Source organism: Dreissena polymorpha, chromosome 5 (assembly GCF_020536995.1).
Source record: "Dreissena polymorpha isolate Duluth1 chromosome 5, UMN_Dpol_1.0, whole genome shotgun sequence".
NCBI classification, from domain to species: domain Eukaryota; kingdom Metazoa; phylum Mollusca; class Bivalvia; order Myida; family Dreissenidae; genus Dreissena; species Dreissena polymorpha.
The window spans coordinates 36251345-36323433 of record NC_068359.1 but is presented as its reverse complement, the minus strand read 5'-3'; the positions used below and the strand labels follow the sequence as shown (position 1 = coordinate 36323433).

Here is a 72089-nt window from a genome sequence, read left to right as displayed (position 1 = left end):
CTGTTAATTCATGGCGCCACCTCTTTTTGGGAGATTAATTTTAATTTACGAGACAATTATACTTCCGAGTTGGTGCTAATGGCTGGAAGATTTTAGAAATTCAACAGAAACTTAGTGAGTTTGTTTTAAACGTCTGGTTTACAAATAACTACATTTTTAAACAATCGGGCCATGTATTGCAATGTAGAGAGGATTAAGTCATCAAAATATGTACAGAGAAATATAATGACAACCATTTTGAATTGTGAAGACCTTAATTCGTGTTTACATGGTGAATTTAAATCACCATGCTTGTGTGGACAACAATGTTTCGCCTAATTATATCAGTTATAGCATAATACATTTGTATACACCGCATAACTGACTATATTATGAAAACCTTGGTTAATCTTCAACATATTAGATATTTTGCATTTTTCCAAAAGCCAGTGCCAATGAGTTCTTGCATAGAACAGGAAGTGACATCTACAGACATATAAACTATCGTTTGTTGACATTTGAAAACATCGTTTCTTGAACATTTATGAAATAGTCACATACATATACATTTGGTCGAGTACGTTTGAAATGAGGATAATCCTAACAAGAAGTTTGCCGATCATGTCTGGTTGGCTGAACACTTCAATTCGGACTTGCCTGATAGTTATTCGTCTCTGTGATAAACAGCAACATTTTATAATACGGTTGTGATTGTTATATTACCTTAACTCCACGTATATTCCGTGGAATTTTCACAAAAAAGCCTGGTTAAATGTCCCAATTTAAGGGTTATATTCCAGCACATTTTGACTTCCTGGATGTGACGTCTGCAGGAAAAAAGCACATGCATTACCAATATTATGCATATCATTGGCTTTAACATACATTAATATCTCTCCGAAAAACGTAATTGGTGTAATGTGATCTATTTATTGTTATAAGTACATCCTTTCGTTAGGTAATGTTAAATTACACGAAATTATTGTATTCACGAAGTTAAAACCCTGTGATAATAAAGGCGTGATAGGTCTTTCTTGAAATTTAATAAGAATTAAGGAAACTTCGTTTACGTATGGCTACCTCGTTGACATTTGCTTGATATTTTTTAGAACAATATCTAATAATTGTATCGGTCTTCAGTGAATGGTTTTTAATTGCAAAAGCAGATATATTGCGAAAGAAAAAAACAAATATATCAAAATTGATATAATTGGATGTATAGTTTCTCTTCACATATGCACAGTTATCATTTAGCTATTTAAAATGCAATCATTGAAAACGTTTCGGATTGCGTTGTGATTGCGTAATTGTGTACATTGAAAAAAAAATCGCACTGCATAGCCATTGCACGATTTTTATATAACTGTAAATTAAGAAACACAGCTCATAAAACCTACACGCCTTCATAATTTATGTTAATTCGTAAAACCTCCCGATCAGTAGCGCTGATTCGACAGATTCGTTAAATGGCTTATAAATGCATTTATAAAACAGAGGTGGCGCCAGAGATCGTCGGCTCTGTTATAATTCCGCTTTGTATATATGCTGTGGAGTGTGACGCGTTCGACCTGAAAGCTGTAGGGAAATTATATCGAGCGGAAGGCTGTGAACAACATTCTTTTCATAATCTCAAAAATTATGTCCGACTGTCTGCGATTATGTCTGTCTGTCTGTCGTTGAGCTCGAAGAAAGAAAACATGCTTTCTTGGAAAGGAGCAAAGTGTCAGATCAGCTATATTTCGACTTGTATGGTTTTAAAGGGGGAGACGTAGGTACGACAGCCGAATGAGTTGCGTGTGAGGGCACATGGATTATTTTAACGTCATCTTTGTACAGACGCTACAAGCGTGGTTGATTAAATAACTGCTGTTTTAGCACCAATAGCGTGTTAATTCTCGCTGAATCAGCTAGCCCACTGAATTATTTATTTTGATACGTGTTTATGAGATTCTGATTGAGGGCCAAGGCCGATTACCTGGGGCCGTATTCCAGTAACTTCTTAAATTTTCACTTAAGTTAAGAAATTTCTTAAATAAATTTCTTAAGTTTAATTTGAAATGTAAAAAATAAAACATGAGACGCTTAGTATTTCTTTTTAAGAAATTCCTTTAAGAGTTAAACGAAATTAACTTAATTTTAAATATATGAGAAAAAAATACACAGAGTAAAGAAATTTATTAAGTTTATGAAGCTACCAGAATTTAACTTAAGTGAAATCTTATGTTTAAAGAAAAATGGCGGATATAAGAAAAAATATTGCGCAATATTTCAACTTAAGTTATTTTTTAACCTAAGAAGCTACTGGAAGTCGGCCCCAGATAAACATAGTACATCCATCAGACGTAAAGACATTAGTTCTGTCGTGACTGACAAACTATGGCCACACATTCGAATATTTTAAAGTTGTATACATAAAAAGAGCTCGTGTTTGCACACAAAATACAAAAAAATATCAATTTTACCAAATGCAAAATACGCCTATTTATATTTTGTGCACATCCTTGCAACCTTTACTTAAAAAATACTCGTTATCTTTATTACTTACAGTGTTACCGAATCAAAATGATCAAAATCTTTATAAATAGTAGCTCTCAGAAAGAATTTTAAGGCGAAATCAAGCCGCGCGAAATATAAAGAAATCGTACTCATATTCCTTGTAATATTTGCCAAATAAGTGTGAATTTCCTGTCTATGATTGAACAATTTTTCGAACACTAAGGGTTGCATTACATTTGTTTCATTTCCCATAGGGTGCCATTAAAAAAACTGCCAACTTTCAAAGCATTTTTCGTGTAAACCTATGCATCAAATTTTGCGAGACCGGTATCATTTAAAGATAAATATGTCCTCTTAAATGAATTCAGTAAAAATATATGGTCTCCCAACTTCCAAGATATTAAAATTCGCCCAAACGCAAGCATCCTCGGAAAACAGAGTTACGGAAATAAAATCTCGACAAACGACCCTTAATTTAATACACGCACCCAAAACGCACGGTGCCTATACCACGTGACTTTTTAAGATCTGTGTGGGGACTAAAATGTCAACAAAAGCGCGACGAAGGTAAGATTTTTATGGATATTTTTTTTAATATGTCACCATTTTCAATGGGATAAAGTGGAGAGCCCGCTCATTCATGAGAGCTTTCTTTAGGTATCATGATTTTATAAAACAAATAAGTATTTTTTTCAGTAAAGTGCAACCGCGCGTTTGAAGGGTAAGAAAAAGGTAGGATCAGTGTGGGGACATTATTTTATTTTGACACAGAAACATCACTTCTGGTGAAATAAAGCAATAAACTTAATGGGCGGAGCTTACACTATATCATTTGCATTCATTTTCAGTTTTCTGTTATATATTTACGAAACAAAATTCAAGGTAAATATTCTTACAGTAATATGATCTGTGTGGTATACGTTTTTAGAAGGATCTGTGTGGTATACTGTTTATAAGTTTTTCAGTTCTATTCAGTTGCTTAAAAAAATGCTTGTCAACAATGTACTTAAAACTGGATTTTTAAATGCGATAGCAAGTAAAACACATAATGGCTAAACACTACGCTTGCACCGCTTGTTGAACTAATACATAATTATGATATACAGGCATGCTATACAATCCCCATCATAAAATTAAAATCTTACGCTGGAGCATCTTAAATTGATGACAATGCCATGCATACCTTAAATAGGTGTACACTTTATGTTATTGTATTAAATTCCATTTTTATTTTGGCACCAAACACTACTGTCACGTGAAGTAATGTATTTTATATATTATTTTAGATATTATATTTGCTTTAAGGTATGGCCCAATGCTCCGAATGCGGAAAAATGTTGAAGACCAGAGCTGGATTATTGAGCCACATTAGGAGATACGCTAACTCTGGAAACTATTACTGCTGTGGGAAAGCATTTCAGGTAAGATGAAATACCTTAAATTTGTTAAATTTTGATACAGTTATACTAACAAACAGATGAACGGATTTTCGTGAAACAGTACAAATATGCAATATATCTCATCTCTCAGGTTATCATACATTTTGAAATATCTCAATAATCGTCAAATCGTTGGTAATTAAAAAAAATAACGAACGCGTGTCTTCTGATACTAACATTTTTGAAATAGCGAGTTTACGCATTGAAATGTCACGTGATTAAAATAGCTTTTTTTCTTCTTACGATGCCTTCAATCTTAGAAGGCTTCAAAGAACGAAGGACCCCACGATGTGTGTACAGTGCGGCAGGAGCTTTTCGGACAAGTACCTACCTACCCGTGGCTCGAGAGAAAAGTGCAAAAAAGAAGGATTGTCGAACTGTTACCAGTGTGGGTTGGCAGTTAGGAGTGAGATTGACCTCAAAGAGCACGACAAGCCCCACATGCCTGACAAGTATTACATATATGAGGAGTGTTTCAAACGTACAGTCGCAAAACAAACCTCTCTCGACACGTGAGCACTTCACATAAATCCGTGAATACTGATTAACAATCATAATAGTTTACAGTTTGTCTGTGTAACTTGAATATCGTTTTACGTTATTTTATTCGTTATTTTATTTTAAAGGGGCCTTTTCACAGATTTTGGCATATGTTGAAGTTTGTAATTAAATGCTTTATATTGATAAATGTAAACATTGGATCTTAAAAGATCCAGTAAAAAATCAAGAATAAAATTTAAAAAAGGAAAAAAAAGTAGCCGGTACCGGGGCTCGAACCAGTGACCTCCGGAGTCCTGGAGTTAGTCTGAAGTAAAAACGCATTAACTCTCTCGGCTATTCCGCAGTGTCTACATACGGGAAGTTTTTTATACATTATATAAGCAATCTTCGTAGATTCGTAAATTTAAACGACAACAACAGAACTCTCCAAATTATTCAATCGTTTCGCGTTGCAACGCTTTATAATTTTTAGGTTTTCAAATCGTCAAAAGATGCATATAATGGCTATATTGGACTATGGTAAATGTTCAGTAATACTGTTTCCTCACAAATATCATAACTAAAACGAAAATTTGCGAATCTGAAACAACTTTTTTCAATTTTGTCAATTTACCAAACCGTGAAAAGATCCCTTTAACTCTCCTTTTCAATATTTTTTTTAAGTTATCCGAGTTTGATTAGTTTTTGTGTTTCGTTAAGTTCGTTTGTGTGTTTCTTTTGAAATTATTGTCAAATAATTGTGCAATAAGTTGGATTTACGTTATTCATTAATGAATCGCATCCGTGATTTGTATTATCTGATCTGTGATCTAACCTGTGATTCTTTATTAACTATAACTTGATTAAAGTTGTGCGATGTTTTTTCGTTGATTTCAATTTTAAATACCGCTGTCTGAAGCTAGTTTGATAATCATAAGCAGCCAGGGTTTCTAAAAAGTAGTGATTTTCACGATTGCTTTACATTATTAACTGCCTGCTTATACTTATTCTAGGCCGTGGTAATTGACAATAAACAATGTAGGCGATGAGGTTGAGTATACAATTCAATACTCCTTAATTTATTCGAAATACGTCTTGACATTCTTCACAGCTGCATCCCACCACAACACAAGAGGAGAATCGTACATATATAATCATTTAATATAATAGTTATTCATTTACTTTTTATATTCTCTTCAAAATAATTAACACTAAATATAAGCATACACTTGTTACACTGAATACAATGTCATAATTTATAACATGACATTATACAAACACATGGCGCATGATTGTAAATATCTATACTATGTAATAAACTAATGCAACAATATAAATTCCATAAATGAAAATAACACACACAAACACACACATATATAATATATATATATATATATATATATATATATATATATATATATATATATATATATATATATATATATATATATATATATATGTTTCTACAATGACCATTATTTTGTTTTAAGTAAATCGTGCCGGTTATTTTCAACTTTAAATAACAACAAAATATAAAATAATGTCGAAAATGTATGATTTGTTTGGTCGTTTAAAGTTTCTTCACAATGATGCAAGGCACTTTGAAATCCATGATAAACCAATACGTCTGGTGGATTCAGTTTTATCAGTTTTTATTTCACATTTGATTTTAAAACATACATATTACTCAGGAAAGAACATGCCTTTGCTTTTTGTCAACCTGTGTAATATTTGACACAATCTCTATTGCAGAATTTGTGTTCGAATTAAATGTTCAATTGTGTTCGTCTATCCCCATTCTTATTGTTGGCAACAGTTTCTGTCAGGCTATCGTTTCGTCTCGCCCGCACCCAACTTACTCCTAGTGTCCCCTTCTGTATAGCATTTCTGTCTCGTGAAACTGTTTCCTCTTTTTTCTTCCCTTATCCCTTTCCGCTCACTAGTGTCAAATATGTGATTACTGAAAAGAATCATTTTTTAATGATAATAATAGATCTACTACTACTACTATTACTTCTTCTTCTTCTACTACTACTACTACTACTACTACTACTACTACTACTACTACTACTACTACTACTACTACTACTACTACTACTTCTATTACTAATAGTAGTAGTAGAAGTAGTAATAGTAGTAGTAGTAATTGTTGTATTGAAATTATTGAAATTAAATATTAAAAAAATATTTTGTCGTCATTATTTCAATTTATCCGTGAATTGTAGAAACACGGATACCACACAGATCCTTCTAAACACGTATACCACCCAGATCATATTACTGTAAGAATATTTTTCTTGAATTGTGTTTCGTAAACATATTACATAAACCTGAAAATGAATGCAAAATAATATAGTGTAAGCTCCGCCGATACCGTTTATTGATTAATTGCACCAGAGGTGATGTTTCTGTATCAAAATAAAATAATGCCCCCACACTAATCCTACCTTTTTCTAACCCTTCAAACGCGCGGTTGCACTTTACTGAAAAAATACTTATTTGTTTAAAAAAATCATGATACCTATAGAAAGCTATCATGAATGAGCGGGCTCTCCACTTTATCCCATTGAAAATGGTGACATATTAAAAAAATATCCATAAAAATCTTACCTTCGTCGCGCTTTTGTTGACATTTTAGTCCCCACACAGATCTTAAAAAGTCACGTGGTATAGGCACCGTGAAACGTTCATCGTTGAACGTAATCCCCAATGAAATTAGCAAAATGTTGCAGACACAAATGCGATGCAGAAAATAATCCTAAAAATCGATCTCTAAATTGCTTTTAAACCCGAAGATAAACTTAACTCATAGAAATAGGCATTTCTTTCGACCACGGAGGGATACAAAATGATTGTGTGTAATAAAACCTTAGCACAAAACCGAATTCTGCTTTGCGAAAAATTGAGCAGGTAGCAGAGGGTGTAATCATGTATATATAGGTGTTTATTTCTATCCAATACGCCATAGTAGGCACATGAGGACAACATAAATTCACAATTAAATTAACAACAACGTAGGCAAAGCAAAATGCAAAAATAAATAAATAATAAAGATAATAATACACACGCACGCCCATACGCATACACCCACACATGTGATAGTCAAGATGGCGACGTCCATGCTGTGACGTTATTACTTTTGTTTATTTTTCAAATGAAGCTCACTTTTCAGCCGTATCAGTACGACAGTGATTAGTGTCTATTTTGTATTAAAATTCGCTTTGTATATCGACTTAACTCGCTGTGAATTTTCTTAGTTGAACTGTAATTTGGTCAGCCCGCTAAGAAATCTCGCAACGAGTAACTTCGAGATAAAGAGCGAATACTAATACGAAATAAACGCCCATCACTTTCTTGCTGGAAAGTAAGTGGTATTTAAACGATTAATACATGTAGTAAAGGGTATATAACGGCGAAAAATACCTGTTTTGGCATGGACATCGCCATCTTAACTATCACGTGTGTAGTCCCTCTGGGTAGGCGTTAGTAGAATTAGCGGAACGGAAGGCACACAAATCTTTGATCGAAAATAACTTTAACACTAAATGCGTAATCATTAAATACAGGTTTATACTCGTTTGAATTTGATGGTAAACTCATAATTCAGGCAAACTGATTTTTTGTTTTACTCGTTAAACATTTTTATTCATAAGCTTTGGGAAAACGGGTGCCAGCAAACAAAGCAAGTATATCCAACAAATGTCGCGAAACAGTATATATCTAGAATAGTGTGTTTAGTGTTATAATGTGTTGTATTATCAACGGAAAGTTAAACAATAAATGTGTTTTCAATAAAAGAATATTTCAAGACACCGGTTATATAAGCATTTATGTCATGCTGTAAATGAATAAACATGTATTTTAACTTCATGAGTATAAAATAACGCACGTCATTTGTGGTTTTGAACCTGTGCCTCATAATGAATTTTATGTTGAATAATAGTTAAGCATGTAAGAAACATTTTAATTGATTGCTATTAAGTTTTTCACATAAAATCATATATCGCAATTATCACAGCTTACAAAAATAAAAACACGTAAAATTAAGCATCACTCTGTGAAAAGGGGGTGTAATACATGTGTATAAAGGGTCGTGCCGGACAAGCCTGTAATGTCCGCACATGCCAATCATATTGGCACGAGTCTGGAGAGTTGTCTCGATTGTGAAAAAATGTTCACTAGTATACTATTTATGCCCTTGAAACAAACAATAAACGGCCGTGACAATGCATGCTTTATCGGATGTACCGTACCTAATGCACCAATACTATCAGGGGTGCTAACTAAAACTTCAGCTCACCGCACGACGATTTTTTAACGACTGCTTAATGATGAATCTACGAATCGCGCTTTTAGATTAGGTGTTGGCCGTTTAATTTGTATTCTTAAAAAAAACATTTCCAATTTTTGATTGCGATCTTGCGCGCACACCAGCTGAATACCGGTAATACGACTAATAATACTAACACAATACTATAATAATAATAATTAAAAGCCAACTAGTGAACATTTTTTCTCAAGCGAGACAACTCTCCAGATTCGTGTCAATATTTCTGCGCGAGTTATGTCCAATGTTTGTGAAATGCAACGGAAAAGGCGCTTCAATGCATGTGCGTTTAGTATCGTCCGAGATAACCCTTTGCAGTCAGCACGGGATCCTCAGGCTCAGGGACGAAACGTTCCGCCTGAACTGGATTTCGTAAATATGAGACTTCATTAAAACGAAAACTACCATAAAAGCAAACAGATTCGTCCCTGATTGGCATGTGCGGACATCAGAGGCTTATTTGGCACGATCCGTTACAATCTCCTACGCAGTGGTCTCAATTATACTAGAAGAAACCTCTGCCTCCAATCTCCTACGCAGTGGTCTCCCTTATACTAGAAGAGATGACCGGGCGAATGCCCAAGGGAAGTAACTGCTGTGGGGAGTTTGGATCCGTTATGCACATGGGTTACACTCCCTTTTCCGAGGGCGAGGCCCATTTCTTCATGTACGTGTTTGTATTTTTCTAAGCTTTGATACCTGCGATATAGGATTTTTTTGAAAAAAATCTTGATAGCAATTAATTAAAACGTATATTACATGCTTAACTATTACTTTACATAAAATTCATTTTAGGCTCAGGTTCAAAAACGCAAATGACGTGCGTTATTTTATGCTCCTGGTGTTAAAATACATGTTTATTAAAGTCTTTGTAACCTTTACAACACGAAACGATGAGTTTATTATTTAATGAATCTCTTTTTGTCGACAACTTAAAATGAGCTGCCAACCGTGAATACACTCCGTTGTTGATTTTTACAGCTATGAGTATGCAATTTTTAATTTTGAAACATTTATGCGTTTACCATGTGTTAAAATACGTGATTAAAGTCTTAATATTTAACTGCTTTTTGTGTGAAAAGTAATTTTGGGTAAGTGGGTATTTAACAGCCAATAAAGTAAATCACGTTAAAAACTGTTCAAAATTTGAGCACGAAACTTGCCTTAAACGACAATTAAGATCGGAGTATACCGTGCGCTAAATTGTTGTTCTTTGATCGAGTTGAAGCAATAAACTGACTAATAACATCCCCCGGGCGCGGACAGTCATTACGATGAAAGCCACCCAAGATGGTTTAAGGCTATAAAACTAAGAGAACAACGCGGATCAAATGCCCATCGACCTTCAGGTATTTTGATTGAAAAGTTTGAGCCTTTGAGGACGAAAATTGAAAATTTAAGTCGCTTAATTAGCAGGTGTCTGTCCACATAATTGATATTTAAGTTGCTGTCAATTGACCACGGTCCTCCTCGGGTCTTCACGAGATAAAACATTGAGCAAAACGGCAAACGGATTGTGTGTGTTTTTAGCGACACACTTGTGGCATAGCGCTAGCGTCAGACGTTATTTTTCACAAAATTTATATTCTTCAAGCACATGTGAAAAATAGTATATTCTCTGTCAGGTTTAAAAATGTTGAAAAATAACATTAACACCCAAAAAGACCACCAGGTATGTGTGAGAATTTCATGTTAACATGCACTGTGGTAATTTGAAGTCAAGTCAACAAGCAATATACTTTTTTCATGCAGTACAGTTGCCTCTTGATAAAACGATGTGAAAGCAGGGATTGCCTTTAGAGGCCGTATTATCTTCAGCGTCCAATATAATAATACAATATTTCTTTTATATGTCGCCATATGTCGTTTAATGTGTCAATGTATTTAATATGATATTTTTCAATTCTTTATAAGTCATATTAAGAAAACATGTATATTGTAGAGATCATAACGTTTTTCATTCATAAGGTTTGGGAAACCTGGTGCCAGAAAACGTGTCTTATTTCATTTAAATGTAAATAAGTATAAAATAATGAAATTATAGTGTGTATATCTGTTGTTTTATTGAGAGGCGGATTAGAATGGAACTATGGTACCCGTGGGTCGGGTTAGTCTTGACAATTAGTAGAACTATCATACTATATATAAAATATATATTCCACATTCTCCCTAACTGTTCGTGATGTTTGTTCTACATATTATCCATGTGTTTACATCCGAGTTTTAAATTTTAAAATATTGAACATCACATGATTAAGTTCCACATATGTGATTAAAAAACGGACATGTACATGATTGAGTGCGTATCGCGCAGTACAATGTATGTTTTAATGCTCCAATAAAGCACATTACAATTAATACATTTCTTAATCTTCTTCTGCCATTATTTATTTCATGTTCGCATGATTTTATTTAAGAAAAAACAGCTTTTCATACAATGTGAACCTTGTAATATTTTTTAATTGAGATAATGAAACTGAATTGTTTACTGAGTTAAATAATTGAATGATATTATTGATGAACATTATGCAATTTAATTGTAAACTGCATTAAAACAAATATAGGCTTGCACTTGAATCATGATACAATAATAAATAAACAGTTATGAAATATAACAATTATATATAGCAGTTTTGAAAATTTACATTATACATGTACTCACAAAGAGTCAGTTAAACATAGCTTGTAAAGAAGAACTGACGGGAATTAAACCATTTAAAACGAAGTCAATTTCATGTTACAAAAAAATAAGAACCAATACTGTTCGTCTCGTGTATTTACTATCCAAGTCTACATGACTTAACCATTTTTTAATATTTAAAAGTAAGTTAGCGGTTAAAATTATACCGGTATTTTTAACAAAACGGTTGTCAATTTAACGATTGAATAGCAGCACATACAAGTCAAACGTCAAAACACCGTGAGCATTCAATGATGGGGGGGTAATATTTGGAAGGCCACATAGTGCGGTGAGTATTTTGATTAATTGTCAATTAATTAACAATCACGAGTGAGTGATAGTATGCATGTTTTAAACTGCTAGACACCTTGAAATGAAATACATGTTAATCAATACATATAGATGCAATTTGAACGTGTGCAAAATTGTCATTAAATCTATAGCCTAGTTTGCAAGTAAGTTAATTTTTTTTAAATTTTAAAACCGAAACTAGGATTTCTATAAGTGTACGTCAATTTCGACAAACGCGATTATTTTTAAGTTTTAAAGCGCAAAAAAGACGGATTTCTACCTTGTTACCACCAGATATATTCTTATTGGCATAGATAAAATTAAATCTATAGCCTAGTTAGCAAGTAATTTATTTTTTTTCAAACGGTACCGCTTTGAAAACCGAAAGTAGGATTTCTAGACGTATACGTCTATTTTGGCAAACGCGATTATTTTTAAGTTTTAAAGCGCCAGCAAGACGGATTTCTACATTGTAACCACCAGATTTATTCTAATTGGCATAGATGAAATATGTTTCTTATTTATACTTAATTTAACTATTTATATGTATTTCATTTCAAGGTGTGTGGCTTTAAACTGCCATTCATGATTAATGCCTTTTCAACGTTTAAAATACATGTATCACATATACTTTGTCCAGTAAGGTTAAACATCTAAATGCAGAAAAAATAACTATCGAAAAACTTACGTTTTACATTCATTGATTTAAACAATTTACCTTACATATTAATACGTTCGATATAGAGTATTGGGAAATACGAACCAAGTCCTGAATTTAAGACTCAACTACGGCCCACCACACAGCGACGATCTATCGAGTTTCGTCTTCCATCAACAGCCTAGGCACTAACTCAAAGTTAATTACACCATCGGGTCATTCTTCGTTGTAGAGGGGCAGATCTCTTTAAAATACATTACAACTAAATGTTCATTTGAAGAAATGCGAGACGAGCAGAGTAGAAAAGCGCACCGTTTCTGTACGGTTTTCTTGTGAGTTCTTTCTCTCTTAACGACACACGATTGTTAAAAGAATGATATTAATTCAAAACGATAACAGAGTACTAAAATCTAATATATGGTAATTTGAGATGCCTTTAAGATTTTCTTTGCTTAAGTGGCGTTTACTTTATTAAATGATGATCATTGTAATTAAACAAGACGGATGTTTCGAAAGTAATAATATTGGTGTATTATATACTAGTAATAACTCCGCTTTTTCGATTGATTAAACGTTCTCTCTTTTCATGCAATGGTAATAATGACTGAATGTTATATTACAGTTTACCTTTATCTTTGTCCATCGGTATATTTCCTTAATGTAATAAATGACTGAATCGACCCTGACGTCATGTCCTCCTTTAACCCATTTATTTCTAGTGGACTCTCCAATCATTTTAAATTGGATGAAATTATTTAAAAAATTAGGGATGTCTAGTATATTTATTTCTATATTTATAATATTTCTTACGGAAATTCCTGTATCATTCGGCGTCTCATCTGGGTATCTGCTGTTTGGCAATGCCTTTTTTCTAGACGCTAGACATAAATGGGTTATTAACGTCTTATTAGAAACCGTCTCCGAATATTGAGAGCATTAGCGTACTTTTTCACAAACCAGATTTGTAACATATCGGATCTAATATTTCACAGTTTACGGTTTTATTCTTGACATTTTGTATAATTTTGTGATCGTTTTCCGTTTTGCTGTGTTATTTTGAGATATTAAATACATTATTAACACATCTAAATAATTGTGCAATTTCAGGGAAAAAATCAGCATCAAAATTTATTCCCATCGTTGCAATTCCGTATAAGACGTATCGTATACAAAACCTCTTATGTCCATCCGAATTGGAACATCTGAATCCTCCGAATGGGGACATCTGAATTCTCCGAATGGGGACATATGAATCCTTCCATGTGCAGAACCAGAGATTAATGTAGTGTATCTCTTGTTTGCACAAACCGGTCTTCGCTACATAATTAAATATCATATTTATAAAAGCATTAATGTTTGGTGTTGCAGCATTTCTATTTTCTTTCTTTAATAATGTATTTTTCGTTGATTTTAGTTACTTGCAAGTTATCGCAATATTGTTTGATATTTACATAGATTTCACGTCTTTAAAATTAAACGGTTAACACATTTTTTTTTCAAATTGTGTATTAAATAATGTGTTACACTTATTGTAAATGATCGCAGTTTGTTTAATATAACAGTTTACAATTCTATCAACATTTGATCAATTTAAGTACTAAAATCCTAGTACTTGAAGTTCTTTAACAGGACGGTCTTGCACAAAATCCCACCTGAATCACGGCAGGAAGTGTCAATACCTTTTTACTTAAATATAGCATATATTAACCCATTTATGCTAAGTGGACTCCCCCATCCTTCTAAATTGGATCAATTTATTTAAGAAATTAGGGATGTCTAGTATATTTATTTCTATATTTAGAAAATTTATTACAGAAATTTCTTTAAGCAAACAGCGCAGACCCATCGAGCGGCGTCTTTTCTGGGTCTGCGCTGTTTGCCAAGGCCTTTTTTCAGACGCTAGGCATAAATGGGTTACGATGGTTTTGTGTGTTGAAGCAAGTCCTCTCTAACTGGCTGTTTGATGTGTCTGTGTTCTCAAACGGGTAATGGGGTCACAATTTAAGGTAAAATGTAAAATTAACGAAATCAACCCTGAAAACCTTTTCAATTATTGATCGATTAAAAATATCTTTTGAACAGAAATGTCTATCAATGTAAGCTGGCCTATACACATACATGTATAATAAACCCGTAACACTTTGCCCAGAGCATATCTGTGTCAAGCATGGATATGTTTATGTATGGTTTGGCAGAAGTAGCAAGAATTGTGCCACTGCTTTCCAAACGCAGGGACCGTTCCCTACCGTCAAACTCATGGTCACATTTTAACACTTTCTTCAAACTTGATTTTTTTTTCGAATATCAGACAGTGGCAAGCATGGTGAGATTAGTGTTAGATGCAAAAACCAGGTCCATGATCAAGGTCATATGTCAAGGTCATTGCATAATATAGTTACACGAAAAAAAGGTCAATGATCAAGGTAATATTGCAAGGTCAATGCTTAATATATAGTTACATGCAAAAACCAGGTCCATGATCAAGGTCATATGTCAAGGTCATTGCAAAATATATTTTAACATGCAAAAATCAGGCCTATGAATAATGTCATATGTCAAGGTCATTGCTGAATATAGTTTCATGAAAAATCCGGTCAATGATCAGGGTAATATTGCAAGGTCAATGCTTAATATATAGTTACATGCAAAAACCAGGCCCATGATCAATGTCATATGTCAAGGTCATTGCTGAATATAGTTACATGCAAAAACCAGGTCCATGATCAAGGTCATATGTCAAGGTCAGTGCTGAATATAGTGACATGAAAAAAACAGGTCCATGATCAAGGGCATATGTCAAGGTCAGTGCTGAATATAGTTACATGCAAAAACCAGGGCCATGATCAAGGTCATATGTCAAGGTTATTGCTGGATATAGTTACATGCAAAAACAAGGCCCATGATCAAGGTCATATGTCAAGGTCATTGCTGAATATAGTTACATGCAAAAAACAGGTCCATGATCAAGGTCGTATATCAAGGTCATTGCTGAATAAAGTTACATGCAAAAACCAGGCCCATGATCAAGGTCATATGTCAAGGTCATTGCTGAATATAGTTACATGCAAAAACCAGGCCCATGATCAAGGTCATATGTCAATGTCATTGCTGAATATAGTTACATGCAAATACCAGGTCCATGATCAAGGTAATATGTCAAGGTCAGTGCTCAATATAGTTACATGCAAATACCAGGTCCATGATCAAGCAAGGTCATATGTCTAGGTCATTGCTGAATATAAGAAATTGAATCACGAACACTTTTTGCCCAGCATGGATGGATTTTAAATAACACCGCTAAAGTTGCAGGCAATGTTTAACATATTGTCCCGGCCTAGACTTAATTCAGAGTTACAATATAAACATTCCAGAAAAAAAACATTTTCGGAATTACTATGATTTTTGCATAACTCTGCCGAAGTGTGAAGCCTTCTGTGTCTAATTGGAATACGTAAGAATCAGTCGCAAGGTCAACGGTCATAGTCACAATATAACAATCAACATTTTGAACATGTTAAAATGACAGTTAACAATAGTTTAATGTGTTGCCACTTTAAAATTCTTTTGATAATTGATAACGTGTGTCCTAATTTCTGTAGACGTGTTTTACTAACAGTTTAAGCCGACGCTTAAAATGCTGCGTTTCTTATCTTACGTAGTCTAGTTCGAGCAGACGGAAAACTTATCGAACTTTGTTTTCCATCCATCACGCTCTTTATGTGCTAGCTTTATTGCAACCAATTTTTCTGTCGAAACAGAGATGCATTCGGGTTTTGCAATTGGGAGGGGGGGGGGGGCTCTTTTGTATCATAAACTTGGTTTATGTAAATATTCCCTTTGCAGCGCATAGACGCACAATTTTGTGAATGCGCTCTATTTTATTATTTCAATAAAACGACTGTTAATTCGCTTAATGCCGTTTCATGAATTTTACAGAATAAAGACCTCTAAACTACCTTCTTTGATGTGTGTGTGGTCGAATTTGCTGATATTTCGCCCGGCTTTTTGACAGTTTATTTATGTACATTTTGTCGGAAATATGGTTGCACTAAAGAATTTAAATAACTTGTTTTCTCAAAAGGGAAAACCAACACCAAAACGAAAAAAGCTGCTACAATATGACAACCAATAAAGCCATCCTCATCATCATCATCATCATCATCATAATCATCATCATCATCATCATCATCATCATCATCATCATCATCATCATCATCATCAGCATCATCATCATCATCATCATCATCATCATCATCATCATCATCATCATCACCACCACCACCATCATCATCATCATCATCATCATCATCATCATCATTTTCTTCTTTTTCTTTTTCTTCATCATCATCACCACCATCATCATCATCATCATCATCATCATCACAACCACCACCTCATCATCATCATCATCATCATCATCATCATCATCATCATCATAATCATTATCATCATCGTCGTCATCGTCATCGTCAACGTGATCGTCGTTGTCGTCGTCTTTGTCGTCGTCTTTGTCGTCGTCTTTGTCGTCGTCCTCATCGTCGTCATCATCAGCAGCAGCAGGAGCATCAGCATTAGCACAACAATAATACTGATACTGATAATAACAATAACATAATCAACGCCAACATCATCGTACTATTTTTCAGAATTGATGCTTTTTACAAAAAAAATCATCTCCACCGAAACCAACAACACCAACAGCATCACCAAATGCTCATTATATCGGTTGTCTTCACATTTAGATGCGTGATGTAAATGATACACAATGTTTTCGATAAATTTAAGTCTCACGCTGTCAATAACCGTTTCGGCATATTACGTACAAAAGCGTCACATTTTAATTTAAGAAATGTATTCACATCTTATTTCTTCGGAACTCATTAAACCCTGCACTACCCCATGTGGAAAATCTAACGATGCTTCATATTTTATCTGCTAAATTAAGCGGCAAAAAAGATTTTACATAAATACCTTTATGATGATATCTAACGAATCTATTGCCATTCAAATCAATGAAAAGTGAAAATATTTACTTTATATGTATATGATCTTTTCAATACGACTCAATTTCAAATTAATAACACGTGGAACGTTTAACTTGGTCTATTTAACGTGGTCCATAGAAAAACGTTTTGAACATTCATATGTAATTTAAAACATTTTAACTGAATGTCATTCAGGTTATTTGAAAATTTTGAGCATTGAACATCTCCATCTCATAAAAATTAATATGATGCTTAAAGTTTGTTTTGTCAGTTATTACCGTTATAACATTTTAAAAGCTAATATTTAAAAAATCATTATACATAATACTAAAGACATTCTCACCGTTTAGAACTAATTACGGGTCGATGAAATCTTATTGAGTATTATAGTGCAAACGGTCGGTCTATCCATAAAATCATCGGGTTTTTAATAAATAGGCAGGTGTTCAGAAGAATTTCTATCATAAAAATCTTTGCGGAATTTCAGTATTCCTATAAATTCAATATCATATATCCAATAGTAACAGTTGTAATTGTATATAATTTGATTGGCCTGCAACTGTAAATTCGTGGAGCCCAAAGAACAAATATCATTCGATTGCATATCAATACCTGAAAGAGAACACGAACTTCACAGATGCTAAGAAGAGTAAAACTGTGAAGGGTGACGAACTAGAGCTCGTTTCTCGCAAGAGTTCCAAATGAGATCTTGTTCTTTTATATGACTTTCAGAGAAATATTGAGATGTGTCGCTTAAATAGGTATCAAATGGGATGTTTCTTTTCTAAACAAATGTAAAAAAAGTGTATAATATTCACAAACGTATGATTACCAAAAAGACCATGAAAAATGTAAAAACCACTACTATGTGCTACAACGACGCGCACATCTGAAACTTTTTATCATCATATTGATAACGACAATGTTTGCGTCATTTACGACGTCATATAAATCGTGTTAATAGAAAACCAAATTTTCACTTTGTTTCGGTAGTCAATCATTTTTAATTTCCCGAGTGATCAGATAAATGAATATGTCCTTTCTATGATCACGGATGAATACAAGCTTTCTTTTTATTTATTTATTTATTTTATTTATTTTGTAACCACTTATTTACATTAAACAATTTGTAAACTGGAACAATGACGTCATGACGTTAAAAGAGACGCATTTTAAAGCAAAGCAATCGAAAATTCAGTCTTATTTTTTACTCTTTGAACTAATGAATTATCGCTTATAAATGACTGACGTTTGTCTATAAACCACAAAAAGGATTTGAATAAATTTAGTTTATCTATTCTATAACCAATCGTGTGTAAATTGAAATCATACACCATTTGCAAAAAAAAACGATCTTTTAGTTCCAAGCTTTCATATAGTGTCAGACTGAAAAGGATCGCCCATCAGGTTTGTTTTCCCCTTTTTGGGAAGATAGCCCATGGCTTTGTATTTGGGAATTTTATCGGCATTTTCAAGAAATTGTGAAAATAAATTCAGTAGCCTTCTTTGGTAGCACTTTAGTACAACCATATATATTGATAGAACTCTGAATAATAATTCAAATTAAAATTATATAAATCATTATTATGTACTTTGTTACATGTAGTTGAAATAATTTTGTGATAAAATAATCATTAGACACTTCTAAAAAAAATAAAATTAATAAAAACATTTTTTTCAAATTGGGATTTTTTTCCAAATTTTGGGAAAAAAGTATACCTTTTGCCATTGGGAACATAGCCGTTATTCGGCTATAAAATCGGGATAAAAAAAACCTGCCCATTAATCATACATCTGCTGCACCCCACCCCCTCCCTGTCTATCCACTTGATCCTTATGAACTAAATCATTAATATATCCGTATTGCTGCTATCCTTATGATCAACACCATTTGTTCAACATCAAATTGGCAATACAATAAACGGTATAAAACATTTTCCTACGATACAAATCATCAGTTTATTCATTACGTTTCGTGTTAAGGTAATTGTTTTGGAGATAATACATGTATTATATTTACTTTTTCAGAAGTTCATAGTCTGTTAAATCAATATGTAAATTTACTGTATAGATATTCGTAAACTTTTACGATGTATGAATTATTAAAGGAATAGATCAAACTTCTGAAATACAGCAATAAATAAATTCCGTGCACGTGACACGCAGTCAGCCAATCAGAACGCGGAGAAAGTAGACAGAGCGAGCGCTTGTACCAATCAGATGAAAAGTGAATAAACTTAGGCGAAGCGATTTCCCTTTTATGCTCGAGCGATACCTTAACCTGTAAACAAATGCTTTCTCGCTGTAGTGTTCAAATCAACCTTAAATGACATGGGGATATTAATTAAACACTCATCAAAGCTTGTGGTGAAAACTGTTGAAATAAAATCAGTTGAGGAGAATTTTACGAACGCTTGTGCTTAAAATATTGTATGAGGATTTTATTGTGATAGGAAAGAAACAACACAGTGATTGGAAATAACCTCTTATTACATATTGATATTATTGAATTATTATTCGGTGATTATAGTATATATGTGTATGTAAATCGTGTGTGTTTTCAATGTTCATTTAAATGGTGTATGAACGGGAGAACGAATTCGAAATATGGATGAAACTGTTCGCGGATTTAAACGCTGGATTACTGTTACTATAATTTGTGGATTAACGTTATCGCATTCTGCGGAGGCAAACTGGATGTAAGTTGTGTTTCGGTGCTAATTTACGCCCCTCACGACCTTAAGCGTGATACAGAATGAAACCGATTTAATGAGATGTCGTTGGTACTTATTTCTATATAGTTAAATTCTTAATTAGTAGCAATTTACATGCAACTAGTGATAAAATACCATTTAAGACGATTACATACAGTTCATCATACAACTTTTCGCTAATCAAATATTAAAATCTTAAGCTCTTCAAAAATCTCCGGTAAAGTGCTTATTGAATAATTTATAGAAAAATAAATTCGGAATTGTTCACAGAATACTAAGATACTTTTATATTTGCAGATATTTTTCACTCAAACTATTGCAGATATTTTTCACTCAAACTATTGCAGATATTTTTCACTCAAACTATTGCAGATATTTTTCACTCAAACTATTGCAGATATTTTTCGCTCAAACTATTGCAGATATTTTTCGCTCAAACTATTGCAGATATTTTTCGCTCAAACTATTGCAGATATTTTTCGCTCAAACTATTGCAGATATTTTTTCATGCATCCAATTTTTAAAAACTAAAACAAACTCTTCCATCTTAATATCTTCTTCTTCTTCTTCTTCTTCTTCTTCTTCTTCGTCTTCTTCTTCTTCTTCTTCTTCTTCTTCTTCTTATTATTATTATTATTATTATTATTATTATTATTATTATTATTATTATTATTATTATTATTCTATTTCTTCTTCTTCTTCTTCCATTTCTTCTTCTTCCATTTCTTCTTATTCTTCTTCTTCTTCTTCTTCTTTTATAACCATCATTTTGTTTGTCTGTTCTTCTTCACCTACATTGTTTGCTTCATGTTATTCTTCGTTTCCTGCTTTGTTATTATTGGAAGTTGTAAGTTGTGTTTAGTGGTGTTGGTAATGCAGTTGTTGCATTTGATAAATAAAAATGACAAAATAACAACGTGACATTAAATCCTATATACATGTAAAAAAAATCTGTAACTTTTCCATTGGTCACTCATGTTTGTGGATATAAAACACGGCATTGTGGACCCATCATCTCCGTGTATCTCCGTGTATCTCCGTGTATGCGAAATATCACGTCTGGGATGCAATATTTGGATCAAAAGATCTTCCGCATTGTCACATAAAGGCTTTAAGAACGTGATTATCATAAACGTGGTAACGTGAACATCTTAGTTAAAATACATTATTACATGTATCAAAACCGTATTGTCCTTACGCAATAATATAACAGAAAAAGGTGAAACGTTGAAAACTGTGATATGTCCAGTAGTATGATTTTCATTTCCCCGGTGTGAAAAATCTGACTTGAGGAAAATGTGGCCCTACATGAAATATTTTTTTGTATGGTAACTATGTGCATAAATTGCGCGAAATGCGTTTTGATTTGCGAGAAAACGATTAAAAATGAGTCCGTACTTACATTTAACCTGATGTATTTATTTATTTATTATTTATTTTTATTTTTTATTTTTTTATTTATTACTTTTTTAATTTTATTTATTTATTCATTTTATTTCATCTTTTGTTTGTTCGTTCGTTTTTTGGTTGTTTGTGAGTTATTTTGTGTTTCTTTCGTTTATTTATTAATATGTGTAGCATATATTTTGCAATTCGTTCAATGATAGATTTGTTTAAGCATTTTTTTATTGGTGTGTTCATTTATGTATTATACATCGCATAATTTTACAAAGATTGTCATATATTTTTCTTTCTTATGTCACTCTGTCGGACCTCAGTGTGCACTTGCAGAACGTTTTCGGACGTATTCAGTTCGGATTTAATATGTGATCCTTATCAAAATGGCCGCATCGGATGAACTCACGCGTCTTCTTAGTGATTTACCGTTTTCATTTCAGATTACGGAGATATCATTTATAGCCCAAGTTGATCTTCTTAACGAGCATTTTGTGATTCTCATCGCCTTATGGGCGGCTATACAAACTCAATCAGCTCTGTTGCCCTGTTTTACACCACTTGAAAACTGCTGGAAATTAAATCCAGGAATGAATAAAATCTCACACAAGGCACACGTAGTACCGAAATGGATTGTCATTCATGTTTACGTATACTTAAACGCATTTTTATCACCTTCACGTCACCTTTAAGGCCAGTGTTTGAAAAAAAAGTTGTACCAATTAGAAAAACTTATTTCTTTTTCGATTTATCTTAACAACTTATTTAAAAACACTTTTCTTTGGATGTTCTGAATATAAGAGGAATGCTGATGCAAGAAAATCTTATGTTACATTACATGTTCATATTTTTATTGCGACATAATTATACAATAATTGTACATGTACATGTATATCTAATTCAAATAAACATCATTCATATCTTTGTCATGTTTCTGTGTATCTCGATTAATGCTAACACAACGTTTACAACAATCTCTCAAACAACGGTATGCATACATTTCGAAAATCAAACTCAGCCATAGGCCAAAAGAAGATGAGACTTTAAGCCAAATACGAAACTAAACACCAGCTTATCGAAACTAACGAAGCTAGATTCAACCACTGATTCGAACCCTAAGTACCCGGATCAACGTTTTACTGTATAATAGCAGAATAAATAAAAAGGTATCACCAAATCTCAGTAATACTTCGACCAAAGAAGTCGTTATATTATTGAAGTAAAAGTGTCAAACTGACTTCTTAATTTCAACGAAAGAAATTCGGGATAAAAATAAGCACGGTTTGCTCTTATTTTTCTATTTTAATGATTTAAAGCTCTTCAGATTTCATCGAAGAAATACTTAACGTACATCAATAATTGCAACAGGAAAATCGGTAGAAATGACAATAAATTTTGGAAAAAAAGAAGTTTTGAGTTTTATTATTTACATATGTTTGAGTTGATGTCTGTGATACAGCAGCTGCTATTTATGTTAATAAGTCGACACTATTTTATGTTGGTCTCATATCAAGGAAAATAACTTCATTAATTGCTTTAAAATATGCTTTATATTATGCTGCGATTACATTTAATGAAACTCGCGTCTAATACGACACCGTTTAATCAAGTCAATCATTAAAGGGATCTTTTCACAGATGTGTGCATGTATTAAAGTTTGTAATTATATGCTTTATATAATTGGATCTAAACAGCTCCAGTAAAAACAATAATGAAATTAAAGAAAGAAAAAAGTAACCCTCAACTGGGCTCGAACCACTGACCTCTGGAGTAAAAGTCTTACGCTTAGACCACTCGATCATCCGTGTTCATGAGTGATGTATTTTATACTTTATATAAGCAATCTCGAAGTGTCACAAAATATAACGACAACAACAGCAATCGCCAAGTTATTCAATCGTTTCGCGTACAACGCTTTATAATTTCAGGTTTTTAAATCGTCAAAAGATGCATATAATGGATATTTTAGAGCATGGCAAATGGCCAGTATAACTGTTTCCTCACAAATATCATATCAAAACTACAACAAAAATTTGCGAATCCGAAACAGTTATTTTTCATTTTGTCAATGTACCAAAACGTGAAAAGGTCCCTTTAATGAATTAGGATGAACATAAAATATAAGAATGTTTAATTGATATTAAAAGTGTCAATAAATATGTGGGGTGCAACGATACGGAAAATGCAGTATAACAGTATATTGAGATTTATGACATGGAACAGACTAACGCGTAATAATATCAATTCACATGCTATTGCTTCAATGGACTTTGATATCTGTTCAAAATCAAATGAATTTTATTCTTTTATAATTAAAAGTACTTTTGTACCTTTACATACAAAATAATCTACCAGGGCCTGTTTTGCTTTCAAAAATTAATATGTAAAACAAAAGTTATGTATGATTTAAGATAATTCTTGTTTATTCTCTCATTTTGTTACTTTACTTTCAGTTTCTCTTCCTTCATATTATGGCATTATTTGTTTTGAATGTACCTCGATGTACCGATACACCGGTGTAATATTGCTCCCAAAGTAAATGTGTTATCTATAATTTATGATGGATTAATTAAGTGTTTTCTTGAAAAAAATTATTTAAAAGTGTATGGATAAACGAAAAATAATCGCTAGATGTGAATTTGAAATGAACGCACAAGTTTAAAATAAAAACTATTTGCATTCCAGTAAAAGTAGGTTTCCAATAACGTTTTATGATGATCTATGCATACACGTACGTGTCCTAGTCTCTTCTCATCTGATGCCAGTAATGTCTTCTGCGCATGCATTATCGTTTGAGAAAGAATTATTTTCTGAGCTGTCATAATATAATTATTCTGATTATTGAGTTCGGCCTTGCATTATCTTCAAAGTCTCTATTTTCTTTTGAGTCTGCATTATTTTATTGTCTGAGCTTGCATTATCGTCTGGGTCTATCTCATCTTCTGAGCCTAAATAGTCTTCTGAGCCTGCATCATTTTGCTGAGCTTGCATTATCGTCTCTATTATCTATTATTTGAGTCTGCATTATCTAATGAGCCGCTTTATTTTCTGAGCCTGTATTTTTGTCTGAGTTTGCATTATCGTCTGGGTCTATCTTGTCTTCTGAGTCTGCATTATGTTCTGAGCCTGCATTATGCTCTGAGTCAGCATCATTTTCTGAGAATGTATTATAGGTCGAGCATGTATTATCTTTTAGCCTGCATTTTTGCGAGCCTGATTTATCTTCTGAGTCTGCATTATTGTAGCAATAATTATTCTCTTAGCCTGCAGTATGTTCTAAGCCTATGTTATCCTTTGAGCCTGTATTATCTTTTGAGCCTGCATTTTTTTTCTGAGCCTGCATTATGTTCTGTATCTGCACTTTCTTCTGAGTCTGCATTATTATAGCAATAATTATTCTCTGAGCCTGCCTTATGTTGTAAGCCCGCATTATGCCCTTAGCCTGCATTATGTTCTAAGCCTAGGTTATATTCTGAGCCTGTATTATCTTTTGAGCCTGCATTTTTTTTCTGAGTCTGAATTATGTTCTGTGTCTGCACTTTCTTCCGAGTCTGCATTATTATAGCAAAAATTATTCTCTGAGCCTGCATTGTGTTGTATGCCCGCATTAAGTTCTAAGCCCTCATTATATGCTTAGCCCAGCATTTTGTTCTAAGTCTGCATTATGTGCTAAGACTGTGCTATCTTCTGAGCCTGCATTATCTTTTGAGTCTGATTAAGTTTTGAATCTCCATTGAGTGTTATTTTCTGAGCCCGCGTTATCTGTTAAGCCTGTATTTTGGTTTTGAGTAAGCATTATCTTCTGAACTTATATTTTCTGCTGAGCCGTCATTGTTTTTGAGCCAGTATTATCTTCTGAGCTTATATTATCTGTTGAGCAATTATTGATTTTGAGCAAGCATTATCTTCTTAGCTTATATTATCTGTAAAGCGGCCATTGTTGTTCAGTAAGCATCATCTTCTGAGCTTATATAATATGTTGAGCCGTCATTGTTTTTGAGCCATCATTATCTTCTGAGCTTATAAAATCTGTTGAGCCGTCATTGTTTTTGAGCCATCATTATCTTCTAAGCTTATAAAATCTGTTGAGCGGCCATTGTTTTTGAGCCAGCATTATCTTCTGAGCTTATAAAATCTGTTGAGCGGACATTGTTTTTGCGCCAGCATTATCTTCTGAGCTTATAAAATCTGTTGAGCCGTCATTGTTTTTGAGCCATCATTATCTTCTAAGCTTATATTGACTACTGAGCCGTCAATGTTTTTGGCCCAGCATTATCTTCTGAGCTTATATTATCTTTTGAGCCATACTTGTTTTTTAATCAGCATTACAATGTAAGAGACCGCGCTGTAGCCCCAAACTTTACCACTATCAAGCGTCTAGATAGTAAGGTATATTATCATAAAATATAACGTATTTCAAAATTATTGTATTGAACTATTAAATTGAACAACAAACATACGTTCTTGAAATGTTTCCGTTTAAGAAAAAAAAATCTTCACATTAATAGTTTATGGGCTTATGTGCCAATATTGCTGACGAATGATATAACTTTTCGATTTGCATCGTTAATTAATTCTGCCACACGTTAATATCGTTTTTTCATTACGAAAAGCGATATAAGAATATGAATGTGGCATAGATTTATAATTTAAATGTCAAAGATTCGCTTCGAGATTGCATAAATATCATCATTCAGAATGGAGCACTGTTTCTGATTTGTATTGCTATTTAACAATTAGGCATCAATTAGATTTATTGAAATATGTTCTCAAAATAGAAATAATTATTCATATCAGGAAAATTAAAATATGTAAACGCTTTTTGTGATTCATAAATTATAACTTATTAATTTAAATGACTGTTAATATGCGCAGGAAACACGTCCTTGTAAATTGAAAAAAAATGACTAAAAATATTGTGCAGACTATGTAATAATTATCATGTGGTCATTAATTCAAGATTTTGATAACCGTGTATCTTATAAACAAGTTGAGTATTAGCATGGTCATTCGTATTAAAGAAATAGGCGCAGACTACTAACAGCATAGACAAAAACCATAAACCCATTTATGCCTAGTGTCTAGAAAAAAAGGCCTTGACAAACAGCGTAGACCCAGATAAGACGCCGCATGATGCGGCGTCTCATCTGGGTCTGCGCTGTTTGCTTAAATGAATTTCTGTAACAAATATTCTAAATATAGAAATACATATACTAGACATCTCTTATTTTTGAAATAAATTGATCCAATTTAGAAGGATGGGAGAGCCCACTATGCATGAATGGGTTAAAAAACAATGCAGACTCTATTATTATTATCACATGGTCATGAACTTAAGATTTGGATAACCGTATTTCTTATGAACAAGTCGAGTATTATCATGGTCGTTCGTATTAAAGAAATAGGCGCAGACTACTAACATTATAGACAAAACCCATTCATTAGTTTGCAAAAAAGAAAGTTGAGTATTGAAATAAATATAAAGCTAAACTTGTGTGTATCAATTCAGTACAAAATAACCTATTGGAATTTATTGTTTTACCTAGAATACTGCAATGAATTCTGTTGTTGTTGTTTTTTTCGTAATTATGATTGCTTATGCTGTAAATTTTATAACAACGTTCTCCAATTAGCAATTCATTATTTTAATATAGATCTATTTAAATATTGTCTAATGAATTATTATCTATTGAGCGTTGTTTATAGACAAATAATCGTCGATGTTTAAGGTCCTAAGCGTGGGAATTAAACCTCGATTTCTTGAATTGATCGGAAATATGGGTCGTTTCATGGGCCTAATAAAAACGGGTTTTCGAACATTTTCTCGATTATAACTACATACGAAACCATGGCAATATGCGACATATATTTTTACGTTTCGGATATCGTGTTTCGTTTTTTTTTTATATTCAATTTTACATTGGTTAAGGTTTTTGTTGGTTGTCTATCATAGCCTGTGCGAGTTGTGTTAGACTGCATTATTATCAAACGGTATATACCCGGAAATTTTGATGTATTTCAGGTTCTTTTGTCTTCATGTTTTTATTGATTTCTCGCAAAAAATATCTTAGTAAGGCGGTTTAGAATTCATTTTTATGTTTCCGTTTCTTTCAAAGATGGACGCTGACGAGAAGCGTTTACAATTTATCAATTGTTTATGTTTACTCTCTTGTTTAATCAAAACCGCCTACGAAAATCAGTGCGTGTATGTTGAAAGATATATCGTTAAAACTCGCAATAAACGGACATGGTTGCGTTGGCTGGAGTAAACAATCCATGTATCATTCCTTTAAAACATGCGGTTCACCATCGAGTCGATCAAAACCATCTGCAACGATGCATGAAATTGGCTTAGTTAATAATTATAATATTACTTGAAACATATCAATTTACCTGTAATTGTTTCTCGTCGCCTTCGTAATTTCGCAACCATGTCAGCAGTCGGCTCCCACAGTCTTTATAAATAAAGAAAATATGACATGGGGTGCTACTCTTTGATCTCTTTGATTACGTAATTAAATTTTGCAATTTCTTTTTAACCGTACATTACTGCGTTAATACAGCGATATTTCGCTACATTTAACAACAGACTAACAACCAAAAATTAGCGTTCTATCAGCATCAAACCAGAGTTTGAAACGCATTGCACGCAGTAGCATGGTTTGCAGTTTGGATTGCCCTTTGTGCATTAATGTGTGCGAATTGTTTTATTTTTTGACATCTGCAGGCTTTTGAGTACAACGGTTTAAGTACGGTTTTTTACAGGACAGACAGTTGGACTAATAAGATATTAATTAATGCTGCTCTGTTGTTATATCGGGACTGTGAACGCAAACTGGCTGCGTTCCCAGATTAGCCTGTGCAGTCTTCAAAGCCTATTTTGGACCCCTCTTTAGCCTGTGCGTACTGTACAGGCGTACTGGACAGTCTTATCTGGGACGTCACTCTGCGTGCGCACATGCATTAAGCCCAGTTAGAACGGGAATCATATCATTATTGTTCCACGTTGTTCTCTAACATGTGTAAGGAGCTTGAACAAATACTAAACTAAAACAGCATGTCTGTAATACATGGTTCTGATCTTTGAAAGGCAAACTCACTACTATTATCCTATGTTGTTTAAAATAATTACTCATATTTAGATCGATAATTTATTTCAAAAGTATGTGCACAAAACGTATGCAATTGTGTAAACGTATGATATAGGTGTGTTTCTGTATGTGATAAAATGGAAACAACACAAATGCGTGTATGAAAACCAACGACTTTACCATATTTTGTCATAATTAAACAATTGGAAATCCTTTATAAATGTTGACTCTTCCTATTGTCATCGTTTCTGTTACTAACTTGATTGTTCAAATAGTTACTAGCATTCATGGCGGAACAAACAAAATTTCTTTTTGATTATGCCTAGAATTGTTTATCTGGTCTGACCGACTATCTTTAAACTTCTATATTATTTATTATTTAAGTAATTGCAGATAAACCATCAATCATTATGTGCTTCAAACACACGTTTCAACCTGTAGATTTGGCTTTTAAAATACATTTAGATTGTGGCAGAAGACATTAACAAGTGTGCACAGATGCATTTATTTTAATATGATTTTCAATTGAAATCGTTTTCAACTGAAACAATAAATTCATAAGAATTTTTAACGTGCGATACAAATACTTATTTTATTGAAATGTATTATCTGTAAAGCGGCAGGTACAAATATAGCACACACAAAAGGAACGATACAAGAAATACGTGTCAACTGTTTCTTAAAATGTAATTGTTACATAAAAATTGCCATCGGTCTCGTCACTTTTAATTTGTTAGAACGAAAGACGATGATGCATTCGATGTTTTCAATGAGTCTATTATTAAGTTTTTGTCTTGGCCCTTGTTAGTACTGACATTGATATTAATGAAAACATTAATTATTATTTTGCAGTGTTATAATCCATGTTTTAGCTTGACGCGACATTATTTTTTTAATGGCATCCACTGTTGTTTTGAAATATTTGACAAGCAAAAAAACAACGTGCTGCATGTTGTAATCGTACACATGTCCGCCTATTACTAGGAAAATGTTTTAACTTGTTATTTTTGCTCGTGCCGAAATGTGTTTTTTTATATTTTGGTTTTCATCGCAAACCCTTCTCGTTTTTACATATATAACTTCCTTTAATGCGCTGAGTTATTGCAAATTTTAAGTCTGCGTCATAAACGAATTCTCTGCTATTGTATTGAATGCGGAAATCCATTTTATGAAAACTTACCGTGGATGTCCACTAACAAGGCTATGGTTTCCACGTACTTTTAGCGGGCCCATATTACTCCATCTCTTTCCATTCTCTATGTCTTCACAGCGTTTCACGCAAACTCATCGAAATCATGCGGAACAGCGCTTTCCAAAATTGATATATTATTATCATGAATAAGAAGGTGCATTGAAATAGGCGTTTGCATGACGTTTCATCTGTATTTTTAGCCTGATGATCAAATTAAATCAAATATGAATTGTCACTCAAATGTATGGTTACATAAAGCGTTATGTACATATTTCATTTATTCTCTACGTTATTTTCGTAATTGGTTTGTAATTTTACATTTGTCACACTTCCATTAAGCTTAATCGGTTTGAAACAACACTAACAACAATGACAACAAAATAAAACACCTATCAATTATATAGGTTAATATGACGTTGTTTGAAACATGTACTTTGGTTAAAACGATGTGACCTTCACATCTTCAAATCGCACCTGATATCAATAAAAGATGTGGAGACTGAAGTGCCACATCTGATCTAATTTAAAAATAAACCGTGTCTTCATACAGAATAGTTAAAGTGATAATGCATCAAAATAAAAAAAATAAAAATGAAATAAAATACGACCTCATTATCGCTTAGCCGTAACCCAATCAGAATGCATTTTGTAACAATTATGAACTTATTATGTACAGCCAGTGAAATACAGAATATTTGGTTCGAGTAATAATTTGAAAATACGTTGTTAAATGATACAACGAAGCGAAAAAAATATAATAAAATAATTTCTAACGATTCTTTAAGTGTTCTATAAACAGCTTGGACCTTTGTTCCGTGTGTGCAATTGACCTTAATGAACACATTATGCTTGTGTTCGAACTGTGCAATTTATCTTCATTTAAGTTGCACATTCTCTTTGATGTCATAGAGCGCTAATCAGGTGTGCACATTCCATGTTTTTGCACAATCAGCGTAGTATTTTTATTGTGCTTATTAGTACATATTTCTCTGCAGATGTTTCTTACAATTGTCGTCCCGATGGTCAACCGGCAACAAATGTTTTTAAACAGATCCGTACTTCTTGTATACAAACGCAAGTCATACATTGATTGTTCCTTACTCAAAAGTAGTTTAATGGGGTTGTACTTGCGCTGTTCATTTGGTGTGTTTGATCGATTATCAAATGCACACATTCATATATATATATATATATATATATATATATATATATATATATATATATATATATATATATATATATATATATATATACCACGAAATACGTTTCACTGACAACGAATAGCATTTATAAAATTGCCAGTATCGGCCAACCTGTAACTATGGTTTTGCAAACACTTTCGTTCTACATGTAAACAAAAGCACAATCATACATCTGTAATATTCCTGTTAGCAGCTAGTTTATTGAACGCACGTGAAGCTTTATACTATTGTAAATGCAAATGGATATATTTCTGTATTATTATGCCTTTATAAACATGCAATGCAGTTTTGACTTCAACTAATAGTTTAAAAATGTGTTATTCCTGTAAAGGGTCCTAAAATTAAAACGTTTCCAGTCAGAATAACATGTAGCAGGTGTGCAAACTGTTATTTGTATAGATGCATAAGAATAATGCGAATCGAGGATCATCTTAAAATCGAGTCAACATTGTATGACAGCTTGTACATCTAATCATGACATAACTTTCTAAATTTGTATCCAGCTTAACTAGGTGCAGATGTATCATTATTCACGCATCACACGGGCCAATACAATAGAGAGTTCAGCATGGCAAAGCTACAACTGGTTCGTGCAGCATACCAATGCACACTGTGCAGTCTCCTAGCGGACGCGGTCCGAGGTCAGATCGCAGTCCTCACATTGCATGTGCACACGTGACCTTCGCGCCCCCAGATCCGCAAAACTACCAGTGTTGTTTTTATGTAAAATGTCGATGATGTTTGCGCCATGGCTTGAACATCTTGGGTTTTGTGTTTGTTTTTAAAGCTTGACTTACTTAGATACAATTATTGGGATATTATTCAAATTTTCACTTTGACTTTGGTGCATCCATCGTGTTTAACACGGTATTGATTGTTTCGTTTTCGGCAAACACTCGTGTAGGTGTTAATTGTGGTAAATTTCGTTACGATTGGATTTCGATAATTAATTTTAAAATTGTTAATAGCGATCCAGAAAAAAAAATGTCCATTTGTTTGGCGATACCGTTGGTTAAAATTGTGATTTTTGAATAGACTTTGATACATATGTGTCATGGTGCTGTTTTATGTTTTCGATTTAAGGAATTTCACTAAAATTATAATTATCACTATTGGTGCGTTTAACAATCGACGGCTTTGCGATGTCATTCTCTCATCCGTATTAATAAAACTGATCTCGTCGTTTTTATTACCCATAGAGTGCTTCAAATGAGTAATAATAACAGCAGATAACGTTTTGTTTCGAACATTTTCAAAATCTGAAATTTCATCTATGAACAATAATACCGCGATGTCGTCGATGTAGTCTACTTGTTCGACCAAAATGTGCCACATCATGTCCCGATGTTAACATATGCAAGTGTTGGCCTTTAATTGATTCTTAATGACTCTTGATTGTCCTGATGTGACACCTAAATCACTTACTTGGTTCGACATCTGACATCCTCGCGTCGTTTGACAAAGGTTTAACAGTACTGTATGAATGAATAGTTCTCTCTTGTACATGGCATATTTTCCAAAGTGACTTTAGTCTTGCCCTGTTTGGGTTGGAATATTTTTTGTCTGAAAGCAAACAATAACATATTCATTAATTGTTGTTTTTTTTAAATATATCCACGGTAAACGTAGGAGGGATTTTATGAGTGTTTGTAATAAAAAGTTTTGCCTTTAAATATACACATAAACACAAATATTAATGTGCATTAAGTTCGAATCAATTGATATCATTTATTGCGACATTAAACCTGTTAGTTATATCATTTTTGGTGCAATATGATTAAATTAAAATACGTATAAAGCTTGCGTAACCACAACTCATCGGTGAAGTCTCCCTATAAGCACACATGAGTATATGTAAAATAAGTGTTTTAATGCTATTGTTGCGAAGTAAATGCACGTTTATCAGTTGGTGAATATAATTCAACGACGTTGTTTTTATTACACTAGTGTCGCCAGTATGTTTGCATAATATCGTCATGACACGTTGTGTGATTATTTTGAGGTTTATTTCTAATATGTGTTCAAATAAGACACACTGATCAAAATACACAAAAACGCTTTGAAATTTGTAAAATAATCACGAGTTATGTATCAGTACTATAACATAGTTTTGTATATACGACCGCTTGTTCGACCAATCAATATCGAACATAATTGACATGTAATTCAACGCATTTCCGACAAACGATATTGTTTCTTTCACTTCACATGATTCAATTGAATAATATATTGCATTATGTCCCTCAATTCGTATGATGTTTTAAGTCAATTTTCTAAAATAACTTTATAAATGAGACAATACGTTTGTTTCATCGTATCTTAAGTCGTAAAAAATTGCATGCATATGCGACATAAAAGCTTTCTGGATTTCGTTCAAATGTTCGTTTTTCACGAATCTGTAATAAAAATACTTAACACGTGCGAACAATTAACAATAATAATAATAATAAAATAATAATAATAACTTTATTTCTTGAAGAATTTACATTAAGAAATAATTTCCTTTTTACAATGTGGTCTTCAGTAACAAAACACAAGTATACATATTGAAACATGCATATGAACATACAAGGGAAAAAATAAAATTAACTATACAGTTAAATGTTATAATAACTTCCTTATCAATTCCGACGACGACGACGAAGATGACGACAACGATGATAAAGATGACGATGATGATTATGATAATACAAAATATGCAAAATCATTCTTTCAAAAATCAATCTTTAAAAATAAATCACATCAGACACATCACTACAAAGTATTTACATAGAAATTTTTTTTAATGAGCATATATATATATATATATATATACCAATGATTTGTTTGTAGGTATTTTTTTAAATTTTATTTTGAATGTAGTATTCGAAGACACTTGTCGGATGCTTATCGGCATTGAATTACATATGGTTCGTGACCGAAACGAAAACGCTCGTTTTAATATACCGTCTTATGATAAATGTAAGATATAACGACATACACTGTTCAGTTTTTAAGCACAGGGGTATACTGACAATCCAAGTTTTATGATAATACCACATAATATAAAATATCAAGTAAACGTATACACGAGAATATAACGGGGTAAGTTTATTTGTATTATTAATCAATGTTGTATTAAACTATCTTGTTTACCTGTATATTACGTTAACATATTTTGTTAAACTTACAATCACATTTGAATTTTATTTGTGATACGATAAACGGTTATTTAAGACATGAGATCTTGTCCTATTTTTATTCATCAGATTCGTCTGATAATGTTTGATGACCCCTTAAGAAAATCGTTGCGTGTTATGTCAAACCGGAACCCCTCGCACCGAAGACCTTTCATGTCATTAATGTTTACATACTACCGTAGTTTATGTTTTGCAATCTGTTTGGACAGCCAAATTGTAGCTATCAAACTCATTATTTAAACGTACATGTCAAATACGGCCATAAAGGCGGACATAGCTCTAGCTAATATCGTCGGCTCACGTGCGGTTTGCAACACCATGGCGTCCCGGACAAGTTTATGGCCGATTGTTTGGCGTTGGTTGCGACGGTGTTATGGATGCAATGATTGTTTTTTTCGCGGTCGGTGTCAAGCATGGGTCACCAAGATCGTCTGAGGACACGATGAGGTGTTTGAAAGTGCAAATGTAATTAGTAGTATCAATAAGAACCTACCGAAAATGACTGGCGCAGTCTTTAGAAGTAATTAATAATGAACATGTGGTCATTTTATTTTAACTTTGGACCGTTGAAAAAAGACAGAATAGACTATTTCGCTATTAATAAAATGTCCGAGCTCACATGTTTTCTCGAGAATTATATCATTAAAACTTCTGTTTAAGTAATCAATCAGATACTGGTTTATTCACACATTTGTAAATAATTGGTACCGTATTTGGTTGTAAACAGAGTCACTCCTTCGTATTCCTGCGTAAAAGATATGCCGGCCTGCGGAATACAGAATTTTATGCAATGAAAATAAAATGAAATGTGTCGTTAATTTTAGCTGAGTTTGAACGCATGTCATTCTGCGTGATGTATGCCAAACGTAATTGATATGAAATGACAGAGAACAATTTAATAACACTCTACAATGTCTGGTAAGTATTCTTGATGGATTGATTATTGAACGCCATGTTTCGGTTAAAGGTGGTCTACAGATATTAATAAAAATGAAAATGCTTCGTATGACGGCCGATAGAAAACTAAATATACAATAATACGAGTCTTGTTTTGTGAAAATTTGGCAAAATGCATGAGCGTAAGATGTCCGCACAGGCTAATCAGGAACGACACTTTCCGCTTTAATGGTATTATTCATTTGAAGGAAGTCCCTTCAAAAATTTAGTTTAAGCGGAAAGTTTCGTCCCTGATTAGCTTGTGTGGACTGCACAGGCTAATTTGGGACGACATTTTACGCACATGCATTATGCCCAGTTTTCTCAGAACAAGACACATACTAGTATTGCAGCCAATGAAACATGCATGCTGTTTATGGTTCTATTGCAAATATCGATGTCGAACTTGTGTATCTAATGTTATGCATCGTTCATTTTTAAATGCGATTAGGACCATATAAAACACATTTCCCGCATTTTTTTCAGTCTGAACACTCGAGGATTCGGAAACATCTTAAGTAATTCCAATTAACTTAACGCACAGGTGCCAATTTTAATAACATTTTAGGAAACATCTGCCTATCTCATTTCAATGTTCGTCTGTGCGTCTGTCTACCATCATAAGACGACGTTTCGCGTCTCTTTATCTCAAAGGTCAAGGCCAAACTTCAAATGTTCAAAAATCTAGTTTGGCCATTCAACAGCTTGTCGTGGCTGTGACTGTGTCTCCTTACCGCAGCGGTCAATGTCACTTTTAGAGATCAATGGTCAAATGTGGCTCTAAACAGAATTACCCCCGTTGTTCCGTTGTCGTTTATCATACACTTGTAAGATAACTTACCGTACATCACTACCATAAGAAGACTGAGTATAGCGTGCATAGCCTGTCACATAACCTCAAAGGTAAAGGAATGAAGTTAGAGGTCATAAGTCAAATTGGCGATTAACAGGTTGATGTTTTTTCATACATAAACCTTTTTTTTTTTAGATGAAAATGGAATATGGGGTTGTCGGTGCTCTATGGATGTGTGTCTTGTTATTTTGCACTGAAATAGATTGTTATCATTTTGCAAAACTGTCGAACTAAATAAGACGTGGTTTCACAATGTTACGTTCAAGGTCATTTTAATGCTTTGACATGTAACATCAAATGAAGCTGTTATACCGTAGTTACTATAATGTTGTAACCTCTCTGTCAAATCGGTATGTGTCTATGTTATAAATCAATGCCAGTGATAACTTAGGTTTAATATTCAAAATCTGCAAAAAACACAAGATGATTTACGTGGTTGCCCTTGAGTTGAATTGGGTCATTAAGGTATTTTTTGCATATCATTGTGCATTTTATTGTACGGGTTAAAATACCACGAGAATGTAACTCTTGAATACAAGCTCTTTGTATGAACAAGAGGGCGATACTATTAAATATGCGCATACGTGGATAAATACAGATGTGCTCTATGTACTTGAATAAAATTAACATTCCTTCTATCAAAAACATGTGACAATTGTCAACTATATTTAACAATTAACAATTACGATCGAATGTTTATGCAAATTAGTGCTAATCGATCAAACAGTATTTAATGAAATTCACGCATATACTTTATATGCGTATTTTCCCTAAATCTTGTTAATTGAGAGAAGTTCGCATTTCAAACTTTGTGTAGTCTTGTGTGTGCGGGTGTGTGTTGCGTGGTTTTTTTTTGTTAATGATGTTGAATATATGTTTTTTACACATAAATCGCCTCGGTATTTCACGAATTTCAATATAACGCCTTTCAAGTTTTATTAAGATATAATACAGTTCCGAAAGTATGAAAACATTAACAAAATAGTTGCACAGGAATTGTTGTTTTTTTTGCCACAACGTACCTATTTTGCGCACTAATTTTAGAGTTTAATAATAAAAGCATAAATTATTGTTTATTATTATTAGAATATGTAATATTAGTATATTATTAGATTATTACACGCCTGCAATCGTATTACACAGTAATTATTTAATATTCATATTGACTTGATAAACGAAAATACTTTGTACCTGTATATTGCTAATCATATTAAAAGCAGAATACACTCTAAAGCATTTGAGTGACGCTCTGGGAAAACGGGGCTTAACGCATGTGCGTACAGCTTCGTCCCAGATTAGCCTATGCAGCCTGCACTGCCTTATCAGGGAAGACACTTTCCGTTTTATGGTATTTTTCGTTTCAAGGAAGTCTCTTATTAAAGAAAATCTAGACTCTGAAGAAAGTGTGGTCCCAGATTAGCCGAAGAAAGTGTGGTCCCAGATTAGCCGAAGAAAGTGTGGTCCCAGATTAGCCTTTGCGAACTGCTTAGTATAAGCCTGGACAACACTTTAAGCACATGCATCAAGGCCCGTTTTTCCAGAGAGAAGGCTCAATTTATGCCATACATTATCAACTTCACAAAGTCACTGACTTGCTCTACCTACCAGGTACCTTGGCATAGCGGCGGTGGCCACGGGTCCGCTGCAAGATGATGCTTGCACGCAACTTCCGGGCCTCGTGGTTGAGCAGATACAAGCATGCCGGGAGAACCCCGAGTCGCTCCTGTGCATCAGCGAGGGCGCCAAGCAGGGCATCCGGGAGTGTCAGTACCAGTTCCGAAACGAGCGCTGGAACTGTACTACTAGCTCCAACTATACCGTGTTTGGCGACGTCTTGAGAAAAGGTATTTGAAATGAGGGCATTACTGTAGTAACGCCAAACACACGTTGTTTGTTTTCATTAATATCTTTGGAAATAGGTTTGATAGGTCTGTCAATCTCTTTTTTCCTATTTTTCCTTATTACGAGTTATTTTATGTGCTGATGAAATAATATTAACAAACTTTGTTTTTACTCTTCCGGAATCTATATGTGGGAGCAATTATTGAATGCCCTGTTTCAGGTTCGCGGTGCAAACCGCACATTTCTCTGCGTCTAATGCCTGCAAGGCTTACTAAAACACTTTAAAAAATATTTAGAAACTTGTCGATTATGGCCATTCCGGAACTCCGAATCTCTCTTTGACCTTCGAAGTAGTGGGTCACAAATGTTAAAAATGTTTTTTTTTATCTTGGTATAATGATTCCGATGTTCCATCTGCAATACTACCTTCAACAACTACTAGTATATGGGTACTTTCTACCTACCATATGAAAAAGCCTTTCTTGACCAAAGGAAGACTTCTCGGTAAAGAATAAATTATGCAGTTACCTACCCCGTATTTATTGTTTTATTACAATTCTGTCATAATATTATGTTCCAATGTACCATGTTTGTTGCGTTGTTTTGTTCGTATGTGTTTACTTCAAATAAATTCTCATAGCTTGTTTATTTTATACTTAACACAACGAATCTGTTAACCACATACTATATTATCAACGCATGATTCAGTGGCTTTTATCATTACATGGATTATTCGTATAAGAACAGTCGACGTCTGATTGTTTTTTCCACATAATCTATACAAATGGTTTGGTTATTTTCCGTAATTCTCATGACGTTATAGTTTACATGCTATGATAAAACTTTCATTAAGAATCTGTTTTAATGAGATTGTTTCCAACAACTACCATTTATTATGTTCAATAACTGATAACAATATCTTTTTGATTCTCTTACTATTACGTTTTCACATGACCTTTTTATGTAATATATGTGTTAAGACGGTCTATTTGCTTTGTGCAAGTCGTAAATAAAAACAAATACAAATTATGTTATTTTCTTATATGGGCAATGTTTATTAAATTCAGCGTCTTGTCGTTTTTTATACATCAGAAATAAGCTAATATAATTATGTACTTATTAATGTAGCTTATATTTTAATGTTACAGTATCAGTTGTCAGATTATATCTATAGTAGAAACATGAATTCGAAGACGTCTAACGATGACGTGGGTTTTTAATTAAGACACTTCGAAATCATCATCGAGATATTGACATGATTGCAATATCATATGTCAGGACGAATGAGTTTTAGTGGTTGCGGTGAAGATAATGTGGAACTGGCGCCTCGAGTCTTGATAAGCCTAACCAGATAAGTCAGCTATTGTTGGTTAATTTAAGAAGTGATGGTTATATTGATATATTGATACATACATAGTTGATATAAAATTTAAAGATGAAACGGAAAGTCAGACCATCTGACGAAGTGAGTGTTTTGATGGCGCAGGTTAAATAGCCATGAGGCATTACCCAAGAGGTGTGCTAGGGTACAAGTGACCAAAAAAGAACACAGGGACAAAGGCCTTTACATCATCGTTACCAGATTTTGAAAATACCGTTGTAGGGCAAATAATGTACATTAGAAGATCATTAAAATAAGGAAAAGTTGCACCCTTTCGCTGAAAAAGCTGACTTGTCGTTGTAATATACATGTTGTTGTTGGATCACTTTATATAGGTCATTAAAAAGGACATTTTCCGTAGAAGCTGCAATATGCTTTTCACTCTCTATATACCGAGCCAAACAATTGAATAATGTGTATTACTAAGCGCGTGGACGCACAATCATGTACACACATAGCATGGTATGACATGGCATGTTTGCTCGCGGATTAACACATATATAGTGAGTCCCGCGAAATAGTTCGCATGCCTCCTGTGCATAATCCTCGCTCAGACCAGTCCCGCACAGGGACCAGTGTGAGCCTTTGATCAGCCAGTCCACGGAATCTGGCATTCTTAACAATAACGTTTTGCCTGCTTAGTTAGTGCCTTTGTTGAATTCATTTATCATTTGTAACAGTAAAGTTTGATATCAGAGTGATCGGTATTTTATTTGTTTTCTTCTTCGGGTGACATTGGTATATCGTCCACTGAATGCCAATGGGTCGATCCGAAAATTTAAACAGAAGCTGCTACGGATTCTTTATGGAAAATTTTTGATCCTCGCTCAGGGAAAACGGGACTTAATGCTTGTATGTAAAGTGTCGTCATTGATTAGCCTGTGCAGTCGGCACCGGCTTATTCGGGACGAACCTCTCCATATAGACTGAATATAGACTGTGCAATGCGACAAGGGCGACACTTTCTGATTGTGTGGTGTTTTTCGTTTAAAGAGAGTTTATGGTTCTTTGATGACAATTAATGCATATGAATTTAGCTGCGTTTTCCTAAAATGAAGCTTAAATTATATTTGTTATTAATGATTTAAAAAAAAATCTCGGCCTGTGAATTAAGGCAAACTCTTTATAAATTTGAATGGGTTATGGTCATTTCAAACTCGCGTTATTAAAAGCTATAACATAATTTTGATAACTGAGTTGTGTCTAAGATTATACAACGGCGAACAAATTCATTGACTTCAGCGCTTTGATTTCATATTAATGTTTATGCATTCGATTTTGTCGTACTTATGTGACTGCAGTTGCGAAAGCAAACAAGTAGCGATGATCTTTGATCAGTTGTGAAACTGATTGATCTGCGTTTAACTAAATGACTAAAAAAGCGTTCATTTATCACCATTTGTTCCGGTTTAAAGGCGTCAGGTGTTCGTATAATTATTTTGTTGTTTATCGTAAAATATGCGATAATTGGAAAATAGTGCTTTTAATTCCATTCTATATCTGCATGAATTAAATTTTATGTTCACACCATTTTTTTAATGATTTATATTGGCCTCTTACCATATTTCTAAAACGCGTTGCCAATTAAACACTTTCGGCACTCAGAATACCCTACACAGATGTTTCTGTTTCACATTTTATTTTGTAGCAAAGGTTTACTTAGTCCTGTCGAACCCCGTTCCACTCTTCCGACAGCTATTTTCATACGCACCCCTGTTCTCGTTTTCCTCATGGAAACCAAGTACAGTTTTATCGCTTGATACGTTAAATAACCTCTTAAATGAGATTGTTTGCGGATTTATCTTTTCAACGGCTCAGTTTGAGTTTGATTAAACTGCGCTTAAATAGTTTACATTGCTGAAACGTTTCTAAGTGAAATGCGTTTGATATCGTCGGTATACCTTCCGACTGTAAAATGTAATAAGGTTGATAGGTTTTTGAGCTGAAAATAATGCAGGGGTGGGAATCTAAAATCGATTGCCATAAAAATGAACGATATACGTCTAATAAAAACGAATTAAAACGCAGAGGTTGCACCGGAATTTGTGAGCGTTCGCAGCGATCAACAGGTTAATCCTTTGCATGCTGGGAAATTTGTCGTCTGCCAAAATGTCGTCTGCTGAATTTCTAAAATAAGCATTTTCTTCGATTTTATTTTAGTGATTACTATCAGAATAACAAAAAGTTTGGATCCTGATGAGACGTCACGTTCTGTGGCGTCCCATCTGGATCCAAACTGTTTGCAAAGGCCTTAAAATTCGGTTTCAGCACTGAAAGAGTTATCATTTTTTCTGGCATTAATATGGCAACTGAAGCATGTAGACAAAGTGCTGATGAACGCTTCACTGTAAGACGACAATGGTTCCGACTTTTTTCAAAACGTACTTATTACATGGATCTTTTATATAATCTATGTATCTGTCTTAATTAATTTAAGTTAATTAAACGTACGTATGGAAGAAATTTGTCATTGGCAATGGAAATTTCATCTCATCAATAACGACGAAACAAGTTACCGGTATTGCAGTTTTAAAGAATGTATTTGCATAAAAGTACATATTTAACATGTACGGTAGATCTGAAATTGTCGAAAGGCGAAAGAGCATTTTGAGGAAACAATTTTGTGAAGTACAATTTTTTATTCAATGAATTAATGTATCCTGAAAAAAAATGCAAATACATTGCATTGCAAAAGACAGGACACTGAAATATGTGACAGAGAAAAGTAAAAGTGCGCCCCCTGCAAGCTGCATATTTCAATGACACTCGCATTGACACGTGACATGTCATGACACCTCGGTAATCGCCCAATGTCACGGGCGGCTAGAGCGCGCGAGTCCGCATACCAGACGCTCGACCTCGCAGCTACTGCGGAACCACGGCAGCTATTCGGTATGGGGCACTTCAGCGGCCGACGTGAGTCGTAGATTAACTGTCGGGCCTTGTTGAAACAAAACAAAGACCAAAACAATGCACTACAGCGGTCCATTGCAATGCATATGCATGTATTTAAATGGTAGTTATTTCGCATTTAAAATAGATCTGGGTATATCTACTTAGTTTAGAATACCTATCGTAATTTGAGTAACCATTTCTCCTTAAAATAGAATTAACAATAAGATTCGAAGAAAACAGTTACTGTTCTATTTGTGGACATAAAGTCATTCTGTACATATGTTTTACATTACGAATCCTTATTCAAATAAGAAGAATACTAAAGTTCGGAAAAGATCAAATAATTTGCGGAACGGTTTCATCAGTTCGCATTTTAGTGTTTTATGTATATTTATTGTAGGGCCTATTTAACATATTGTGACCCGTTTTACAAAATCAAATGCTGTATGTTGATTATGGTTGACATATAAAGAACTGTCAATGCCTAACACCATGGAAAATGGACCAACAAAATGTATACTAGTACACATTATACCGACATCTAACAAAAAAAAAAGAAAGTTTGCTTAGTGTTAATCGTGTGCGACAAAAAGCGTGATCACTCAAACTTTTTTTTAAATGGAAGTATTCTTCTTAGTTCGACCGGATTATGTGAAAATGGGTATTATGCCATATGCGACAAGCGAAGCTGTAGACCAGCCTGCGCATTCGCACGGGCTTGTCAGGGGCTACCCTGTCCGCTAATGAGGCCACTAAGCAAGGCGTTACTCGAAACCGGACAGGGTAGCTCCTGCGCGGTTGCGTAGGCTGGCATGGAGTTACGCTGGTCGCATATGGCATAAGACCCATTTTCGTATGATGCGGATAGATTAACAGTAATTGAAGTCGCTTTACTAGTCTCTTTTTATAGGCCTAATTGTGTATTCGTGTATTCGTTAGATTGTGTCGTAGAGGTATTACAGTTACAACGGCGCCATCACATAACGGCTTCTTGATGCCATGTACACCATTTTCCACAGCTTCATTGATATGTAAAAGCAGCACTTAAACGATGTTACGTACATGTCAATTCAAACAATAAAAGCGCTAGACCCGTCATTTTTTAATTCTGCAAAGTTTGAACGTCTGTCAACGGGTTTCCGCGGTTAAGTATTGCATATACAAACAGGAATGCAACTTAAGTTGCTTCCACAGTGAATAAAAAAGCATGCATTTATTACAGACATAGGAATTCCTCAGAAGTTCATTTATCACACACTCGGCTCGTTCAGCGGTGCGCAGTCATTCAGGCGCTCGAGAACATTCTACAACCGGTTCCGGACCGCAGTTTAGACACCCCTGCCGAGCATGTAAGATGCGATAATGTAAAAGTCAATTTGGTCTCGAGTAATAAAACCCACGGCGTGCGAGCGCCAATCTTTGATCAACAATTTCTTAGCACACAACCTGTCTGCGAGTCTGTCATTCCTGCTATTAAATTCTAACTACCGTTACTATAATGTCTTTCACAGAGCCCGGGTATTGCGCGTTCCTTGCCCGCCGACGCTGCTCCTCGTTGTTCATTTGTTCATTCGCTCAAGGTTTATGGTCCGTGTTAAAAAGGAGCGACTTGCCAAGACGATGTATTACAGACATAAGACAAGTTTCAGAAATTGAGTTTAGGAGTTTTCTTTTGCGCATACATGCGGTGGTTCTTTGATTTGATTTAATTAATTTTGTAATTGTGTAGCTCAATTTATGGGATTGTACAATACACATAAAGGCAATAAGGTGTGTAGATTAATTCAATACACTATTTTACTTACCGGATGGTGTTAAAATACGTCAGTATGATCATGAATAAGATTTAGATCTTATTATTTGGAGGGTTTGAGCTACCTTTGATTGGTTATTTACCACGTTAGTCATCTATTTGGAATTTTAATGCACATTGTTTTATGCGGCAAACACTTCGTTTCATCACAATGATATCTTTGGTGTAGTTTTTTTGAACCATTAAACTTCTCCTGAGATCCGCTTTCTTCTTCGTCATGATTGGGGGTGGGGTGATTTTGTTAATGTGTTATAAACGAGGTCTGCTTGTATCTGCGTTATAACCGAGCCCTCATTGTATCCAAACAGTTGAAAGTGGCTGCCTCTGCTCTTGTATGTGTGTTTTGATGGAGCCGCATGCAGATCACAGTATCAACTGTTTGTATACAAGCTAATACGTTTTGGGGAACATTTGAAATTTCTGTTTTCTTTTTTTCATAATAAGATTTGCTTGTCAAATATTTTTTCTTTATCCTCAAATAATAGTTCCCGTTTGGGGAATTGTACGAGATGGATTTGAATTGCTTAATTTTCCAATAATTTGTTGATTTTTTTCTCATTTGGTAATGTCAGGTCCCGCAATTCTTAAACACTTAAAAGATACTTTGAAACATTTTGCAAACAAGAAAAACGAACGGCGTTGATATTTTTATTTTTATTGTATGATTTAACAAAATTACAAAAGGAACGAAATGATTAGTAAATGTTTTTCGGACCTCATACTGTACCAAACGTGTCGTTAAAGGGACCTTTTCACGTTTTGTTAAATTGACAAAATATTTTGTTTAATCAGATTCACAAATGTTCGTCGAAGTTATGTTATTTGTGAGGAAATAGTAATACTGAACATTTTCCATGCTCTAAAATATCCATCCATTATAATATGCACACTATAAAGTGGTACATTCTTGTATTTTAAATTAATAGGCGAAATGGAAATAGGAAAATTAATGGAGCTTATAGTTGCTCTTAATCGTGTCATTGTGTGAAACTAACAGCGAACAAGAATTCAACACCAAGTATTTGCAATGAGTTTTGGACGTTAAAATGTATATTGGTAATTTTACTATTATTGTTCATTTGTATTGAAATTAAAGTTGCATTTGTGAAGAATAAAGTATACTTCCAACATAAAACTACTCCAAAAGTAGCCTTATTTTGCATATAAAAAGGAAAATGAACACATGCTACTTTATATTTTTTATTTGCGTAGAATGTGTACAACATCTTTAATATTAAAGGGACCTTTTCACGGTTTAAAAAATGCATTTTATGCATCTTTTAAAGATTAAAAAAAAAGAAATTAAAAAGTGTTGCAACGCGAAACAATCGAATAATTTGCAGGGTTCTGTTGTTGCCGTTACATTTGGTGTCACTTCGAGGATAAAGTTTTTTAGAACGTATAAAATACATCAGTCATTGCATGAGCACGGACGGGCGAGTGGTCTAAGCGTTAGACTTTTACTCTTTGAGTCAGTGGTTCGAGTCCAGTCAATAATTTTACTCTTGATTTTTACTGAAGCTTTTTAGATCCAATGTTTACATTTATCAATATAGAGCATTTAATGAAAAATTCCATGCATGCCAAAAACTGTGAAAAGGTCCCTTTAATATTGAAGATGTTGTACACATTCTACGCAAATAAAAAATTAAAAGTAGCATTTGTTCAATTTCCTTTTTATATGCAAAATAAAGCTACTTTTGGACAAGTTTTAAGTTGAAAGTATACTTTATTCTTCATAAATGCAACTTTAATTCCAATGCAAATGAACAATAACAGTAAAATTACCAATATACATTTTAACGTTCAAAACTCATTGCAAATACTTGGTGTTGAATTCTTGTTCGCTGTTAGTTTCACACAATGACACGATTAAGAGCAACTATAAGCTCCATTTATTTTGCTATTTCTATTTCGCCTATTTATTTAAAATACATGAATGTACCACTTTATAGTGTGTACGTGTACAAAAAAAGCAATTACATACTTATGCCAGACAATTCCGAACACTTTTTGCCTTGAATAATCATCAACGCGTAGGATACAGTTATTGGTTTATGTTAAACAATTGCACTAAGTTTGCATGTCCTTAATTTGTCCTTAATTTGATTGGCTCGTTCAATGTTGTCGATGCATAAATTATCGCAAGAATTCAAGATAAAAAATAAGCTTAGAAAGCAATGACGAAAAAAACAAGAATATTACCTGTATACGGGATATAAAATCGTTGTTAAGGTATAACGATATCAAGAAAGTAGTTGGTCATAAATTCTGATCAAACAGCCATGAGCCAACCACATAAATTAGTTTGATAATCTACGAATAAATTCAAGGGCATGTACAAACTTTGTTTGAATATTACGAGCTCGTGTACCTGTACATAATTGTGTTTCGTCTTGGTTTCCTACGTGCTGGTGTTACTGCTACTGTCTGAACAGTGTTGCCATGGCGAAATAAGCAAGAACAATACATTTTCAAAAACACACGTTAACGTTTGTCTTATATTATTATTTTTTAGAAATGCATATTATCATGCTTATTTGTTTAATAAGTTTTGTTGTAAAATATCTCCACTTTCAACTTATAAGTTTATACTAACTTTTGTCACCCTGTTTTCATATATTGAAACGACTGTTGCACTATCTCCACCTATATGTTTATTATCATATACTTTGTATGCGCTGTTTTGTAGTTTTTCCTTGTAAATATATTGTCCTCATTTGTTTTGTTGTAAAAGATCTCCACTTTTTACTTATAAGTTTATATCTACTCTTTGTCATCCTGCTCTCATGTATTGACACGTTTTTTTTCTCTCTTTTTGCACTTTTTCCACCTACATGTATATGTTTATTATCATATAGTTTGTAAGCGCTGTCTTGCCCTATATTGCTTGTAAATATGTTGTCCTCATGGGTCTTTTGACCTTTTGGAACTTGTGAAATAAACTTGAAACTTGAAACTTTATTCACAAAATGCTCTGATGTAATCGCAGTAATTTCACTTTTAGCAGAATCTTGTGTGAGTTATATAAAACAATTCTGTCCCCATCGTACAATGCTGTTGTTGCATTTTATTTGGGGCGTTCGTACAAAACAACGCGTACACATTTTGTTTCTTATTTCGCCACCATTCGCGTTCGTTTTACTAAGTTTTTCCTTAAAGATTTTTACATGGCTTTTATACTATTTCTTATTGTTAATATCGTGTGCAGTTTTTCGAAAAACATAATAATGAACAATACACGGTAACCTTTTTTGGCAGTATGAACATTATGTGTGTTCTTATTAATATGTGCAGTGCAATACGTTGCTATTTTATGCCGCTATAGAGTGTGTGTGTGTGTGTGTGTGTGTGTGTGTGTGTGTGAGTTTGTAAAACCTACCAACCGGGGAAAATCGTATGAATACACACCAACAAACCGGGGAACACCTACCAACCGGGGAATTCCCCGGTTGGTTTAAGGCGAAAATCTCTAATCTACGTGTATGGAATATCAAACTGTCAATTTAAATTAGAAATCCAACGCCTTCCCCGATTAGCGGGTTTGTGGCATGCACAAAATATACACAAATCTTGACTAAATTACAATCGAGTGTGTATCCAGGCTTATAACAGTTCCCCGGTTGCGCTGTTTAAAAATCATACACTCGGTATTTATATCATTTAGTGAAAGTAAGTTGGAAAAATGGAGTTTCGAGCGAACAAACGCATTAAACTAAGGTAAGTTTTTTAATTATGTTTACAACTTTCAATTACTATTACAAAGCGTTTTTATGTAAACGTTAAAGTAATACTGGAAGACGAATTCTAAAGATCGATTTATATAAAAATCATTTGATTACAAAGCTTGTTTTACGGTATATATTTCACGAATATATTTTATAAATTACGTTAAACAAAGTAGAGCTCTAGGCAGTTTTTCGTTATATATATATATATATATATATATATATATATATATATATATATATATATATATATATATATATATATATATATAGTGGAGCTATCCTACTCACTCCGGTTTCGGCGTTAGCGTGAGCGTGAGCGTTGGAATGTTAAAGTTTGCGTACCACCTCAAATATTGTCTATGTCCCTTGACATATTGCTTTTATATTTAGCATACTTCTTTACCAACATAACCCCAATCGATAAACAAGAGCAGACAACTGTAACAAGCATTTTGTAAGAATTATGGCCCCTTTTCCACTTAGAATATGCATATTATTGATAAATCTTTATTAAAGTGTGCGTAACACCTCAAATATTTTCTTTGTCCCTTGACATAAGGTTTCATATTTTGCATACTTCTTTACCAACATGACCCCAATCTATAAACAAGAGCAGACAACTGTAGAAAGCATTTTGTAAGAATTATGGCTCCCTTTTTTCTACTTAGAATATGCATATTATTGGTTATTCTATGTTAAAGTTTGCGTACCACCTTAAATATTTTCTTTGTCCCTTGACATATTGCTTTCATATTTTGCATACTTCTTAACCAACAGGACCCCAATCTATAAACATGAGCAGACTACTGTAAACAACATTTTGTAAGAATTATGACCCCTTTTTCCACTTAGAATATGCATATTATTAATAATTCTTTGTTAAAGTTTGCGTACCACCTCAAATATTTGAATTGTCCCTTGACATGCTGCTTTCATATTTTGCATACTTCTTGACCAACATGACCCCAAACTATAAACAAGAGCAGACAACTGTAACAAGCATTTTGTAAGAATTATGGCCCTTCTTTCACTTAGTAACTTTGAATATTTTGTTAAATTTTGTGTTAACATCGACTTTACTTCTAAAGTATCAAGGCTATGCTTTCAAACTTCAAATACTTTCTTACTATCATGAGGGTACTGCACCTGGCAAGTTGATTTTTACCTTGACCTTTGACATTGAATCTGAAGGTCAAATTAATAAATTTTGATTAAATTACCATAACTTCTTTATTTAGGATCAGATTTGATTCATACTTTGACAAAACAACACTTACCTGAAACACCACAATGACACAATCCCCCCCCCAAAAAAAAATGTTTTTGTTTTCCTTTTTTTTTAACATGTTAAAAAAAAGCAATTAGTTTTTTCTTAAGACCGTCCAACCATCCCACCCAAGCTATTGCTATCAAACTTGAAATACAATCTTATTAGTTTGTTTTATGTCTTTACAAATGTTCAATACATATGTTTTGTGGAAACCTGAACTCAAAATCGTCTATAATATACCACTTCCTTAAAACATAAGCGATCAATATGTTTGGTTTAAACTTATTTATTACGACATAGTAACATATTCACAAGTTACATGCCATTGACATAGGATCAATATGTTTCAGTTATGTTCCTCTTCCATTTAGAATATGACTATAGTACATTGACCTTATTGAATATGAACAATTTACCCATGGTGGCTTATTTTATACTGTCAAGCACTTGAATAGTCGAGCGCGCTGTTTTCTGACAGCTCTTGTTGTTGTTCTCATTGAAATTTCCATTTTAACATTTAGTAGCCAAAAGGGTCCAAGTCCCCTTGATCTCGCAAGAACGTACTGCCAGAATTACGTTGATCCACCAGGTTTTGAAGTAAAAACCGTCAATGATGTCATAGGTACAAATATTTTTGTATATGGTTATGTTTAAAGTCGTTTAGCAATTATAAAAGAACATCGTAGCCCCTTTCCATTAAAAAGAAGAAAACAAACATGGACTATTGGGTTACTTAATACTGGGCAGAAGTATGGAAGTAGCATAAAGATTTATTGATTATTTATGAATGAAACATTATTGGCGCCTAAATGGTTTATCATTGAACGTCGTCAAGCTCTACTTGAAATGCGTTCTGTCCGATAATGTGTATTTGTTTTTTGCATTTTCAGAAATGTACGGAACAAAAAAAAGTATGTTTCACATTGATTTTGTTATTACTACACATGCCTAAAATCATATTATGAACATCATGAAATTATTGTAAATGTTGTACAAGGAATTAATGCCAATGAGTTGTACTAAATGGTTTCATGAATAACGAACTTTTTAACTCTGACTAAATTATGTGTTATACCATTTTTATTGCTGTTTTGAATAGGCAACACCCTGACTACTATATCTACGGACAGCCAGGAACCAGGACAAACAACATCCGTACACACGAAAGAAGTCGATGAGACGGTTTGTAATATTTCACTATGTCGAAGCTACTAAGGGGTATTTTCTGGTTTGGTTTAGTCTTCAGTGAAATGGGCGTAATTTTGCCTTAAATTATATTGTGCCAATATTTATTCCGGGTAATGCTAATTGGTATTTGGGCTTAACAGAACACGTACGTCGATGATCATTATATTAACATGTTATAGCACACGTTATGCGAATTTTAAAAGAATAAAATATTGTTTACCAGTTGTAGTGACTATGAACTACTTGTCTATCAAAATCTTCATATACACAAAGAATTTAGAATTTACAACTGTCAATGAAACTGGTGAGCATGTGTATTAACCACTGTAGTCTATAAACATCGACTTCATCATAATCACAAAAAACGTTAATTATCGCTTATCCAAGAAGTGTAATATCATTAATTTTAATTTTCAGTATAAGACTTATACGCTGCCAATTACTGTGTATGAAACTCTGAGACATTAGGAAATTTAACTTGCATGTTACATATGGACATTGGTTGATATTTTATCTTAACGACAAAAAAACAATAGCGTCTACTCGATATTTTACTATACGATACATTCTGACATGGGTAAGAAAAGATAGTTCATTTTATACTCACCACCGCACAATACATACAGGATTTACCGTGAACCACAGTCCGTTCACCAGTTCTTTTTTCTTCCAACACATTTGTCCAGAGAAGTACAATACCTTTCATTTAACCGTGCATTCATTTTGTCTTAATAGTATCTGTAAAAAATATTCATTGTATACTTTTTCGAACTTTGATAACATGCCTTTTCGGCATAATGCCTTTATCAAAACATTGGAAATTAAAGGAGTATAATCAGAGAGTTATAATTTTTTAATATCCCTTCGGATAATTCAACTGAGCTTTGATAACATGTTTGGAACAACCTGGTATATGTTATGACATGCTACGTCAGCCAATCTTTAAAAAAGTAATTGTTTGATTCATTAGGCAAAATAATGTTTCCAAATTTGTCGTGTGACATCGATGTCATTATCAGGTGCCGTACGTACCTAGACGCTTTTGTCGTAATTTTGCTATGAACAATTGTATTGAAGTATATATGTATTTAATATGAATATCTTACACATGGCAGTTAGCGACGTCATATGGTGTTTTATTATCCATGTACAGAAAAGGGTACTTCAAATACCAGGAGAACAAAACAAGCAGCCAAAAAGCAATGGAGTGAAAACGAAAAAGGAGCTGTTCACAGACACTTTGATCGTTTTTTGATAATGGGTAAATTACCAGGGAAAAAAGAAATACTTGCATGTATTGAAAGTGAGAATGACCTTCACAACAGAAGTTGGAAAAATGTCAAAGACTCTTGCAGAAATTTAATTGAAACAAAAAAGCGACGGGGACTTTTAACTTAAAAAATATTACACATATAATGCACGTTTAGGAGAATACGTTAAAGGATGAAGTTGCCACATGTGTTTTGAGTGTTTTCTTGTTCTATATACTCTTTTCGAAAACGATATACGTGTGCTTATTGTATTTGAATGTTTTATTAAAACGGTTCAGTCAAAAACGATATTTGTTCATAATCATATCGCCGAACAAATTAGGATTGGTATATAGTTCGGCCAAAGAGTGTTTCTTTTTACTTTCTATTACGAGTTTCTACGAGTTACTCACTTTACAAGTTATTTTTTACCCTAAACTTGGTGAATATGAATGAATATAGCAAACATGATAACAAATCAATCTAGAAGGCTAAACGTTCTGAGAAGGCACAAAAAAATTCAGTCGGATAAATTGAAACAAACATTTTGTTCAAGCATAACAAACAAACACTTTTAGATGTAATAAGATAAATGTAAATAACATTAAAAAAAACTACTGCTAAACTACTGCTACAATATAAAGAATACAAATGAATATTTTGTCAATTTTACAAAATTTGTTTTGAATGACAGGTGTCTGACTTGCAGTTGAGTTCTTAATAGTTATTTTAAAGTAAACATTTACCAAAATGTAAATTATTGCGTAAATATCGCACTAGAATTGATAAAATAGTTGTTAAATATTACAATAATTTCCTACACAGATTTTTGCGCATTTGTTTTGCGTGTAGATATTCACATTAGCTATCAATTCACATATTTGCTTTGTGTATATAATTGGTATGTTTATATGTTTTTCATATCAAAATTGCTTGATCTACAAAAATTCGCGAGGAGTTATGCATTTTTTCCCATGTTTTTAATTGAAGTTTATAATTCAACGACGATGAAAAATTACTAAGATGCCAGATTTAGTTATGTTTTTGTCTCATTTATGGTTAAAGATCAATTAACATACCCATTTCCCAGACTAAGATATTGTTAAAACAATTTATCGCGTTTGCGACTGACCTCTTTTATGCATTCTAACACAAGCTATTTACTTGTTTTTTTGAATACTCTTCATATACACACACTTGAACAAGCTGTAGATTACCTAGAACAAAACATATTTGAAACATATATGTATATGTGATATGTAAATGCATGCACAAAGCTAATAATTAATCATGTTTATACACTTTACGATATGATGCTATAATGTCGGTTGTTTTAAGTGATTAATCATTATGCTAACCTTGTTATCTGCCATCTGGAATGTAATTAAGTGTTTTGACATGTATGCGAAATTGATCTTGTTCGCTTTGGTGCTGTATATTCAGAATTTAGTCACACTGTTATAATTTTCCTGTTGGTACATATTATTTTCAAGTTGGCACCAACAAGGGTCTAACAATTGATCCACATGTGCACTCCCAGTAAGTATATATACTATAATGTAAGTGATTAAAAATAATATTAAACTACTTGTTTGATAAGTGTTTGCTTTGGTTCATATTTAATTATTAGTGTTTTTATATAATGATAATGCTGTCAAAGTCAGCGGTAATTATACGTGTATAACAACATTAATTATAACTTTTATATTGTTTTCAACAGATAATATATGGATGACGCATCGGCATAACTTTTCAGTGCTTAAAATACACTCTTTCTATTATATTTTATGCAAAAATTAGGTACATAAGTTGGTTTACATAAAGGTAGTTTGAACAAAATACGTGAATTCAAATCTTAAAAAAAGGTGTTTGGTTTGCAAGGGAAAACAAAGCGATTGCTAGTGACAATTTTCCTTAAAATATAATCTGTTATTTCGACAGGTAGAATTAAATGTAAGTTCATTATTAACGTTAACCCGTTTTTGGAATTCTCTACTCAAACAAGTGCATACATACTGTATTTTTTAAATACAGCACATGTGTAATGGTATCACAGTTGTAGAATTGGAATACATATATTATAACAATAAATACTGATCATTATTCAGATTGACCTACCGCCGTAGACTAAGTCAATGGCGCATCAAAATGCATTGTTATCAAGTCGTTTTGCTAGTTAACTAAACTATTTAGTTTCTCAGACCTCGCCACATTCGTTGTGAAACGTTCATGATTGTTTAAATTTACAGATTTTATTATTTTTGAAAATGCAATAAATGTATATAAGACAATTTAAGTTAAGTGGAAGTTGCCATGCGTGTGAATGAATTTTCTGATGTTTACCTGTTTCAGGGGATTAAATGCATGAGTTATTTTATAATGTCAGAGTAAGGACAAAGTAAATTTACACTACTCAATCTACATGCATATGGGCAGTTCTACTATAAGGATAAAAAACTTCATAGTACGTGAAAATCGTGAATGCTTTTTTCTGATAGAAAAAAGGAATTAAACAAATAAGCCGCCTCCCCCTTTTCTTCATTCGGTTTGACAAATAGCGTGGCCTGAAAAAAATAACATTATTTTTTAGTTTTAAGAACGAATTGTGTTCATTTGTTGATTAATTGCACCATGATTGTTATGGTATAATGCAGCACTTGCATGCTTGTAGTCGGCTTATAGCTAATGAAGTCATAAATGTATTGTTTGATTTGCGTTTTGTCTCTTATGCTTATTTTGATGTGAATAATATTTGAGTCAATCAAATAAAGCATTTTTGTATAACTTATATAAGGTCATATGATAAACATATTTAATTTAAATATTGTTTCAGACATATTCTTTTCAATTTTTGTACTAACTTAAATATTATCCATGAACGTGCACGCCATTGTCCGATTAACAACGGTACCATGATTACACACAATTACCCCTGTTGGTAAACGCAAATTACCCGTTGGACATTATTGAAGTTCCACGGTGATAGCGCGCTCTCTTGGTTAACACAATTCCCCTGTTGGCACACATTAAAGTTCCACGGTTGGTACGCACATAGTACCCCTGTTGGTATACACCGTTCCCCAGTTGGAACACATTGAAGTGCCACAGTTGGAACGCACTTAGTTCCCCTGTTGGTATACACCATTCCCCTGTTGATACACATTGAAGTTCCACAGTTGGTACGCACTTAGTACCCCTGTTGGTATACACCGTTCCCCAGTTGGCACACATCGCAGTTCCTCATTTGGTACGCACATAATTCCCCGGTGTGCATGTAAAATTGTCTTTGATTTATTACCCTATTTATCATAATTTTTATGTCAAAATCGTATTTTAGGTTCGAAACTTGTCTGTTCTTTATCACTTTCAGCTTTCTAGAATATGTGGAAATGGTGGTCCCCGGTTGGTAGGTTTAGAACACATTTCCCCGGTTGGAAGGTTTTACACGTATGTGTGTGTGTGTGTGTGTGTGTGTGTGTGTGTGTGTGTGTGTGTGTGTGTGTGTGTGTGTGTGTGTGTGTGTGTGTGTGTGTGTGTGCGTGCGTGCGTGCGTGCGTGCGTGCGTGCGTGCGTGTGTGTGTGTGTGTGTGTTGGGGGGGGGGGGTAAGTATAATATATGGGCCGTGCTATGTGAACAAGGGGTTTTAATGCATGTGCGTAAAGTGTCTTCTCAGATTACCCTGTGAAGTCCGCACAGGCAAATCAGGGACGACACTTTTCGCTTTTATGGTATTTGTCTTTTAAAGAAAGTATATTGTTATCAAAAATCCTGTTTAGGCGGAAAGTGTCGTCCCTGATCACCCTGTGCGGACTGCACAGGCTAATCTAGGACGACACTACGCACATGCAGTATGCCCAGTTTTCTCAGAACACGACTCATTTTTATCAGACGAATGGCTGTTTCTCTGGGTATTTTTTGCGGTAGAACATATAATACAATACTGTTGTGTTCTTCATTCCTCTATAATTAACCCATTTATGCCTAGTGGACTCTCCCATCCTTCTAAATTGGATCAAATAATTTCCAAAATTAGGGATGTCTAGTACATTTATTTCTATATTCAGAATATTTTTTGTACAGAAATTCCTTTCAGCAAACAGCGCAGACCCTGATTAGACGCCGCATTATGCGGTGTCTCATCTGGGTCTAGGCTGTTTGCCAACGCCTTTTTTCTAGACGCTAGGCATAAATGGGTTAGTTAATTAACTTCCGCCAGATTGAGCTCAAACTTTCACAGCTGAATGACTTTCAGTGTCTGTGATCCATTTCTAGTTGCTTGTGTGAACGGCATCGTCTTATCGTGTATATCACGTTCTTCATATTTTAATTATTACGGTATAATTTACACATTTAAGAATGTTTGTATGTAAAATGTTCCTATACAAAATGCTTTCTATGAGCGTGAGACAAGGGCTTGAGTGCTCATATGCTTTTTTTATATTATTTTCCATTAAATGTGTGCAATCGGTCTTAATCATGAAGACAAATTATGATGTAGCTAAAATATGGTGTCATTAACTTGTAAACAAACCTACCGACAATAACCACTATTATTTCAGTGTTCAATATTAATGGGCTTGAATTTGTAATTACACCACCATGTCGATTGTGTCAAACATTTTGAGACACTGCTCTTTGAAAACCGTACTTAAAGCATGTGCGTTAAGCGTAACCCCCATTCTAGTTTGTGCAGTCCGCACATGCTTATCCGGGTCGACACTCACCGCTTTTATGCAAACTTTCGTTTAAATGAGATTTCATCTTAAACAAATCAAGTCTAGACAGAAAGTTTCGCCCCTGATTAGCCTGTGCAGACTGCACATGCCAATCTGGGATGCGTTGAGACCAGGTGTTTTACAGAACGAGGCCCATTTCGCACCCTTGGTGCAAAAAGGTACTATATGACATTGAAATAAATAAGCACATGGTACCTTTTTGCACCAATTGGGCGATTTTGACAACAGCATTTGGATCATTTGAAACTATTTAAAGCTATTTTACACTCAATGAAGGGTGAACAGCGCCCAAACAGAGGCATATTCTCGTTATCGAGGCGAGACCTCTCGAGAGTATCCGGGGAACGCCGCGAAACATAGACATAAATCTCCATGCCAGGCGAGCAATGTATGACAATTTGGCCCAAAATGAGTCTTTGTATCTAAGTTTATCTCCAACTACGCCAATGAGAGACACTGGGAAAAATGAATGTTTTACAAATATATCGTGAAAACCGGTTTTTGCCGTGATTGCTTTGTCGGTGTAATTCATTTTCGATTGATATTTGAGGATATTGTTGAATGTTGAGAGCATGCGAAACGGCGTGAGAGCATGTGCAAATACTGCTGCAACTACTGGTCACAAAATCTTCTGCAAACATGACTGTTGGTTTAAGAATTTCTTTGATATTAATTCTTTCTGCAGGATTTTAGAAATATTTGTTATACAAGAATCAGTTATGAATCTTGAATGCGCATAATTTGAACATGCAGGCGTATTTACAGCCTAATAACGTTTTTATAGTTATACTTCTTTTAAAGATTAACTTTTCTTAATAAATTATTATTCGTGCATACCAAAAAAATGATTATCCATAATGCAGTTAATTTAAAATAAATCATTTCTAAATGTTTAATTCATACAAAATATAGTTGTTGTAATTTGAGATGCACGGGTAATTTACGCTGCGGTTGTAAATGAAAATTAGCATTGAGTGTTTATAGAAAATGGTCTAGTAATCAAAAGAACAAAATAAGCTTTTTAACATTTCTTACGTGCTGATGCAAATAACATTTACTGAATTACCCCCACAAACCGCAGTTTCATTACCAATTATATTAGCTATTAACACCACTCAGAATATATGGCTGTAAATACAGATGGAAAAGTGACAAGGTAATAAAACGACTGGGATAATAGAGGCTTTAATAAACTACCCACTAAACTTCAAAATCAATTTTCAAACAAGCGTAAAATGCCTTTGAAACACCCTTTGCATTCGCCATTCAAACATCTAAAGGCAATTTTTACCATTTCGCACTGAGGCGAGAAAAAAGGTATGAATTGGGTAATAACCCACACTAAGGAGAAAAGATCAAAGAGGGGACGTTTTTCATGGCTTCACACTCAATGAAATCTTTAAATGATCAGCCAATGAACAGGCATAATCCGAGTTAACATAACTGACTCGCAGATCCCGAACGATGTGAATTTATGAATTGAACATTATTCACTGCATTCGGACTAGCCAAGGGTTCGGACAATTGTGCAACATAATTTCTAAAAAACAAACTGCTTAACCCATAGGGTTAGCTGAACTTTCAAAGATGTTTAACAATATTTGTTAAACTTGTGCCACTTAATATTTATTTAACTAACGTACTCTCGTGTAAATCTCATTGTGTAGACAATATGATGCATTATGTTCGACTAGAAATTTATTACGTGTTTGATAGTACATTGTAACTGTGGGGGTAATCACGAGACAGACAAGATGGCGACGTCCATGCCGAGGAAGGCATTTTTCGTCGTTTTATACCCTTTATTACTTGTATTATTATTTTGTATTTCGCTCACTTTTCAGCCATATAAGGAAGAAAGTTACTGGCTTTTATTTCATAGTTATATTCGCTCTATATCTCGACTTACTCGGTGCGAAATTTCTTAGCGTGATGACCTAATTAGGGCTCCACTAAGAAAATTTGCGGGGAGTAAAGTCGAGATATGAAGCGAATTTAAATACGAAATAAACGCTAATAACCTTTTTACTGATATGGCTGGAAAGTTAGCGTCATTAAAAAAATAAACAGAAGTAATAAAGGGTATAAAACGGCGAAAAATAACTGTCTCGATATGGACGTCGCAATCTTGACTATCACGTGATTACCCCCTCTGTTGTAATTTGCATAGTACGATTGATATTAACATCACTACTTTGTTAACGTAAACATTCAATTATATAAGTTAGAATACAAAACTTTAGTCCATTTAAATATTGCATGAGTTAATACAATATTGTCAAAATGTATCATACCGATGTTTTGCGTTAATGTACAATTGGATAGTTCAGTATGGTACTCTTTTACAAGTTTTTTTCAATACTCTAACGCGGTATACCAGTTAAATCTGTGTAACTGTTTCGAGGTTCAAATCAGCGACTTTGTGTATTTCTGGGTTACACGTTGAGGGATAGGAGTGATATTGTTCTCGAAGCTAAGTTCGTGCAGTTCTCGTTATTCTTGTTTACAAATTAATGTTAGGCGGGCAAGATATACGTCACCTTCCATAATACAGATGCTTTTTTGTCCCCTACAAGTTTCACCGGGGACTTATGGTTTGCGCTCTGTGTGTCCGTGTGTCCGTGAGTCATTGAGTCCGTCAGTCTGTCACACTTTTCTTGATCCAGTGATTACTTTAAATGTTCTTCATATTTTTTATGAAACTTAATGGTGGAGCCGGTAGGGGACATATATTGCTTGGCAATAGTCTTGTTAAAAATAATCTTTATTTTGGTACATATTTTTATATTTTTATACTTGGGTAATGTAAATATATTTTTAGTTATAAAGTTCTATGTTGCATACTATTTCTTCATAATAATTTTTAATTTTAATTGTTCATAATTTAATAATTTTATTTTTGTGAAATTGGAATGTTGCTTTGTAAATGTCGATATGCTAGTATTGGAGGAATGTTGCCCTTTGAATGTTTGCTTTGCAAATGTCGATATGCTAGTATTTGAGGAATGTTGCCCTTTGAATGTTTGCTTTGTAAATGTCGATATATTTGAGGAATGTTGCCCTTTAAATGTTTGCTTTGTAAATGTCGTTCTATTTGAGGAATGTTGCCTTTTGAATGTTTGCTTTGCAATGTCGATATGCTAGTATTGAAGGAATATTGCCCTTTTAATGTTTGCTTTGCAAATGTCGATATGCTAGTATTGGAGGAATGTTTCTCTTTGAATGCTAGCTTTGTAAATGTCGATATATTTGAGGAATGTTGTCCCTTGAATGTTTTCTTTATAAATGTTGATATATATGAGGAATGTTGCCTTTTGAAAGTTTTGCTTTGTAAATGTCGATATATTTGAGGAATGTTGCCGTTTGAATGTTTGCTTCGTAAATGCCGATATATTGGGGGGGGGGATGTTGCCCTTTAAATGTTGCTTTGTAAATGTCTATATATTTAAAGAATGTTTCCCTTTGGATCTTTTCTTTGCATATGTCGATATATTTAAGGAAGGTTGCCATTTGAATGCTTGCTTTGTAAAAGTCGATGTACATATATTTTGTAAAACATATAAAACTTGAGACGTGGAACATGAAATGATTCTATTTAATATAGCTATGTTCTTAAACCGCAAAATTTATGTCCTGAAAGCCCCTGTCTTTAATTAAAATTTTACTACCGGAGTAACCTTTTGAAAAACGTTCAATAATGACGAAACAAATATTTAATGGCATGCTCACCGCACACGGCATTACAGTTTTTGAATGAGTGTTGTTGCAATCGGTTTATATGTTTTATTTTATGATTCATTTACACGTTAATAGATTTTAATCTTTGATTTAGTGCATCATCATTTATGTATCATAATATGGTCGGTAATAATGTATTGTTTGGAATAATGTATAAAACCTAGCTTCATAAGTCATTTATTACCAGTAAATAAATGAACAAAAAATACTTTTTATAATTAAAGAAGCACTCTTAAATGTGCTTCAAATGTTAGTGACAAATCATTTAAATTGCAATTAAATTATATTTCTCTTTTTATGTATATACTCTACTCAGTTCCTTTTTTGTTCTTAAATGCTCTAAGCATCTACATATTCCAGGGAGGCATATAGCCATTGGCCTTTTCGTCCGTCCGTCCATCCGACTCTCTGTCCGTACGACGTTAACGCAAAATGACAAAGTTGGTATAAAATCAATAACTCTTCATACACATTTTTCTTATTCTTGCATTGATGACGTTTTTATACACTATCAACACACCAACCTATCATGACCCCATTTGACATTAACCTTGACCTTTTTAAAGGGGCCTTTTCACAGATTTTGGCATATTTTGAAGTTTGTAATTAAATGCTTTATATTGATAAATGTAAACATTGGATCTTGAAAGCTCCAGTAAAAAATCAAGAATAAAATTTAAAAAAGGAAAAAAAGTAGCCGGTACCAGGGCTCGAACCGGAGTCCTGGAATTAGTCTGTAGTAAAAACGCATGAGACCTCTCGGCTATTCCGCCGGGTATACGCAGTTTAAGTATTTTTTACTTTATATAAGCAATCTTCGTAGTTTCGTAAATTTAAACGACAACAACAGAACTCTCCAATCGTTTCGCGTTGCAACGCTTTATAATTTTTAGGTTTTCAAATCGTCAAAAGATACATATAATGGCTATATTGGACTATGGTAAATGTTCAGTAATAGTGTTTCCTCACAAATATCATAACTAAAACGAAAACTTGCGAATCTGAAACAACTTTTTTCAATTTTGTCAATTAACCAAACCGTGAAAAGATCCCTTCAAGACTGATTTGAAAGGTCACATGAAGCAATACTGGCACGGCTTCCACTTTTGAAATATGCGTTTACTAAACGCAGCATTTTGTTTCTATTTCCTTTATAAACTGATTGGACATCGGCATGCTATAAAATGGTAATGTCTTAAACAGTTGGCTATCAGTTTCATACGCTGATCGCGAACGATATGATCTCCAAATAGCCGACGGTCGCGAACGAAATGCTCTCCAAATAAATTACTTCACTTTTATTTATTGCTGTTTGGAATAGAAATGCAATTTATAAAGATCATATTTAGTATCATTTTAGTATTATTTTAGACATACGGATAAATTGAGAGTCTAGAACAAATATATTCGGTAGATGATGCCTGCATACCGTATACAATGTTATGCTTGAAAACAGATATGTCAGTAGCCAAACTAACAGCCGTTTGGGACATAGTTTTCTTCAATTTTGTACATGACTTTTATAAACTTCAAAAGGCTTGTTTTTGTATTAATTGCTTTTTTAATGTGTCCTCTTTTTTTAACAAATCATTGAGTATGGTGTCTCGTACATTATGTTTGTTGGTTGGATTTGTTCGCCGTTTGTGTAACAATATTTCATTGAGAACACAACTGTAAGTTCACCAACTCACACTTTTCCTGGGTAAGCTGGTTAACCAGTACTAAGGGCAGACACCTATGAGTAACTGATAACTGCCCTATTAGAAATAGAGGGGATAATGGACGAATTTATCATTTTTATACCGCTTTTAACCCATTTATGCCTAGCGTCTAGAAAAAAGGCCTTGGCAAACAGCGCTGTTTGCTCTCAGGAATTTTTGTTTGAAATATTCTAAATATAGAAATCAATATACAAGACATCCCTAATTTTGGAAATAAATTGATCCATTTAAGAAGGATCAGAGGATCCACTAGGCATAAATGGGCTAAATTTACGCGATGTACAGTTTTCCGTTCTCACCTTTACGTACTTAAGGGAACGATTGCTCATCCGGGCCTTTCACAACCACTTGCACAGAGCACTTTAGGAAAGCGGGGTAATCGTAGATTACGACTAATGCTGGCAAGTCGTAAAATTGCTATAAATCACGCCGCATAGACAATTATATCAAAATGTATGAAAATCTGATTTATTCTGAAATTGAACATTATTTCTTGACCTGACAGAAAATGATTTCAAGAATGCAACGTTTTCGTTCATGAGAACTATGCAGCATTGAAATATTATTATGATAAGATTAAAGCACATAATATTATTCGAAAAAGACTATTAAATTGGAATATTTCAACTGAGAGTTTCTTTGAATGCCATCGTTTTAAGTATCAAACACTATATTTAACCTATTTATGCCTAGTGGACTCTCCCATCCTTCTTAATTGGATCAATGTATTTCCAAAGTTAGGGATGTCTAGTATATTTATTTCTATATTTAGAATATTTCTTATAGAAATTTCTTCAAGCATACAGCGCTGACCCTGATGAGACGCCGCTTCATGGGTCTACGCTGTTTGCCAATGCCGTTTTTTAGACGCTAGGCATTAATGGGTTAAAGTTCCAAACACTATAATTCAACACTACAGTCATATGTATGAGAAAACATATTTGCAGATTCTGTTACGAGGTAATGCAATATTGTATGCATTCGTTGGTCATTATTTGGGGGAATAAGCATATACTATCACCCAATAATCTTACATACGTATACGATTTTTTCGAATAAAATTGCTATGGATATATATATATATATATACACACACGTATGTCTATTGTGTACGATTTATGGTGATAGGTCTCGACAGTACATGCTAATATATTAAGTTTCTCACCAATATAACTTGAAAAATAATTATATATAATTTACGAAATTTTCGCCTGTAATAAGTCGATACTTATCTTAATGATTTATCAAACTCAATCACATTATTTAACATTTTGAACTTAAAAGGCAAATTTAACAAATGTGATGTTTTATCTGTTCGATCAACCATTAGCCGAACGAATCTGCTTCATTTCAACTGAATACCCTAAAACATGGATAGTTAAGTAATGACGTATGCGGTTTTCACCTCGTTTGTTGTGGGTTACCGGTTAATAGTGTCAAAATGAGGAGAACATTTTCTGCCATCTACTTCATACCGATGATGCTAAAAACGCATTGTGTTAGTTTATGTTATTTTAACAAATACAGTTTGTTTGCGTTTATTGTATCCCTGATTATTAAGTGGTTGGTTATCTCGTTCGTTTTTCAATACGGCAGTCACTCCGACATTCACTTAGTGACTTTTCCTCCCCCACTCACGGAATATATTGTGCAAGGATTGTCTCACTTATTCGTCAACTTATTTGCATCAATTACCTCTTCAGAAATTATCTATAACTTAACATCTAATTATCTCACACATTCACTAAACGTATCACTATCCCGCTCACACACGCACAATAAGCACGCGTATCCATCAACTGGCAGGGTACACCTCGTATAATATTAATGGGATTTCACAGATTTCTAGTACATATCGACGACTATAAACACGTGTACAATACCTTTTTTATACATTTTAGTTTCTTTAACACATATTTGATAGGCCTTTATAATCCTACGGTTTATCAGCACATTTCGTTGGGAAAATTATGTCCTATATGCAGCCATCAATACGCAGCGGGACCTGTAAATAAACTATACATTACCCACATGATATGTATAGAAATTGCAATCGTCTGTCTGTTGCAGGAACGCGCGAGACGGCCTTCATCTACGCCATACTTAGCGCCGGGGTGGTGCACGCGACGACGCGCTCGTGCAGCCTCGGCAACCTGACTGACTGCACGTGCGACATGACGCGCTACGGCGAACACCACGTGGAGGGCTGGAAGTGGGGCGGATGTAGCGATAACATCGAGTACGGGCTGCAGTTCAGCAAGAAGTTCGTCGACGCGCCGGAAATGCTCACCCAGGGATCCAACATCCGGAACACGATGAACCTGCACAACAATGAGGCGGGCAGAAAGGTAGGTTTCTTTGCGGTACGTGTATGTGAGCCTCGCTCTGGAATAATGGGGTTTAATGCACGAGCGTTTAGTGTCGACCCAGACAAAAATGTGCAGTCCGCACAGGCTAATCAGGGACGACACTTTGCGCCTAAAATGGTTTTTCGCTAAAATCCTTTAAACGGAAAATATAACACACGCGGAACATTTCCTGACGGCCATTGTTATAAATCCTTACAGTTTCTTTTTCACCGCTTAATACTACCATCAGTGCGCTAAAGTTCATTTTTTGTGCGACTGAGTCAGCAATCAAAACAGAAAACACTTCGTTAAACGTTTTACTTCAAATTATAACATTTTCTGTACATACAGTATTGTGTTACCGTCTGTTTGCTGTTGCTGTTGTTGTCGTTGTTTCGACACCATGAAGTCTTAATAGTATACGGTTATCACAGTCTGTTTTATTTTGTTCCCTGTGGGTATCTTCGAAAACTCATTTTTGTCAAGTGTCATCACCTGTATAATCACATTTAAATGCTGCTACATTTGAATAAATGTTTGGTGTTAAATGCCCAACAGGTGTGGTAATTGTGGTGGACGATTTCAGTTAGCGACGTATACGGCATCAATGAAATCACAATGGTGAAAAAGAAATAACTTTTATGGCGACAACTTCAATATCTATTAATTTCCTTGCATTTTTATTTTCGTTTAAAAAGTCAATCAGAACCCGTATAAAACTGCCAGTTTGTAATAAAGTAAGACGAAATCGCCCAAACTGGTTTCACCATCCCTTATACCTGAAAACGTTGGATTTAAAAGTACGTGTATTCTGAAATAAAAACTTTAATTGGGACTGTACACATAGTTTAAGATGGGTTTGAAACCCATTACATTATATAGCAGCCAGTAACCTAAAACATGTACAACAATTGAACACGGAATAAAAACTGCATCACGCGTTAACAAAGTTCGTGTGCATTAAATGCGGGTGCGCTGGGAGCCTACGACGTTTAAATCAAAGTATATCTGAGCCTCGCTCAGTGAAAAGAGTGTTTAATGCATGAGCGTAAAGTGTCGTTCCAGATAGTCATGTGCAGTCCACACAGGCTAATCAGGGACGACACTTTCCGCCTAAACTGGATTTTAGCTTAGACGAGACTTCCTTCAAACAATAAATACCATAGAAGCGGAAAGTGTCGTGCCTGATTACCCTTTGCGGACTGCACAGGCTAATATGGGACGACACTTTAAGCACAGGGATTAAACCTCCTTTTCACAGAGCGCTGCTCAAATGGAATTGTGTAATTATTTAGAGTTAATGCCTTTGTTGAAAACAGCTAATACCTGCAGGACAATATACCTCGTAGTAGTCAGTCGACAGTTGTAGTGACACTGACTCAGAGGTTACCCGTTGACTGCACGGTAAACCTCTTGTAAAACTTTATTGTTCTGCATAATTGTCCTTCACGCCGTTAAATTAGCTCACAATTGATATACTAACCCTTCCCGCACGCGTTGACAAGACAGTTCCTCATTGAACTCACCGACACTCGTTCTTTGATCTTCGAGGCGCTCTCTTTGAAGTTGTCGCGTTTATTCACTAACTCATAACCAAATTGTTTGCTTATCTCGCTCGGGATTTCTTTCTCCTCAAACACGCAAAACCTTAGGTAGCTGTCAGTCTGTGTGAAGTGGCTGAAAGGTGCGGGCGATAAGTTGAAAACTTATATCTTAATTAACGGGTATTTAGCGAACGGGTAGAAGTGGGCAGGAATAAGCGAATGAAAACGAGAGAAATGCGAAGATTTATTGCCCCGTTTTCAAACAGAAAGTCAATCGCGCGGAATAATACAGGGTCAGATCAAAAATAAAAGACGGGTTTCGCTTCAAAGGAACAATGTTACTTTTTATCTGGGAGACGTGAACGGTAATTTGGATGGTGAGTGAATTGACACTGATTGTCCACGCTCTGACGACGTCAGCACATTCATAAATCCCAAATGAAGATTTATGCCTTTAGGAAGAACTTAAATAATCCGGTAACCTGTGCGATTTTCAAGTGCGGGTATGGTGACAGCGGTCATCATCTTCCGTACGTGCACATAAACATGCATTTTTTTGTTAGTACTCCGTGTGCAGAAAATTGTTGATGGAAATGTTATGTACAGCCATGGACCATAAATGTCGGTGATGACGAATAGTTTAAGAAATTTCTCAACTAGACACTATTATGTATTTACTTATACATCTTGCTGCGTCACAAAGGGACACCGAAGGGAGTTTGAACCACTGCATTTCTAGTCGCTTATACGTAAGTTCATGAATGTACAATAACTGACGGGGGTTTGAATAACTCTGTCGCAAAGTAGTTAAAAGAACGTGTTCAGAATTTTCCAAAAGACACATTTCAAAACAAAATAGGCAAATAATGAAAACAGAATGTATGCATTGTGTTTAAACACGCTAAATGGCCCTCCTGGCTGAGAATCGTGCTAAAACAGTGTGTTCGTTTCTTTGTAATCAGTAACGACATAGGAAAAGTTACAAAGAGTTTTTAACGTTTTTTTATCCGAAATTAAGCAATTTTTTTTTAATTGACATGGCGTTTAACCCAAATATGCATAGCGTCTAGAAAAAATTATTATAAATTATTATTATTATTATTATTATTTTCATTATTATTATTATAATAATAATAACTATTATTAATATTATTATTATTATTTTCATAATTATTATTATTATTATTATTATTATTATTATTATTATTATTATTATTATTATTATCATAATCATCATTTTCATTATTTTAATTATTTTAAACATTTCCAAATATTAACAAATCTGCATATAAGTGCCATTTAATATTGTAACTACTTTACCAAGTCTTGGTCAGCATGTGAAATCAAATAATTGGCATCCATTCACCAACACGAATATGCTTCGTGCATTGAAGGCGACGAACAAGACTTAATCTGACCAGAAATATTTTTATTGAAATATAAATCTCGAGAAGTGTGTATACTTCATTAAGCACCAGCAATACAAAATATTGCTGGACTTAGTCCGGGCGCCAATTTTACACATTAACTGTTTGATATTCACAATAAGTCATGTTTTTATTAAAGCCGACAGCAATCGCGCGCTAGTTTATGAATGGGTTCAAATAAAATAACTTTTAATAAAGTCAATATTTTCCAATTTATTAATGTATGTAATCAACGAAGGGAAAGAATTAATGATATACTGAATGTCATTTTCATTCTGAACACAGAGATAAATGCAGTAAAAACGTCGAAAACCGATTCTCAGACGATAATGGCCAGTTTGAGACGGGTCGCAGCACGTTCGGTCTTCCATGGCAGAATAAGCCGTAGAAAATAATTAAATGAGAACCAATGAAATACGTCGTGGCTCCGATGTTATGACAGACATGGGATTGAAATCCACCCACGCGTGAAAATGCACCATAAAACCAAACGAAAATACCATTTGCATTGTTACTAACCCCGATGTTTAGTGTGGGGTTTTAACTACATGGGCTAGCCAGATGATTGGGAATCTTGTTAATCTAATAGTCTCCGTTTTCAAAACCGCGTCGCTTGATGGTGTCTTGGGCTGTGTAGTAATTTTAATTATCTCGGAGCAAATATGGGACGTGCTGCGTGAAAAGGGGGTGTAATGCATGGCGTACAGTGTCGTCCCAGATCAGCCTGTGCAGTCCGCACCGGCTTTTCAGGGACGACACCTTCCGCCTAGACTGGATCTTCGTCAAGAACGGTCTTCCTTTAAACGAACAATTCAGTAAAAAAACGGAAAGTGTCGTCCCTGATTAGCGTGTGCGGACTGCACAGGCTAATCTGGGACGACAATTTACGCACATGCATTATCCCCAATTTTCACAAAAGACGAACGGAGTGCTGTTACTTTTTCAACGAGTAGCAAGTAGACTGCCACCTGTTGTATTTAATCTATTTTCAATTATCATGATTACATCTGTGATGGGGATAAGTTAATATAGATGGATGAGATAATGATAACTCTTTATCAGTTAGCAAAAACAGTCGTTAACTCTCTTTTGAGGGATTTTAAATCAGTTTTCATGAAAGCCTTTGAATCATTCTTGTTTTGTTCCACATAGTTTTCAATATAATTCCTCTTAGCAAAATGAACGCAATTATTTACTTTATACATAATAAGCTAAAACATGTATAAAGTAACATACATACCCAAAATCAACGAATATTTCGTAAAATATTACGTAAAATAAAGTTAACCGATAAAAATTAGTATTCCTTATAGCACTAGCAAACATTTCAATGCTAGATGTGGTATCAAAAAATAAAAACGAGCATTTTGAATCACGTTAAATCTATGTAACCAGACGATATATAGCGTTAAAATTTTGACAGATTAATGCAGATTAATGCCCTTTCAATGTATATCGAGACACACAATCAAGTTTCCGTTTTATTCCGCTTACATGTGTTTAAAAATTGTTAACAAACATAACATTTCAAACTCTTACGACGCCTTGTCTTAGACATTTCGAACTTAAAACATACAATAAGAAGCAAAATGAAAATGGCTTTTGCAATCAGCATAAAACCAGAACAGCCTGCGAATACTCACAGCCTGTTCATGTTTTATGCTGTTTGCTGCTCATCAGTATGTAAGGGTTGGAAATGAAGCCTTAAAAACTTGAATCTAGTAAGAATTATTTAATTCAATTTAACTTTCTTAGGGACTACACATGCCTAAAAATACGTATCTAAGTGGTAATGGGTTAAAACATTCAATATGAAGACGTTGCGGCTAGTTGTGGTGTTATTGCATTATTTGTATGTTAAAAATATAAACAGCTTTAAGTGGCTGTAATCTACCTAAATGTAAATAGACGTACTCTTATCTTCATCCGTTGTAATTACCTGGAATAAAAATCATTAGCATTTTTTCTTCCTCTATTGTAATTACCTGGAATGAATTTGCATATTTAAATAATCAATCTTCATAAATAAACTTTTTATTTTATTTAAATGTACTGAGTGTACTTTAAAGAAAACGAATAAGAAAACAAATTAAACATCATTAAGTAACACGTGCTTGCGTTCTTTATCTTGTATTTGTACATAGTAAATTAGTTCGTCTTTGCGTGTGTCCGCAGATAACCGAGCAACTGATGGACCATCGATGCCGTTGCCATGGTGTTTCAGGCTCATGCGCAGTGAAAACCTGCTGGCGCAGTCTTCCAATGTTCCGTCAGGTCGGCGACGCATTAAAAGCAAAATACGAACTTTCGGTGCCCATCGCGCAACGCTCCAAACGTCAGCCGAGGCGGAAGGGGAAAACAAAACGACGTCAGCCAATCAAAGACGATGATCTTATTTACGTGCATAAGTCGCCGAACTATTGCCGACCGAATGAGAAGAAGGGCATTTTGGGAACTTCCGGTAGGGGTTGCAACAAGACGTCGTCTGCGAGTGACAGTTGTGACCTACTGTGTTGTGGGCGGGGCTACAATACGCAGGTGTTGACGTATGTGTCACGTTGCCACTGCAAATTCGTGTGGTGCTGTCACGTACAATGCAAAACGTGCGAGACCGTGTTAGAGAAACACACGTGTAAATAACGCAGAACGCCGAGACTATACTATGCATACGGCGGTACACGCGTAAGAATTGGGTTTCGTAGTTTAAACGTGTAGAACATAAACGGTAATCGCGGGTTTCTTCTTCTGAACGATGACACGTGTACATATACAGAGCTATAGACAGATAACACTTTCTGTGTGAGGTGTAAAACGGATGTTCTAGTGACGATCGGTAAGATGGGGGACAACTCGTACTAGATTGGTTATTTGACGATGTTCGTAATTGTCTACCTTGTGTTTTGCTTCATCGGCATTGTGTATGTTACGCATAATCATACATGACATGAGGCAGTGACGTTCTTGCTATTATTGTTGGTATCATACGTAGAAATATTGCATATTTGTTTAGTTTTATTCCGTATACATAATTAGTTGAATTGTTGATTGTGTAATTACATGTTCTGTATATGTTGTCTTTATAATGTCTCACTTAGAGGAACGCGCTCAAGTATGGCTAAATGGATTATTGAAACTGATCTACGATCGCCATTATAAGTGTTTATTTCGGTGGCACAGACGTGACATGTGCATGTTTTTATAGCCCCTTTAAAGGGACATATTCACAGATTTTGACATGTTTGGAAGTTTGTCATTAAATGATTTAAATTGATAAATGTAAACATCGGAACTATAAAGAGTTCAAGTTTAAAAAAAAATAAAGCAAGAAATCTTTTTATATCACACCTGGGCTCGAATCACTTACCAAGTTTATCGCTTAAACAAGTCGGCCAACCGTGCTGACATGTGGAACATTTATATTTTACTTTATATAAGCAACCTCGTAATGTAACAAAATTTCACAATAACAACAGAACTTTCCAAATTGTACAATCGTTTCGCGTTTGTAACGCTTTATAATGTGGTTCAGGTTCTTAAATCATAAAAAGATTAATAAAATTAATAAAGTGGATACTTTAAAGTATGGTAAAAGTTCAGTAGTACTGTTTCCTTGCAAAAGAACATAACTATAACGAAAATGTGCAAATTTGAAACATTTTTTTTAATATTGTCAATTTATCAAAACGTGAAAAGGTCCCTTTAAAGAAGGCGCCATTTAGTAAGCGCAATATCCGTCAATCCGTCTATGTGTTTGTTCGAGAGTCCCAACATTCCTGTATCAACCATAACTTGTCCATGTATAAATCGATTTAAAAATAAATTGACACACATTAAGATCATCAGAAGACTACGTGTCGATTCAAACAGCTGTCTGCTACCTCACGGGTAAATGTCATTTAGAGGTAAAAGCTCAAGTTTGCTTTAAAGTCTCTATAACGCTCAAAATCAACGAAAATTTCGTTAAGTATTTCGTAAAATAAAGTTAACACTTAAACAATCAGTGTTACTTATAGCAATAGCCACAATTTTAACGCTAGATGTGGTATGATTACACAGATTTTTGTAGATACAAAAATGCTCGTTTTTTTATTTGTGACCACAATAAATTCCATGTTAATTTCCTGCGAATATATCTATTGATACAACACACAAACACTAAAATGGTACATGTTAAAACCATAATAAAAACGAGCATTTTGTATCCACAAACATCTATTTTACCAGACTACATCTGGCGTTGAAATTTCGACAATTGCCATAAAGAACACTGACTTTTAATTATATATCTTTATTTTACGAAATATTGTACGAAATGTTCGTTGATTTTGAGTAGTAATGTTACTTTAAATTTCAGCCATATGTTTGACAAAGGTCAAAGTCACACGTTAAAGATCACGTGATAGTCAAGATGGCGACGTCCATACCGAGACAGATATTTTGCGCATACTTTCCATCCATATATGCAAAAAACTTACATGCGTTCATTTCGTATTCTTTCTATATCTCGACTTAACTTGCTTCGAAATTTCTTTGCGGGATGACTTATTTCAGCTCCACTTAGAAAATTCAAAGCGAGTTAAGTCGACATAAAAAGGGAATTTTAATACGAAATAAACGCCAATCACGTTCTTATTGATATGGCTGAAAAATGATGGTCATTACAAAATTAAACACAAGTAATAAATGGTATAAACGGCGAAAAAACTTTCTCAGCATGGACGTCGCCATCTTGACTTTCACGTGATTACCACATCTGACCATTTGGAGGCGGCGACTTGTGTGTAACACATGTCTACTTAAAACAACTTGTCCGGACTAATAGTGTGTCACTCATTTGGTTATTTTAAAATAGCTTAACCCAAATGACCACCATGACGAGACTGAATGTCACTAGTATCATATGTATCATAACCTTAAAGGTCAAGGCCACACTAAGAGGTCAAAAGTCAAATGTTGCCTTTAGCAGCTTGTGTTTTTTAATGAAATGTGGGGTTTATTGGAGCCCTTCGGTCACATGTCTTGTAATGTATGTCTTCCCCACGAATTTGTATATAAGTATTCTCACGGTTGAATATTTCGTGAGAACAATATAATCAACTAGTTGGAAAATGTGCTTGTTTTGTATATGCCATTCTCACGACTTAGTCAGTCTTGGGAATAACAAAGCGAACTCGTCTGAACTAATTTTTAAGTCATGGGAAACATTATTTAAGTTATTATTAAGTAATTTATTCGTTTGAACGAGTTTCTACGTCGTGGAAACGAGTTACTAATGCGTGCGAATGACATTTTAAAAAAGCACATGTC

At 34.1% G+C, this 72089-nt stretch overlaps 2 protein-coding genes and 1 long non-coding RNA gene across 3 annotated transcripts in view; 2 read left to right on the top strand and 1 right to left on the bottom strand.

Moving 5' to 3' along the window:
- Positions 1 to 2331, bottom strand: part of LOC127831150 (probable G-protein coupled receptor 173) — a 6088-nt gene extending 3757 nt beyond the window's left edge. The window contains exons 1-2 of the mRNA XM_052356144.1: positions 2282 to 2331; positions 1167 to 1206 (exon numbers count right to left, since the gene is read on the bottom strand). Coding sequence (XP_052212104.1) covers positions 1167 to 1206; positions 2282 to 2331 — 90 coding nt within the window. The remainder of the gene's footprint in view (positions 1 to 1166; positions 1207 to 2281) is intronic.
- A 640-nt stretch (positions 2332 to 2971) lies between these two features.
- LOC127881720 (uncharacterized) lies at positions 2972 to 4196 on the top strand. Its single transcript, XR_008050220.1, has 3 exons — positions 2972 to 3042; positions 3781 to 3896; positions 4175 to 4196. It is a non-coding gene; the product is annotated as an uncharacterized LOC127881720 (long non-coding RNA).
- A 15413-nt stretch (positions 4197 to 19609) lies between these two features.
- On the top strand, positions 19610 to 70920 carry LOC127881667 (protein Wnt-16-like). The gene is made up of 4 exons (XM_052429763.1): positions 19610 to 20034; positions 37506 to 37741; positions 63534 to 63811; positions 68958 to 70920. The coding sequence occupies exons 1-4, from the start codon at positions 19943 to 19945 to the stop codon at positions 69420 to 69422; spliced, it is 1071 nt and encodes a 356-aa protein (XP_052285723.1). The 5' UTR covers positions 19610 to 19942; the 3' UTR covers positions 69423 to 70920.
- The last annotated feature ends 1169 nt before the right edge of the window (positions 70921 to 72089 follow it).

What these genes read in the sequence shown, in the direction of transcription:
- LOC127881667 (XM_052429763.1), top strand. Translation starts at nt 19,943, where the DNA reads ATGGATGAAACTGTTCGCGGATTTAAACGCTGGATTACTGTTACTATA. An exon ending in TCTGCGGAGGCAAACTGGAT is followed by an intron (nt 20,035 to 37,505) that starts GTAAGTTGTGTT and finishes TCTACCTACCAG; the next exon opens with GTACCTTGGCATAGCGGCGG. An exon ending in TGGCGACGTCTTGAGAAAAG is followed by an intron (nt 37,742 to 63,533) that starts GTATTTGAAATG and finishes TGTCTGTTGCAG; the next exon opens with GAACGCGCGAGACGGCCTTC.